The sequence below is a fragment of the Mesoplodon densirostris genome, chromosome 2 (genome assembly GCF_025265405.1).
Source record: "Mesoplodon densirostris isolate mMesDen1 chromosome 2, mMesDen1 primary haplotype, whole genome shotgun sequence".
Classification (NCBI taxonomy): domain Eukaryota; kingdom Metazoa; phylum Chordata; class Mammalia; order Artiodactyla; family Ziphiidae; genus Mesoplodon; species Mesoplodon densirostris.
Window position 1 is genome coordinate 140,146,486 of NC_082662.1, and position 72,089 is coordinate 140,218,574.

Genomic DNA, 72,089 nt, shown 5'->3' on the forward strand with positions numbered 1-72,089 from the left:
CCCTTTCTTCAAACCAAACTTTACTCAGAAGTTCAATCTCTAACAGAAAATTTTAATTTAATCTAATTTCTCACTTTTCAAATGGAAGAGAAGCTGCTCTGATGAAAGATAATGGAATGGGAGCAGAGTAGTGAATACTCAATCTCCACAATTGATCAATAGATAGTAGATAGGTAGATTGATAGGCAGACAGAGAGAGAGAGAGAGGACAGATAGGTAGGTAGATAGATAGACAGATAGATAGGTAGATAGATAGATAGATAGAGATAGATTTACTTTAACCCCTCCATATTCCCAATAGATTGTAGTCTCCATGAGAGCAGGGACATTATCTGTCTGGCTTACCACTGTCTTATTAGAGATTAGAATAGTACATGGCACTTAGCACTAAACAAAAACATTAGTGAATAAGTGAATTTGAGCCTCTGAACAGTGGTAGAATAGAGAAGAAATAAAATTTACAGTTGTTGACTATCAACTATATATAGAATTCTGGGCTATCTGAAATTATGTGAATTTACCATATGTAACACCAACTCTGTAAGTACGTATTATTAACCACATTGTATCCGTAAAGAAATATCTTCACAAGATAAACAAAATTGATAAACCATTAGCCAGACTCATCAAGAAAAAAAGGGAGAAGACTCAAATCAATAGAATTAGAAATGAAAAAGGAGAAGTAACAACTGACACTGCAGAAATACAAAAGATCATGAGAGATTACTACAAGCAACTCTATGCCAATAAAATGGACAACCTGGAAGAAATGGACAAATTCTTAGAAATGCACAACCTGCCAAGACTGAATCAGGAAGAAATAGAAAATATGAACAGACCAATCACAAGCACTAAAATTGAAACTGTGATAAAAAATCTTCCGACAAACAAAAGCCCAGGACCAGATGGCTTCACAGGTGAATTCTATCAAGCATTTAGAGAAGAGCTAACACCTATCCTTCTCAAACTCTTCCAAAATATAGCAGAGGGAGGAACACTCCCATACTCATTCTACGAGGCCACCATCACCTTGATACCAAAACCAGACAAGGATGTCACAAAGAAAGAAAACTACAGGCCAATATCACTGATGAACATAGATGCAAAAATCCTCAACAAAATACCAGCAAACAGAATCCAACAGCACATTAAAAGGATCATACACCATGATCAAGTGGGGTTTATTCCAGGAATGCAAGAATTCTTCAATATACGCAAATCAATCAACGTGATACACCATATTAACAAATTGAAGGAGAAAAACCATATGATCATCTCAATAGATGCAGAGAAAGCTTTCGACAAAATTCAACACCCATTTATGATAAAAACCCTGCAGAAAGTAGGCATAGAGGGAACTTTCCTCAACATAATAAAGGCCATATATGACAAACCCACAGCCAGCATCGTCCTCAATGGTGAAAAACTGAAACCATTTCCACTAAGATCAGGAACAAGACAAGGTTGCCCACTCTCACCACTCTTATTCAACATAGTTTTGGAAGTTTTAGCCACAGCAATCAGAGAAGAAAAGGAAATAAAAGGAATCCAAATCAGAAAAGAAGAAGTAAAGCTGTCACTGTTTGCAGATGACATGATACTATACATAGAGAATCCTAAAGATGCTACCAGAAAACTACTAGAGCTAATCAATGAATTTGGTAAAGTTGCAGGATACAAAATTAATGCACAGAAATCTCTGGCATTCCTATATGCTAATGATGAAAAATCTGAAAGTGAAATCAAGAAAACACTCCCATTTACCATTGCAACAAAAAGAATAAAATATCTAGGAATAAACCTACCTAAGGAGACAAAAGACCTGTATGCAGAAAATTATAAGACACTGATGAAAGAAATTAAAGATGATACAAATAGATGGAGAGATGTACCATGTTCTTGGATTGGAAGAATCAATATTGTGGAAATGACTCTACTACCCAAAGCAATCTACAGATTCAATGCAATCCCTATCAAACTACCACTGGCATTTTTCACAGAACTAGAACAAAAAATTTCACAATTTGTATGGAAACACAAAAGACCCCGAATAGCCAAAGCAATCTTGAGAATGAAAAATGGAGCTGGAGGAATCAGGCTCCCTGACTTCAGACTATTCTACAAAGCTACAGTAATCAAGACAGTATGGTACTGGCACAAAAACAGAAAGATAGATCAATGGAACAGGATAGAAAGCCCAGAGATAAACCCACGGACATATGGTCACCTTATCTTTGATAAAGGAGGCAGGAATGTACAGTGGAGAAAGGACAGTCTCTTCAATAAGTGGTGCTGGGAAAACTGGATAGGGACATGTAAAAGTATGAGATTCGATCACTCCCTAACACCATACACAAAAATAAGCTCAAAATGGATTAAAGACCTAAATGTAAGGCCAGACACTATCAAACTCTTAGAGGAAAACATAGGCAGAACACTCTATGACATAAATCACAGCAAGATCCTTTTTGACCCACCTCCTAGAGAAATGGAGATAAAGACAAAAATAAACACATGGGACCTAATGAAAGTTCAAAGCTTTTGCACAGCAAAGGAAACCATAAACAAGACCAAAAGACAACCCTCAGAATGGGAGAAAATATTTGCAAATGAAGCAACTGACAAAGGATTAATCTCCAAAATTTATAAGCAGCTCATGCAGCTCAATAACAAAAAAACAAACAACCCAATCCAAAAATGGGCAGAAGACCTAAATAGACATTTCTCCACAGAAGATATACAGACTGCCAACAAACACATGAAAGGATGCTCAACATCTTTACTCGTTAGAGAAATGCAAATCAAAACTACAATGAGATATCATCTCACACCAGTCAGAATGGCCATCATCAAAAAATCTAGAAACAATAAATGCTGGAGAGGGTGTGGAAAAAAGGGAACACTCTTGCACTGCTGGTGGGAATGTGAATTGGTACAGCCACTATGGAGAACAGTATGGAGGTTCCTTAAAAAATTACAAATAGAACTACCATATGACCCAGCAATCCCACTACTGGGCATATACCCTGAGAAAACCATAATTCAAAAAGAGACATGTACCAAAATGTACATAGCAGCCCTATTTACAATAGCCCAGAGATGGAAACAACCTAAGTGTCCATCATCGGATGAATGGGTAAAGAAGATGTGGCACATATATACAATGGAATATTACTCAGCCATAAAAAGAAACGAAATTGAGCTATTTGTAATGAGGTGGATGGACCTAGAGTCTGTCATACAGAGTGAAGTAAGTCAGAAAGAGAAAGATAAATACTGTATGCTGACACACATATATGGAATTTAAGAAAAAAAAATGTCATGAAGAACATAGGGGTAAGACAGGAATAAAGACACAGACCTACTAGAGAATGGACTTGAGGATATGGGGAGGGGGAAGGGTAAGCTGTGGCAAAGTGAAAGAGCGGCATGGACATATATACACTACCAAATGGAAGGTAGATAGCTAGTGGGAAGCAGCCGCATAGCACAGGGAGATCAGCTCGGTGCTTTGTGACCGCCTGGAGGGGTGGGATAGGGAGGGTGGGAAGGAGACGTAAAAGGGAGGGGATATGGGAACATATGTATATGTATAACTGATTAAATTTGTTATAAAGCAAAAAATAAAAAAATAAAAAATAATAATAATACAAAAAAGAAGAAATATCTTCACAAAAGGCACATAATTTGGCCAATATAGAAATCCACGTTGCTTTGCGACCACCTAGAGGGGTGGGATAGGGAGGATGGGAGGGAGACGCAAGAGGGAGGAGATATGGGGTATATGTATATGTATAGCTGATTCACTTTGTTATAAAGCAGAAACTAACACACCATTGCAAAGCAGTTATACTCCAATAAAGATGTTAAAAAAAAAAAAGAAAAGAAAGACATCCAACCCAGAGGCATTTAGTACCAATATGCAAGACCTTTCTTCCCTGTACCACCTGTCAGGCCACTCTTCCCATCACACTCATGGCTAATAACCTGGTCTCTGATAGTTGCTCTGGCACAACTCAAATAAGTTGTCTGACTCTGGTTGAGAAGCCGTTTATACCAGAGGACAGTGGGCACAACTGAGAAAGGATAGAGAACAGAACAGCAGCAGTAATAACTCAGTTCTCCTTATTGACGGTGTAGGTGCTTAGGATGAGAAGGTAGGTAGGGTAAATCAATAAAGAGTAAATTCTGTTCTAATAAAAGGCACACGCACACACACACTCACGGACCAGTGGGGAAATGCTATGAAGTCTGTAGACCAAACTCAGCATGCAAGTACTTGTAGCAAGATGCCTGTCTTTAACCATTGTATCAGTTATCCGTGGCTGTTAGAGACTTAAATGAACGACCTGTTTATATTACAGTTATATTACAGTTCTGTGGATGGGCAATTTTGGCTGGGATCAGGTTGGGGGCTCTGCTAACCAGAGCAATGCTTGGCTGATATTGGTAAAACTTGTACATGTATCTATGGTTAGCTGCTAGACTGGTATGTTTTAGTTCACTAGAGCTGCTGTAACAAAGTACCACAGATTGGGTGGCTTCAACAACAGAAATGTGTTTTTTCATAATTCTGGAAGCTAGAAGTCCAATATCAAAGTATCAGCAGGTTTGATTTCTTCTGAGGCCCTTCCCCTGGCTTGTAGATGGCCATCTTCTCCCTGTATCTTTTGTGCACACACATCTGTGTACAAATTTCCTCTTCGCATAAGGACACCAGTCATATAGGATTAGGGCCCAATCTAAAAACTTCATTTTAACTTAATTACCTCTTTAAAGATCTATCTCCAAATACAGTTACAATCTGAGATTCTGGGGGTTGGGACTTCAACATACAAATTTAGTGTGGAGCACAATTCAGCCCATAACAGTCAGCAATCAGCCAGATAGTCTAAGAAGTTTCAGTTGGCCTCGTTTGTCTCTGTTCCACATTATCTCTCATCCTCCAGAAGGATACCCTGGGTTTGTTCACATAACAGTGGTTACAGGCACCCCAAGAGAGAGGGAAAAAAAATGCAGGGTCTCTCTAGGCTTGAGCTTAAAACCAGAACAACATCATTGCTACCACATTCTATTGACCAAAGCAAGTCACAAAACCAGCCCAGATTCAAGGGATAGAAAACTAGGACCATTTTTACAGTCTGTTACAGCCATTCTCCTACCTTCCTACTCCCACACCCCAGGGAAACCCATATAATACAGTTTTCACTCTTAGGCTGAGACCCTGGGAAAACTATGATTCAGTGAAATGTGTTCTTCAGCCCCATCCTCACACTAACCCTCTTTTCAATGCCTCTCCTCTCTCTCCAGCTCTTAGGCATTCCCCACCTTCCCTTCTAAATCAGAAGAGAATCTGGTAAAGTCATTCATCTTGAGGGTAAACGAGTAGGGTGAAGGTAATGGCTCTTGTGGACATAACTGCATTTTAGTAGATGCCTAAGTCTTAAGCTAAGAAATGGAGCACTACGGCAGAATTTCTGGCAACAATAGTGAGTAGGAGAAACTTCCTTAAGCCCTTGAAAATTGCTTCTCAGTGCGGAGCAAGAAGTCTTCTGTTTGTTTGTTTGTTACTTTCTAGATGTTGAGCACATAGCCCCACATCCAGCAGCCACTCAACGAACACCTAGTGAGTGTGCTAAGAGCTAAGTGAGAGTGAAGGTTCTAAGGTCTTTTCTGTGTGAGTGATCATGGGAGAATATTACTACGAACAGGAACTGGAAGATCTGGGTCCCAGGTTATTCTTAGCAACAATTCAGTGGTTGGTCCTTGTGCAAGCTATTTTCAGCTTCTCTGAATCTCAGTTGCTTTCTCATTTGCAAAATGAGAGATTTAGTGAGACAATCTCTAGAATTGCTTTCAGTTCTAATTTCCTCTGAATTCTAATAAAATCTTCACAGGAAGAGAGCAATAGTCTAACCTCTTTCTCCCTAGCCAGCCAATCCATCAGCATGTTTACTCAGCGTGTGCAATTCCATGCCTGGCTGGCACTTAGTATGGGGCTGTGAACTAAGTGAACACTCCTACTATGACCAGCCAGGAACGGGTCACAACTGTCCTAGATTATCTAGATGCTTGTGAATGGCTCTAGGGATATAATGACGCTATTAACTTTAGGAGGAATTGTTGAGTTTTTCATCCACCAAGTGTTTTCTGTCCCTCGGGATAGTAATTAGGGCCCCAAAAGGTTGGAGTCCTTCGTCTTCCCACTCTCAGCCCTGCTTTTCCAAGCAAAACCGATGTCTAATGTGTATTTCTCAGTGTATACATTGAAATGTAGTCTATTGTATACATTTTCTCTGTATACACAATACATCTCTCTGCCCTGGATATTCATAGCCGTCTTCCAACTTTAAACACCAGTCTGTCTATACAATGTGGGTGGGTTGAGTTCGGACCTGACCAGGACAAGGGCAAGCACCCATATATATTTAATGGTCCTGTCTTGACAATCTGCCATTACAGCAAATGTGAAAAACATAAACAGGGACAGAACTTTTTTTTTCAAACTCTACATCAAAAGTTATTGAGTGATCTTGCTGTGCAATAGCCAGAGGTAGTGTTAACGAAAGAAAAAGCTCTAAGCTCTACTTACTCTGTGGAAAGTAGTTCATATGCTTTATCATCTCTTAGGACCTGTCAAACTTGGTTAGTTGGGTGGACATGGATTGCCTCAAACGGCGTTTGCTAGGCATTTGTTTTCCAAACACACTGTACCTGTTCTTTGGAAGGTTAATCCCAAGAGATAAAATATTTGGAGGTTGACTGGGGGCTTACCAAGTTGTTCCCCTTTAAAGCCCAGTCTCCAAAGTAAAAACACAGGAACTGTGTTCAAAGGTAGATCAACTATCAGAGCAAACCTAAGCCTTAGTTAGTTTCTGCTAGACATTAACTGAAAGTGAATAAGATTTTTTTTAAGCAGAGAACTTACTCCTGTTCACAGATAAGGCTGTTTCTCCTGTTACCTTGAGGCTCCAAAATTTGGTATCTCCAATCTGCAGGACTGCACTGACTGCCTCCACAAGCATATTGTGTGGCATGGAATTCCAGTGGGTTCTCCTGAGGCCTTGAGCATTCTTTCATTGAAAGATCATTGCTCTGTGTATTATTAGCATGCCAATGAAGAACACATGCACAGCAATGTTCAAGAGAAGAGGAAAATGTGAACAAAAAAAGGCCAGGACCTTTTACGCTTCTAGTCTCACTGGCAATGAGTGGTGGTACAAATGGTACCAAAAAAATAGGATGAGATCTTCCTGGCTCTGGCAGTTGAAAAGACTGGTCCTGCAACAGCCCAAGCGTAGTAAAAGGCATAATACAGTTGAGTGTTTACATGGAGTGGATGGTAACAGATCACACAGGAAGTTTAAGAATTTCAAGAAGGTGAAGAACTTTCTAGAAGGTAGTAAGGGAAGGTGTGTAGGCAGAATCTTAATATGGCCCCAAGATCCTCATCCCCTCGTGTGCATGCCCTGTTTAATCCCTTGTCTTTGGGTGTGGGTGGGCCTAACCTAATCAGGTGAATCCTTTTCTCAAAGGTCCGAATTCAGAGACAGAAGTCAGAGATACCAAGTTGCAGCAGATGCTCTCCTGTTTACCTCAAAGAAGCAAACTGCTGTGTTGTAGAGAGGGTCATATGGCAAGAAATGGCAGACAGCCTTTAGTAGCTGAGAGAGACTCCAGAGAGAAAGTAAGGACCTCCAGCCTACAACGCCAAGGAACTGAATTATACCAACAACGCTATGAGCTTGAGGACCCTGAGCTCTGGAAAGAAACCTTGATTTCAGTCTTGTAAGACCCTGAACCAAGAATCCATCTAAGCCTAGACTCCTGACCTACAGAGAACGTGAGATAATAAATGGATGTTGTTTTAAGCCAATAAATTTGTGGGAATTTTTAATGCAGCAATAGAAAATGAATGCAGAAGCCTTTTTAGAGCAGAAATACCTTGAGCAGAGCCCAGAAGAAGATTCTGACAACTTAAAGAAGTTCAAAGGAGGAGAGAAGCAGTTATGCTGTGGAAAAAGGAAGAGGTAGGAAATATAAGCAAAGACCCGGAAGTAATCAGGCACATGGTCAGATAAATCATGAACAAGGAGACCTCCACTTCCTTATTTCTCATTTTGATGCATGTGGCATGTTCACCTGGTGAGCAGGTCATGACTTACCATGCCCATGGTGTATGAAAAAACTGAGGTTTATAGATGTTTGTCAGTTGTGTGTACAGATGATTAACCAGGGGCAGAGTTAGCTTTCTGAAATGAAAATCTGATTGAAATGTATGAAATGCTTTTCATTCCTGCAACCTAGAAGATAAGATCCAAATTCCTCAACCAGCATATGCGGCCCTTTGTTTTCATCACTCAACCTCCCAGTTACACTCTAGCCAAGACAAACTGCACACACACAGGCATGCACCCACTCTCCCATGAATTCTTGCATTGGGCAGATGGTTCCCTCTATATGGATTGTCTTTCCCTTCCCTTGCCCTCCCCACCCAGCTTCCCATCCCAAGCTTGCTCAGTTATGAATCTTCCATTCTCCCTTTATGATTCAGGTCAAAAGCAGTTTCTCCTGTGAAGTCTTCCCCTGTGTCCCCACTTAGCACCCCAGGTAGAATTTTTCCTTAGTGATCCTGTAGCACATTGAACACACCCGTTTTAGCACTTAATAATGATAACAGCAATAGCATTAATAATAGCTCACATTTGTTGGGTGTATATCTAAAGCCATGTACTGTTCCTTGTTACATGCATTATCACGATGTATTTTTATCACACTTTTTGCGTGTTTACATGCTTCTCTACTAAATGGTGCATCTCTCAAAGGCAAAGATGATGGCTTTTTATCTTTGTATCCCCCAGAGCTTTGCAGAGTGTAGAAGGCACTCAAAATATATTTAATAAATGAGTTAAAAGAGTCTGAAATAGGGCTGAAATTCAGGTCTATGATCACTTTGCAGAGTTATCTGCTGCCATACCATCATGGTAAAATTAATGTACAAGGGCTTTGTGGAATTACAAAATACTATGTGAATGGCAGGTAGACGAGACCAACTCAGCTTCCCCTGTCTGAGCCCCTTTCTTACTCCTACTTGCTTCTTGCTGCCAAAAAATTTTAGATAATGTAAAAGTTTATCAGCAGTGCTTATCTACTTTATCTAGCCCAGGAACCCAAAGATATAAAGAAGAGTGAGTGTATGTTCATGATAGTGGGAAGTATCATGAAGGCTGCTGCCAAGACAACCAGTGTATCCAATGAACAGGGCATAGCAGCCTGGACACATGTGTAGAAAACTCAGAATCCCTTGAACACCCAGGAAGCCCAAGCAGCAGAGGTAAGTAAGCTCCCAGGTCAGCACCCAAAAGACCCACGTGCTCTCAACTGGTCCTTAGAATTCTGTGCTGAACTCTGAGCATCACTTTGGTAAACAAGGCAGTTGATGTGGCTCTTAAACGAGCTATAACAAACTCATTATCAATTAAGTAAGTGGAATTCTCTTTATTCAAGTCCTGCTACTTAGAGATGGATAACAACATCATTCTGTGTAGTCTAGTCTTTCTCTCTTGCTCTTGAATTTAGGCAAAAGTTGAATACTAAATCAGCTAGCAGCCAACATTGCACTCTGTTCTGCTGACCCTAAGTCTCAGCTAAAAAATCAGAGACAGGACTTAAATTTTTTCCTCTCAATTTAATATAACAGACTCTATCAGGACTTCAGTTTTCTTATCTTTATTTCCCAAATAGCAAGGTATACAATTTTTTCTCTGTTTCACAATTGCCTGTGACTTCCTCCAAAATCTCCTTCCTCTCCCTCTCCTCCCGGCCTACTCCCACCCACCCACAGAGCACAGATAGTTAGGATGTCTCTAAATGTGGGCTGCAGAAGCAAATATTGGATGGGGTGAAAATGGAAGAAAAATATTAGTATCTCACTCGCATCTTTGGCACTGGGCTTAGAAAGAGCAAATTAAGGCCAATTAGAGGTAATAACCCTTAAGAATAGTTAGCAAGACCCCACTTCATTTTCTCTGGAGGGAAAAACATTCTTGCAGCTTTTTACTTAAAGAGCAGAATAGTTTATTCTTTTACATTATATTTGAGAATAATTCTTGCCTTCCACCCAGTTCAACTCAAGAAACCTTATGTAAAGCATGATCAGGTACCAGAAGGGACACAGAGATGAGAAAGAAATAGTCACTACCCTCCAGAAACTGACAATCTAGTAGCAGACTGTGATTGATTGATAAAGAAAGAAAGAAAGAAAGAACTCTCAATAAAGCAGAATCAAGATAAATGCTACATGAGAGATGGAACCTAAGATGTGTGAATAGGAAAAATTACTTTTTTTGGAAGGGGAGGGGGGCAGTCTTCTGATGCTTATTCTAAACTTTCCTTTTCTGGAATATGGGCAACCAAAAGCTATTCCAGTTCAAATTTCTGAAAAATTTTAAAAAGTATTATTTCCTACTATAAAATAATGGTTGCATTCCTAAGAAATATTACTTTATCAAAAATAGCATTACAAAAACAATTATTCTAATAGAGGAAAAAATGGTTGAGGCTAGAGCCTTTTAGATATGTAATAACAGTTATTTTTCCTCCAGGAATTTCAGCAATGAAAATGTTTTACTAGGTCTAAGTTTTTTGTTTTTTTTTTTTAGGCAATATATTGGTTCATCAAAACTGCCAAAATCAAGCCTAAACATTCCTGGGCAAATCTGAGCAGTACATAAAACAAGACCAAAATAACTAAGTTCTGAGACTATCAAAATCAGTTGCAGCCCCATTTGTGGCTGAGTGTCTTACTCATTGCTAAATATTCTGGTTTCAACTCCCTGCAGTGCCCCTCTCTATGAGAAGATTATATGTAACTGCTCTGTTAAACTCCTGAGTGACCATGTGACTTGCTTTGGCCAATGAAATGTGGGCAGATGTGATAGGCATCACTTCCAAGCAGAGGCTTTCAGAGTTTCACCATGTCTTTTTCCCTCTTCCACCACTACCAAGAGTACCCCAGCCAGAGAATGCTCCTTCAGTCAGAGTTCTGGAGTAAAGATAACCATGGAACAGAGCATCGAAAACTCAAGACGTGGACACATAGCAGAGAGGGAAAGACAAAGTTTTGTTGTTGTAAGCCAGTAAAATCCGAGGGACATTTGTTACCACAATATAACCCAGTTTATTCTGACTAATACACAAGTACAAGAAATGAAGAAACATGAATTGGGCAGCCACAATTCAAATAAAACAGTTCAAGTAAAACAACTTGCTATAGCCCAGTGGTATTTCCCAATTGTGATCCTTATTAGCAATTACAGTCTACATAATACTACCACTTTTTGAAGACTCTGTACTAGACATTTTTCATATATTATCTCGTTTAATCCTTTTAACAATGATAATAAGGTAAAGTTCAATCTCCATTTTATAGATAAGAAAACTGAGAGCCAAAAAGTTAAGTGATCTGCCAAATGTTATTCACCTATTAACTACCAGAAGCAGGATTTTAACTTATTCTGTTTGATTCCAAATCTTGCCTTCATAGCATTCTTCCACACGGCTAATCAAGGAATAAACTATAACTCTGAAGTCATAAAAAATAGGGTCGTGCTAATGTGATCTAAATTAAGTTACTCAGCTTCCCTGAGGCTTGTTTTTCTCATCTGTAAAATGGAGATAACATTATCTCCAGTGTCCTTAGAGGATGCAATAGACAGACAGTTAACAGCAGGCTCTCTGGCACATATCAGCCCTCAATTAATGACTCATATAATCAGTGGCAATCCTGATACACCCTAGGTATACTTAGACTGAGAGAGAAAAACTCGTTCTTTCTGGGTCCCTAGAGAAAGCAGCACTCTCCTGGGTCCTAATGAGGCCAAGGCACAGCAGTGGCCTGTGTCAGTAGAGATTCAGTGCCAGGTCATAGAACAGGATAAGAGTCACCACAGAGAAGAGGGCCACAGGGTAGGTGCAGGGCAGCAACAGACCTAACTCCACCCTTAATCTAATAGGCGAAGCACAAATGGCCAGAGACAGCCGTCAGTGGGCCCCCTAACAGATGGACCCATGAAATACAGGAACAGGTTGGGCCGCAGTGGCCAGAGAGGGAGAGAGCTTAGAGGAACAGGGCCTGGCTCTGGATGAAGGCACAGAGAGATCTGCAAACAAGAGCGAGTTTGTGATATGCATGGCCCCTGACTAGCAATGAGCTGATGGCAGCAGCTGATGGGACTAATGACAGGAGGTAATGATGATGAAAAGCACTTAAGCAATGGGCCTCAAGAAGCCGTTGCAGTTGCTGAAAGGCCTCCGCCACCAAACAAAGCAATTAGTCAGTCACCCCACCACCCAGGCCCTCCTCTGCCCGCCTCCCTTTTCCCACCTTTGCAGACCTCAGACCATTCATTGCTTTGTCTCACCAGCCCAGCCTGCAAGAGCCCAGACCCAGCAAACAGAAATGCACCAGCTGGAGCCCAGCCTATAACGGCTGTCTCCCAAACCAGCAATGCCAAAGGCGACCAGGGTTACAAAGGGGGACAGGCCTAGGGGAGACCTTTCCGTCTCCGCAATTTGCCATGAATTTTACATGCAAAGTTACCTATGCATTTGTATACTTCAGTGTATGTCACTGGCCTTTTTGCATAACACATAGAGTAGACCCACTGTTTTTTGCAGCTGGGAGGGTAACTCTGAGCTTCAAATTAGAGAACAATTTTGAGTCTGAGCTTTTCTCTACCCAAAAAGGAAGATTACTTCACTGGGAGTTGAGGATTCTTGAGTTCTTGCTCTTGCTTCTTTTTAGTATTATTATTATTATTATTATTATTATTATTATTATTATTATTATTATTATTATTATTATTAAATTTTTGGCCACACTGCACAGCATGTGGGATCTCAGTTCCCAACCAGGGATTGAAACTGTACCTCCTGCAGTGGAAGCACTGAGTCTTAACCACTGGACAGCCAGGGAAGTCCATCTTGCTCTTGCTTTTATTCATCCTTTAAAATTTACCTTAAACATTCCCACTCTTGGAATCCTTCCCTCATCCCTTCAGACTGTCCTCTCCTGGTCCACTCCCATTACAATAGGTATTGTGAGATAATGCTACAAGGTCATGACTGCTTCTCATCTGCCTTTCTATCTTCCTTCCTCTCAAGACTGTGAGCTCACAGGTGGCCAGGACTACTTCTATTCCTCTTTCTATCCTCAGTATCCAGCACCTAGCTGCTATGCAGTACCTTGGTCAAGTTTCTGAGATATGCAACTTCCAAATCCACAAAGTAGGGATATATATATGTCCTATTATATGTTCCAGTTTGGTATTTAGGGATCAAATATGAGAGCAGAACTGAAGAGTGTTTGGAAATGCACAGCAATAAATGAATTATGAATGTTAGGCACTGTGCATCTCTGCTTTTCTCATCCACTCATACATTTTTTGAGCACATTTTATGTGTTAGGCATTCTGCTGGTACAGATAGAAGCCGTCTTTGAAGTTTCCCCCACTAAACACACTGTCTCATCCCCTCCAGCCCTGTACTTAGCTTCTGGCTATGGCCTAAGCCAGTAAATCTGCTATTGATGGACTTTGTCTCCCCTTGCTGATGTCCACACCAAAAGCCCAAGTTTACTGTCTGCCATTTATGAAAATCAACAATTGTATTTTGAGTGCCCACTACAAGTAGGGTGTGAGACCAGGCATGAAGGGGAGGAATAAAATATACAATGGGTGAGGTATAGAGTCTTCACCCTTAAGAAAATAGAACACAATATAAGCAGAAAGTGAAAAAGGTTGGAAGACATACACTAAAAATGATGTCAGAATTCAGAGAAGGACAAGATTTCATTAACTGATCCATTAGAAAAGCCTTAAGGAAAGAGGTAACATTTGAGTTTGGTCATGAAGAATTGAAAGACTTCAAGAGGCAGGGATGATGCAAAAAATATATATATATATTCTCCGAAAATCAGAGTTATGAGCTTCCTTAGAGGGACAATCCCCAACCTCATTGTACAGATGAGAAAATTGAGACAGAGATTCAGTAATTTGCCCAAGGTCACTTAGCTAGTAACTGGCAGGGCTGGGAAACAAACTCTGCAGCCCACACTTTGGCAGGGAAATGGCATACTAGAATCTGCTTTAAGCAAAAGACAGAAGGCAAGGAAAATGAGAGAAAAAGATAGGGTGGGAAGAAAAAGAGAGAGAGAATAAATTAAAAACAAGAAAAAACTTTTGAAATTTCCAGAGAATAGACCATTTAGGAAGTTACTACAAAAGTCTAGAAGCAAAATTATTAAAACCCGGTCAGAAGTGGTAACTGCATGAATGGGAAGAAATGAATAATTCTGGAAGGGTGATGTGTCAGTCCATTCGAGCTGCTATAACAGAATATCATAGTCTGGGTGGCTTATAAACAACAGAAAGTTGTTTCTCACAGCTCTGGAGGTTGGAAGTCTGAGATGAGGTTGCCAGCATAGTTGGGTTCTGGTTAGAACCCACACCCTGGTTCACAGACAACTGTCTTCTAGCTTTGTCCTCACAGCTCTCTTTTACAAGGGCACTAATCTTATCCATGAGGGCTCCACTGTCATGACCTAATCACCTCCCAAAGGTCCCACCTCCCCATACCATCACCTTGGGAATTAGATTTCAACATAAAATTTGAGGGGAACACATTTAGTCCATAGCAGATGGATAAACAGACTTTGATTACTGAATGTAATGAGATGGAGGGGAATAGAATTCCAAGATTTCAAGCATGGAGAACAACTTAGAAAATAGTTTAGAAGTCTGTGCTTTCCTAAACATACCATCCCATTCCCCAGGACTCACAGATTATGAGGAACCAAAATCCACACATTGCCGTTTTTCCCTGCCTTGTGAGAAAACAATGCTGGCAAATGGGAAGTGGGGAATTTTTCTCATTGTAGGGCTCATCTATCATGGCAACAATATTATTAGGTCAGTAAATAATTGATCTCAGATGAATACATAGGTTTTGGAGTTATATAACCCATCACACTTCACCCAAGGGCACACCACACAGAGTTACACCATTCTGACTGTTCATAGGGATCCTGGGATGTGTAAATGCCTCTAAAGTATGCCTCCAATCAGAAGGCACTAGCTTTGTTGAGAGTTAGCCATGTTCAAATCTAGGATGTGCCCAAACACGATAGAGGCATTGTTTTCTGTCCCTCGGCTCTCCGTATGTTAAAAGCATCTATTAAAATGTGTCTGGGATGGAAGACACCCAACACAATGTCATTAATTTAAGGAAATAAAATTACACCATATGAAGGGTTATCATAAGGAAGATGGTGACCAGCTGTTCTCCATCTCCTCTGGGTTAGAATAAAAGAAAGTGGGAGGGAGTTTAATTTGAAATTGAATTGGGAGTGGGAAAGTGACAGAAGGAAGGAAGCATAGCCAATGAGCGCTACAAGACAGACAAACAGTGGAGTTGTGGTACATGGGGATATGAGATTATTGTGGGGGAGGTGGAGGGAAGGGATTCACCCAGGCCAAGGCAAAATAAGGATTTATTTCCTCTCTCTCTTTGGGTGTCTAACAGCCTTAGAGTTTCCCCCTTTCTTAACCTCTTCCCAGAAAATGCTATTTTTTTATTTTCACTAAGGTTAAAACTATTGAGGCATTTTCATTTGAATATAGATCAAAGCCTTCCAGTAAATGAATGATGCAGGAGGTAGATTATCAGAGGCCCTTTTCTGCAAAGTAGCTCATAGGCTTTTTTAGCATTTGGTCCAGCCCTGCCAGAGAATTCAGAATTTGTGTGGATTTGGGAAATGGGCAGTATAGATATGAAGTTCCTAGTGACTTAAAGAATTCCAACTTGGTCCAAGGTTAAATTGTGAATAACCTAATTCATTCATCAGTCACCACCAGATCCAGCACCCTCTCTAGTACCCCACTTTCCTCTCATTTTTAGACCTCTTGAGAGCCACAGTCCCCATCCAAATGTGCTTTTAACAAATCATTTATATCAGTAATTTACTCTTAGTGTGAATTAAAATCACTTCTAGTCTCTCTTCTAGTTGTACTTGCATGTAAGCTGTCTCTCACTGAGGAACCAGAGGCCTGATTCTCTGGTCAAGAAATTTCAAAACACCAGGAAAAGAGTAGGGGGATTTTTCCCTGGAAGAGATTCATTTGAATCCTGAAATTGTACAAAGAAGGAGGCAGTTTGTTCTACCTACTTCTCAGGGCTGTTCCATTATAACTGATCCTCCATTAAGACTGAAACTCCACTGAAAGTGAAGAGAAATCAGAGCACTCCTCAAAGTGGGCAAAAAAAGAATTGACCTCCCACATTAAAATATCAGGCAAGGTCTTGCTGTAATCACAGATGTAAGTCAAACCCTGCAATTTAAGAGGGAAGTAAGGCAAATATACAAATATACATACTGTCCATGAAGAAAGCACTGGAGGCCTTCAGAGGAGGGAGGGGCGTTAGAGTTGGTTGGATCAGGAGAGGATATATGAGAGAGATGGTATTTGGTAAATGCTGGGATGGTATTTGAGTGGATTTTCATTCCTCAGGGAGACCTGCTCATAATCTGTGAGTCTTGGGGAATGGGATGGTATGCTTAGGAAAACACAGATTCCTAAACTATTTTCTAAGTTGTTCTCCAAGCTTGAAATCTTGGAATTCTACTCCCCTTCCTCTCGTTACATTCAGTAATCAAAGTCTGTTAACCCATCTGCTATGAACTGAATGCTGTGTCTCCCCAAAATTCATATGTTAAAAAATCTAATCCCCAAGGTGATGAAGCAGAGTTGAGAGAAAAGCATTCTCAGCCAGCAGAAGGGCATGCACAAAGGCATGGAGATGGGGAAAGCTGGGTCAGGAAACCTGAGGGAATTAGCATAGGTGGTGTGGGGTGTAAGTAGGGCAGAGTAGGAAATTACCCTGGAAAGGCAGGGCAGGGCCGTTTTCCTGAATCCCACCAGAATGAGGAGTTTCTACTTTACTTGGTGGATGTGGGTGACTTCAAGTTATGGGAAGGGAAACAAATCAGGTATCTCATAATCCACAAGACCCAAGCTGGCTCTTCATCCCTTTCATCGTGAGTTACATAATTCCTTTCGTTATTAAAAGAATTTTAAGGTTTTCCCTTTCCCCTTGGGTTTTACCTTCCTGATCTGGTAACATTCTGCTCAGAGTGACCATAGATTAGCCTGTTTCTGAAGTCCTTTCTAACTGTCCTCATCCATCCTTCCCTTCTTAAAGTGCACAAGTTTCCCATTTGGGTCTAGAACAGAAGCAGTTCTAATTGAAAAGAACAGAAGGAGAAATGCATTTTGAATAACAATCCTTGGCATTCAGTTTTTCCTCAATTGAGGAATATTTCAGTTGAAAACTTGGCATTTCCCCCAAGTTGAGGACTAATAACCAATAAGAGAACTAGGAGCACAGGGAAGAAAAGGGATGTGGGATAAATTTACTCCACAAACAGGCGTGAAACACTGGAGTCTGTTTCCCTGTCACTCAAAGCAAGAGACCAAGCACCTCTGTTTTTCCTGACAACTCTAAAGCAAGCATGAACCCAGTCTCCAAATCAGCAGGAACCTTGAACATAGTAAGGTCAGAGAAGCACTTGGTCCCCTCCAAATCAAAGCAGCATTCATTTTGTTTTTAAGTGTAAATTTGGTTGAGGATAATTTACTCCCCCCACTGACAGTCTATGTCAAAGTTTCAGCTTCACTGGAAATAGTTGTGATCTGAACTCTTTCAGTGGAAAGAAAAATAATAATAATAAAGGAAAATGAAAGAAAGAAAACACACACAACCCTCACATAACTCCAGCTCTTTTAATGGACAAGTTGACAGAGTCCTTAACTAGCATCTCTCCGGGTCCCCACCATAATTACAGGCTGGAAAGGAGAGTTGTCTTTCATGTGATTAGAGATTGTTTGTGCTTCTGTCCATTAGGGAACAAAGAAAAGGAAGCATTTTCAAGAACTTGATGCCAAACATTTTTCACTAGGGAATTTTACTCAATTACTTGCAAAATAATCTCAAAGATGGTCATCTCATCATTAAAATGGTCTTTAAAAATTGACCACAGATTTGTTTAGAGCTGATTTTAATTGGTGACACTTTGGAAATTATGTGCTTGATTTAGCACCATCCTCTCCTAAAACCATACCAACTACGCCCTCTTCCCCATTGCTGTTCCACTTAATTGAGTCAGCCTCTCACTTTTCGCCTGCCCAGACATTGATAAAGATATAAGGCATAAAACTCTTTAACAGTTTCCTTTCCCTCTTACATCAAGGGAATCCATCACCCTGGAAAGAAAAAGAAAGCCCTGGGGAGGAGAGAGGAGAAGGGGAGAGGGGCTGATCACAAGGAGACCTTTCAGAATGGGCTAGAATTAGGAAAGAGTTCTCCTTGCTGAAAGAAATCTCTTTATAGCTTGATGTTGGTGATATGGCTAGTCCAGTGGGGAATGGGAAACGAGAGACACAAACATACTTAGGATACCCTTCAAACTCAACGTATCTGAGCAAAGGACTTTGCAGGGAAATGCATTCCTAGCCTATACTGACCTCTTCCAATGTTGTATCATCAATGGCCCAAACACTATCAAAATTTCCATCATGCCTTCAACTCTCCTCTTTAACTAACCAAAATTCTCCTCAGCCTGCACAAAGCAATTCAGACCCCACTTCCCCTGTGTAGCTCTCCTTGGCTACTTTATTCTACCCTGGTCTCTCCTTTCTCCAAAATCTACTTTAATTTACTGTCACTACCCCAGAGTCCAGGGTCCCATTAATCAATATTCCTCTCAAGAGCAGAGCCCAGAGCCATAGAGACCCTGTAAGATTGATACAGATGCCTCCCTAGTACCAGTAATTGGGGTATGTCAGGAGGAGGTGGGGTGGAGGGGTAGGATATACAACCTCCTTGAACGTCTGCTGTATGGACATCCTTTCTCCAGATGAGGACAAACAGATGTATTTCTAAAAGGGAAAAGGAGTTGAAATTGTCAATTGGAGAAGGTAAGGAAGGTGTTAAGTGGAAAGGAGGCAGAGGAATGGAAAAGGGGCCCTTGAGCCTGTGGAAGGGTCTGCTTTCCCGTAAGTCCCACAAGGCCAATACATCAAAGGGAGAAAGAAGAGATGGAGCCTGTCTGTGTGTGTTTTGGAAAGATGTTATCATGAAAGGTGCTCCTGAATCAAATTAATGCAGCATTTTCTGTGGTTGGGAATTTGTGTGGAGAGTCCGTGTGTGCAAAGAAAAGGCATTTGAGGAATTTATGTTCTCCCTAAGTATGGAAATTTGATTACAAGCACCACAGATACCCAGGACAGGTCAGATAGGAAAGCCACAGAAAGCCTTTATTTTATAGTGATGGGAAAATATGCACGTTTCTATCCTGGTATCTTTACACACCTCCTCCATTACTCCCTCTCCACCACACACACACACACACACACACACTTTGTTCATTCTCTCCTCAATAACTTAACAAGTCATGTTTTTGCTCTCTCTCTCCAAATTGTTCCCACTCCCCAGTCGGGAATGCTCATTCTCTTCTCCCAAATTATTTAAAAGCCATCAGGCATTTAATGTGGTGCTGCAATGATGTCACTTTTATTAAACCTTCCCTGATGGCTTTGGCAAAGCCAGCATTGACTCCTCTCTGAAGTCCTATTGCATTAAAAATCTGCTCCATGTCCCTTAGCACCTGCATGCTGGGTGTGTATGGAGCAGCAGATGCATGCTGCTCCAATTAGAATCAGTTTCTTGAGGTCTAGGCAGGAGAACTCCTTAAACATGTGGTAGACCTCAATAAAAGCTAGTTGACCCAAAGCTGAATATTGGATCACACCCAGGTGGCTATGGTTATTTCCCACTGTGTCTACTATTGAACCCTAGGACTTTGGAAGATATTGTATTCTCATGTCCCTTTGCCAATAACGAAGGGGACCTAGAAAGGCCAGGAAGTACCTTGGGAACCCTCTTCCTTTCTCCTGATATCCAGCCTTGACTCTGCCATTTCCTTTCCCAGTGCCCCAGGAACTTATCCATCTCCACTGTCTCAGATAGGACATAAATGTCATTTTCCATCAGTACCAAACCAAGGACAAGGACCCTCCAAGAGTCTTGGAGGTACAGAGTCTTGAGCAGTCTCACCTGGACAAATATTCATTCCACTGCAAAGGAAGTCAACAAACCATCTTTTCCCATCCCCAAGTTTCTACCTTGTCCATAAAAATAAGAGATTCAGATAATTTCCAAAGTTTTGGCAAACATTGCTTCTTCTTTAATTGATTCTCTCCAAAGCAAATGGAACTCACCATCTAATGCAGTGGTCCCCAACATTTTTGGCACCAGGGACCGGTTTTGTGGAAGACAATTTTTCCACGGACCAGGTGGTGAGAGATGGTTCAGGTGGTGATTCAAGTGATGGGGAGCGATGGGGAGTGGCAGGTGAAGCTTTGCTCACTCACCCATCACTCACCTCCTACTGTGTGGCCCAAGGGTGGGGATCCCTGATCTAATGGGTGACACTAGACTTAAAAAGTTGGGTATGCTTGACTCAGCTTCTTATGGGTTTTTGAAACCATCTGTGCACACAGTGGGTGTGCTCAGCTCCACTCCTGCTTCCGAATGAGGGGTGGGGCCTCGGATGGCCTCATAGCTGTGGACATCGAGGCTCATGTCTCTCTGTTTCCACTTCTCTGGATTAACAGACAAGAGAGAGTGATTTTAGGTAAGAGTCTGACCCTAGATACAAACCACACATTCTCAACTCCAGTATTACCAATGTTTTCCTCCTCTTTCTTTTTTTTTTGATCAGACAGTTTTTTTTGTTTTTAATTGTTATTGGAGTATAGTTGTTTTACTATGTTGTGTTAGTTTCTGCTGTACAGCAAAGTGAACCAGTTATACATATATGTATATCCATTCTTTTTTAGATTTCCTTCCCATTTAGGTCACCACTATCATTGAGTAGAGTTCCCTGTGCTATACAGTAGATTCTCATTAGTTATCTATTTTATACATGTTAGTGTATATATGTCAATCCCCATCTTCCAATTCGTCCCACCCTCCCTTTCCCCTTACTACTTGTCAATTGATTCAAAACTCAGTGAGGACTTAGGGACGAGAGCAATTATCACCCTGAAAACTCCAACAATTAATAAATTGATTGAGAAACCTTGAGATAGGTAGAGCAGGCATTTAGAAATCAATGGAACACATGGAGAGGCTGATGCTTCTATGCAGTTGGGGCAGACGTATCAGAAGTCTGTGCTTTGGTAAGTGTGGGTCACATGAGATTTAACCTTTGTAAGACAGAGCAGCTTTTTGTGGCTGTGTCCATGGGCAAGTGGCTGGTTTTTGTTAAAGGTACCAGGCTATTTTTAAAAGGCTCAGGCCTGTTTTAAGAGACTCTGTAATTTTCATATACAAACTGAATGAGTCTTAGAAGGAGGCACAGGCTACTCAGCCTTTGCCAATATTTTATTGCCTACAAATACAAATCCTATACTTAGAAAAGGATCAGAAGGGACAACCCATGTTATAAATCTAAAGGGATTTCCTGCAAGATATGTTGTATGTTCTACAATGTTCCTCTTCCTCCGATTTTGAGTAGGAATCATTATTATAATTTGTATGATATTTCATTTCTTTGGGTCATAATTTTCTGTTTATTTATATCTAATTGTATACTGATTAAGTTTACCATTTAAGTCTACTGGAATGTAACCAGGGGAGAAGTTGGCGTGACCAGGAAATTGAAAATAAGCACTTAAGGTGGCTCTTTTGACATCAACTCTGGATGCAATAGTGGGTCATGACATTGCATTGCCTTCTAAAGGGAAGAGGCTGAGTACGTGTGTGCCTGCATATGTGACAATACTAATAATAATAGCTACCATTTTATAAAGGCTCAGCTTCTTATCCACAGCAGCTCTATGAGGGGGGTTCTAACACCATCACCATTTTATGGGTGAGAACACTAAGAAATAGAAAGGTTTAAGTAACTTTCTTGAGGACATAATAAAACTAAAATGGTGGGGCCAAGATTCAAACTCAGTCAGTCTGACTCCAGACTGTACACTCTTCACCACTAAGCTTTACAAATAATAATTTATTTAGGCAGAAACACTTTGGGAACTAAATTGTGAAAAGAAGAGAAAACAAGGAACAGAATGTACTAAATATTTTGCAGGGCCTTTTTGCCCTTTCCCCAATCTAACCATAGCTGATTGAACCTTAGGTGGACACTTGACACAAGAGCCATGGATACGTAGGCTGATGAGCATATTATGACTAGTACCTGAAACACAAAAAATCAAATTCTTTCCAAGAATTTAAACTAAGGTACACATAGATACAATACTGAGGGTCAGTATTGGAACTGGAATGCTATATACTTTTAGGTGCCAGGATAGCCATTTGGAACCATGTGGAAAATTAGTAAGTGATAAAAGTTGGTTGGTAAAAAGGAGAACAACAGAAATTTAGAGAAAATCTGAGATAAACATGCAATATCTGAGAGAAAAACTTACTCTTCAATTTTCTTGAGCTTTCTTGAGTATGTCTATTCTTTTCCCTTGAAGTCTAAGTAGTTCAACAACACAGTATTATAACTGGCTTTCCATTGTGGTTACTCAAGGACACAATATCTGGCACACAGTAGGTGCTCAATAAATGCTTTTTAAATGAAAGGATTAAAAAGATTAATAAACACAGAATCCTGAGACCCTATGTTGAATAACTAACTGGGTGATTTTCTCAGCATATCTATTGTTTTAAGCTATACAGCAGAAAAATTTCCCAACACTTGATAGAGTACAAGGTCTTTAACCTCCTATCCCCAAGTTTCTGGCTCTCACAGGCACTGTAAACCTTGGTAGAACAATAATAGTCGTGTGCTTTCTTCATAATCCAAAGAGACTCTAATACTGCCTACTATCCCCCACCAAGTAGAGTTGCCAGATAAAACGTAGGAGGCCCAGCTGAATCTAAATTTTAGATAAACAGCAAATAATTGATTATAATGTGTGTCCCAAATAGTGCATTGTACATACATATACTAAAAAAGAATTCATTGTTTATCTGGAAGTCAAATTTAACTGAGCATCCTGCATTTTTATTTGCTAAATCTGTCAATCGCCAAGGATACAATTTCCCCTAAATAACCAGGCCTGTTCAAGATGTCCAGTTATTGGAGTTGTCTTCTCACAGTATCTCACCCCACAGAGAAAATGATGCACACTCCCCCATTGCTCCATCCCTCCACAAGTGCACAGGTATATATATATATGTATCCATACAAACACACATCCAACACACACATACATCCTACAAAAGGAAGCCCTCCTACTTTGTGACACTTAAGAGATGGAAGTTACTAGATTCAAAGCATTGTTAAGCTCATTGAAAAAACATGGGTAGACATGGCAATACTTTGACCCTCTTTTCTTCACTTTCAGTGGAGAAAATCTTAATATCGCCAACATCAAGCAACAAAGACCACTTTGCTAGACTTCCCCTAACACTTGAAGGTGTTTCAGCAGATCTAACTCAAATCTACTACATTGACCAATGTTTCCAATTATGAGCAAAAGCTACAGCTACCCGCCCTTCCTCAGCAGGACACCTGTGGCGTCATAGCATCCCTCTGGAGGGAAGGTCCCTACCCCTGCCACCCAACCACACTTTTTTTGGGAAGAGCAATATAGAGAAGAGAGGTAACGAATCACAGCCTTGAGGCTTCTTGCAGCATACCTCCACCCCTCCATAATCATCATCACCCACGCCTGCCCTATACAACTCACGTCTAGGGGGATTCACTCATCGCCCCCCACAGCCGTGTTTAGAGGATGCAAGTTAGAGGTAGTCTCTGTGTGTCACACTCAAGATCCCAGATGGCCTTGGTATCACAATCATAACTTAAATTCTTTATCATTTAAGACATTCCCCAACTTCCCTCAGTTAGTTGCTTCAGTCACCTCAAAATGTGGATATCACTCTGCCCTTTGCAAATGTGGAAAGTGAGGAGCTCAATCAAAAGACTTGTCCAAGGTCACGATGAGACACTGATAAATCAGGGACTGTAGAGCTGGGACCCACACTCTGACTATTCCAGTCCCAGCCCAGAGCTTCTCCCCACCCCCTGCACCTGACTCAGGTGAGAACATGTGGCCTGTGTGATGATAAAGTTTGCTGGGAGATGTAATAGCCTGTGTGGAGGTGCTCCATTTGACACCCAGGAAGGCAGAGAAAATTAAAAATACATTTTCCAAACAAGCAAGAAAAGCACAGTGGGTCAGAAGAGGGCTGGGATTCAAAGATGCCCAGCCCCAAAATAGACTAACGTGCCGGAGCCGAGGGCAAGAGGTACTGCTTGTCAGTTATCCAGGGCACAACAGATCACTGCAGAGGGCACGGCTGCTCCTAAACCATTGCACTAGATGTTAAATGAAGCAATTAGAAATGAAGGGGACATTTTAATTACCAGGCTTGGCCAGCTCCGGAGGGGCCCAAATTTCAGGTGAATGTGAAAACTCAATTATGCTGAGCGAGAGCAAGACACCTGGCATCGTGGAGCTGATTATCTGGAAGGCTGAGGTGGAGGAAAAGGGATGCCAAGGAATAAAACAAAGGAGAAAAGAGAAGTCACATGGCAAAAAACTCATAAGACAGCAGGAAAATGCAAGAGATCCATAACATCCTGAAGTGTGGGATGAACCTGCCTCTCAAGGGAGAACAGACAAATTAGTCCCATTAGCAATTTTAGAAACTCCCTCTTTTCTTTCTTCCAATGGATATACAATTTTCATTTTTTCAACTTCAAACATCTCATGAACTTTTCACCTTTCCATTTTTTTCTAAACCAGGATTTCTACTTGCCTTCATGATCAGCAACCCCAGGACAGATGCCACAGCAATTTTGGAACTAGCTTGTCCTTTTTGGAACCTTACAAACAAGATTCACACTAAGACACCCTAGGAGTTATGGGAAAGAATGACTGGTGTTCGGTGTGGGTAGAGTGTATCATTTTTCATATTTTGGGAGTATTTTTATCATAATGATAATTAAAACTCTAATGTTACAGAATTTTCTTTCTCCTTCATCTCTTTCTAATCTGTTTTAAAATAAATTGGAATCCAAAAAGCAAACTTTAGAGTAAATACATTTTACACCTTGATGGGCGTGTCTAGGGAACATGAGAGGTTCTTTAAGGTTACTACTATTTTATGTACCATCAAGTGCTCCATGCCTATGAGCAGATCTGTTTTCAGGCAGATACAGAGAGTCAGCTAAGCTCACCCTCTGGTCAAGCAATTCACTATCATTCACTAGCCTTGCAGCACGTTGGATTCAGATAAGCTAATTCGTTAGCTCCAGAGTTGAAACCAGAACCTAAATATCTGGACTTCTGCTCCTAACACTTCCCCTCAGGTGGCATTACACGGTATCTTCGGGGGTTTGCCTAATTTCTAAAAATAAATGCGTGGTCCAATTAATCCTATGTTGATTTCCCATAGTATTTCATTTTTTTTCAACTCCTAGGCTGACATATTCTGGCTATATATAATCTCTTTGCCCAACTCAGTCTAGAAATATAGATAAGAGTTATTCATTTACTCATCCTCCCATCTCTGTATTTTCACAAGACTGGGACCAGCTCAGATCACTATGTGATATTAGGACGAAGCCTGCTTCTCCACGGCAGAGGGGTGGTTACAATCTCCGTGAATGGAACTTGCCTCACTGCTCAACAGGGAAAGGACAGTGACTTTTTAGACTGAAAGTCAGCAGCATCATGGGAAAAGAGCTGACAGCTGAATAGGAAAGGAGACAGTAGCTGGTTAGGAAGAGCAGGCCAGTGGCTGAGAAACAGGACTAACCCTAATGAATGGAACCATCCCTGTGCTGTGGGCTGGGAAAAGGATGGAGAGCCTTCCAGTGAGGATGCATTGTCTTCAACTCCAAAAGCAAAGATCTGCATGCAAAAATCAGTGTCCCAGAACTAGGGTTTAAAAAAGGTCTTCTCTAGCTCAAGAAGTCCATCCCTCTGCTTTCAGGATTTTGAATATCATGTCAACAAAAATATCTATGCATATGATGGAGGACATGGAGGTGGCATCTGGTATATTCCAAAAACTCCTCAAGGAGAAATATGTCCAAACCGTCTCCCTTATTCAGCCCATCCCCACCTCTCAGACTGACAGGAAACAAATGTATGAAGTTGTCACCACTGGTCTTCACAGCCCCTCTCCTGCCCCTTTCTCCCCTTTCCCATACTTTTTGCCATCAGATTAATTTGTAAAAAAGTAGTCCTTTCACACCCCCTGAGACATCTAGGAAAGCTTTGTTTCCATTTTTTGACAGATGGGGAAACTGAGGCAGGATGCATAATTGAGCAAGGCGCCCTGGGGACTGGTGAATTCTGGTTCCCATCCTAACCAAGCCATCCTATCTCCCTTCTCCACAGAGAAGAATGAACTTTCTCTTTCTCCCTGTAATTAAATCAGACTGACACCACTTCAGTAAAAACAACATTTGTTTAGGGAAGAAAGAGGGACGCAGTGTGTGGTGCAGCCTTCCCTTTGAGCTGCCCTGACAGAAACAGCACTGGGCCCATGTATGCCCGCAAGCTCCCTTTTGTAGCAAGTGCCATTCATCATTGCCTTTTGGGGCAGCTATACGGAGGACTGGAAAGAGAAAAAAAAAATGACACGAGCTTCCAAAAACACAGTGGTGCTTTTCCTCTTTTCCTTTCCTTGTTCATTTAAAAGTCCAAAAATATAAAGTGCAGAGCTCAATTAATCAAAGGGCTAAGGCTTTCATTTCAAAGTTCCTTTAATCTGAGGAGACAATTCACAAACTTCTCTTCTCCAGGCGTCCCCTTTCCCACTCCATTAATAGGACACTAATGCTGCCTTAAATTGAGTCGGAGTAGATTGGGGTGCTGTGTGCAAATTTAGCCATTCATCCTCCCAGGTCTGTATTCAGACCTGCCACTATTGTGATCTGCAAATACAACATCCTCCTTTTGAAATCCTCCTCCTGCACTCTTCAGGTCTACCCTGTTTCAAGAAAACCCACTATATGAAGCACTCAGCAGAGAGGCAATGTTTCCCCATTACAAAAGGTTTTTCGGGGAAAAAAATGGGAGCTTCTAAAAACCTACATGGGGAGTAGGGAAGCCTGGGTTCTACTCATCATCCATTAACGTATGAGTTTATTTGTTCACTAAACCAACACGAACTATGTCAAGACCTTCTGCTAAAGATCAAGGTTGAACGGTGAATACGAATGTCCCTCAAGCATTGCAGGCCTGGCTCAGTCCCTGATCAGCTATGTCCCTGAGTTAGTTGCTCAGGCAATGTGGGTCTCAGATCTCCCTTTTAAAGAAGAAAAATAATAGCCAACTTCCCTCTAGCTCGCAGAGCGAGAGGGTGGTAAACCTGTGCATTTAAGTGTTTCTTTACAGATCACTCACTGCTATGGGGAATGGAGGGTCATAGGAATAATAGAATTTTTGAGCTAAAAGGAACCAAAGAAATCAACTATTCCAAACTTTTCACATAAGAAGGGAGTCTGAGAGCTAAAATGTTAGGAATCTCTGTCTGTTGAAAATCTATCAGAAATGAAAACAAAACATCTTTGAAATAATAATGGAAGAGAGAGGGTTAGGTTAGACGATTTATATCAGTTGGGAGTGGGGAGGGGCTTAGGAATAGCAATCAGGAAAATTGGGTTCTGGTCTTGAATTCTTCACTAACCAGCTAAGTCCATAGATGAATGATTTAACATCTCTTGACTGTCAGTTCTGTCACCTGTAAAATGAGAATTACAGATGGGGAAATGGTGCAATGGGAAGACAGTGGGCTTTGGAGTCCTACAGATCTGGGTTTGAGTTCTGCCTCTGACACATTCTAGCTGGGGGGCCTGGGGTTAAGTTACCTAAAAGTGACTCTCTGAGTCTCAGCTCCCACTTCTGTAAATTGGGCATAACTCTACCTCCCTAATGGGGTTGTTAGGATTAAATATGCTGCAGCATATAAAGCACTTTGAACATGGTGAGTACTTTTTTTTTTTTTTCTTTGCGGTACGCGGGCCTCTCACTGTTGGGGCCCCTCCCGTTGCGGAGCACAGGCTCTGGACGCGCAGGCTCAGCGGCCATGGCTCACGGGCCCAGCCGCTCCGCGGCATGTGGGATCTCCCCGGACCGGGGCACGAACCAGTGTCCCCTGCATCAGCAGGCAGACTCTCAACTACTGCGCCACCAGGGAAGCCCCATGGTAAGTACTTTTAATGAATGTTATTTCCCTCCCTTCCTGGATAACCTCTTCTAGCATTAAAGTTCTATGACTCTGAAATGTCTCCTCCAAATGAGATCTCATATAAGTATATTGGCTTTACTACTTTCTCACCCTACAGGGTAGGGAGAAGCCAGACACGTTTCTTCTAGTAGAAGATGGAATGGGGACCCGGAAGGATGACAGCTCACTCAAGGTCACAGTGGCTTAGCCACAGAAATGGAAGTTGAATCAGGTATCCCTGTTTCTAGCCTGGAGGCTTTTCTTGAAACAGCTATTTGTGGCTAAGAGAGGGGGCCTCTTTACTTCCCATCAGCCACCTTACCATGAACTCAAATGTTTAAAAGAACAATAGAAAGGAGAGAAAGAACTCATATTTGAGCTAATGGTACCACTGATAGCTCATTTAATCATCTCAATCCCATGGGCTAGTACCCCCATTTAGTAGATGAGAAAATGGAGGAACAAAGTGGTAAAAGAACTTGTCTAACTTTCCAAGACTTGTCATTGATGAAGCCAGAATTTATCCATGCATAAAGCAGGTGCTCTTATCTCATATCACACAAGACTGGAGTCATCACAATGGTACATGTATGTGGGGTACATCTTCACTGTCAGCGGAGGTCTTTGTGTCACCAAAAAAGACTCAATTTCTAAGACCAAGCAAGGAACACTCTCTTCTACTCCATGATCTCATTCATGATCTTTGATAAAAGCCCCCAGAGAGTATTTCCCAGCCTGAAATTTACTTATACCTTCCTCCTACACACTTGTCCAGAGCCAAAGAGAAAGGTCAAAGGGATCTAGAGCTTCTGGGGACCATAGTCAACACTTCTGACCATCCCTGGGTAAAAAGACCTGGTCGTTTCTTAGGCTTCGAAGAAGGGATTGAGGAAGCCCAGGACTCGGGAACATGTGGCATGCTTTAAGGCTAAAGCCAGCAGCTGATGATAAATGAAAAAAGACTTTTCAACCAGAGTGAATGTAAATGAGAAAAGAAGCCCCTGGTTAGGGAAGTTATTCTAGCAAGTGGCTATATAAATGTCTTTATATTGTTATTTCCAATATTAGTTTGTTGTTCCTCCATGAAAGCTGATTTATTTGAAATGTTATTACTAGAAACACCCTAATCTTTTGGTAATAATTCATATACTGGAACATTACAGTTTTGGAAGGCAGCCCAGCACTGTCTGGAATCCTATTTATGGATTAAAGGATTTGAACACCATGGCAAGCAAGATCTCTAAAGAGTAGGATAATGTAAACCTGGTTCCATATAAAATGCTTTACCCCAGCTATAGTAACACCATTAAAGTCAGATTGTCAGAGGACACTGGGCACGAGAACTTTCATTACACTAAACCAGGATATCACTGCCTCTGATGAGCAGGGATTTTTCAAACCCAATTGCCCCTTCTCTTGACAGACTGTGCTTAATTTTGCATTTCCCCTTTCTCTTAGGACACACCAACCTCATACAATAGGTCTTGACTCCCTGAAAGGCGATACCCAGGTGAAGGAAGGAAAAAAATAATTTGTCACAGCAAAGGCAATCGTGGAGCTAAAGCAGTTTATCTGTAGAGCTAGGATCATGTGTACCAAGTACTTTGTGTTCTTAGAAACCTTCAGGTTAAGATCAATCCCATTCTACCAAAAATGCTCCTTTAGTAAGCAGTCCAGGCCTTGATGCTGGAAGAACCCAGGGAAAACTAACTAAAGCTGATAAGAGAAGGCAAAGATCACTGTTGACCATAGCAAGGGCAAAGCACTAAACAGACCCAGAGAAACTACCAAACCAAAGAGGCCTGCATGCTCTCTTCCCTTCGAGGGCCCTTGGGGAGCCCTGATACCCTGACAAGTAGTGGAAAGGCCCTGGGACTTGCACTCAGAGTCACCTGGTTCCACTCTTTATCGGCTGTGTTGCCGTGAGCTGGTCATTTAACCTCTTTGAATCTTAGCTTCTTCATCTTTAAAGAGATAATATCTACTCGCAATGCTGTTATGAGAATTTGATGAGGTCATATATGACAAACGTCCAACACATAGAGGGAGGTAAAGGAATGATAGCAACACCTATAACTGTTATCAAACAACTGACACACTGTTTGAAGATGTCCAGTTTCTAAATCAGACTCTTAACTGTGATTTCACTTCTCTATCACAAGCTCCTAGCAGGTGGCAAACCAAAAATGCTCTTAGAACTTGCTGGGGCTCAGCAAAAGCAGAGGGAAGGTGGGAGGGAGACAGGAGAGAGAAAGGATAGACCAATGTCATGTTCCCTTTCAGCAAAGACACTGCCTATTAACGTAGAGTCGTCAAGCATCTCATGAACATCATCTGCCACATAAATAATGGATAATAATTCTAATTATACCACCATCTAAAATTTGACTTAAGAAGTCTGTATTTTTTTTTCTCCAACTTATTTCAGTCACCTCAATAAAGCAGATCCTCTTTTATTTTATAACTTCCAGCCTCTACTCAGTGATTCAGGTCTGCGTTCTGACTTTAGACACAGCACAGGAGGGGAAATGTTTTCTCAGACCCATTGTGAAAAAGGGAAGCATTCCAGGGCAGTTGGAGGCTCCGGATAAGTGTAGAGCAATATTTTTAAAAAGTAGACTTTGGACTACCTGTGTGAGAGTCACTGGGGGAGGATGGGAGCCCCTTTTTTAAAAATGCAGATTTCAGGGTTCCACCCAGAGCCATTAAATCAGAATTATCTGAGAATGGGCCCTGGGAATCTGTACTTTTAACAGGTTCCCAGAAGACCTTTATGTGCACTAAACTTTGAGAAAGGCTCTAGTGTAGGAATTTTCAGGGACAAGCCAGTGGGTATCAGTGCCCTTCAGGACTTCCCATGGAGCATGGTGATAAAGAACAATTTCATTGTATTTTACTGTTTACAAAATGCTTTCACAGACATTATCGCATACTAAAGAGTGTACATACAAACAAAACAGAGACATCCATACTGCAAATTATTTATATTGATAAACAATACAGCACACCTCATCAACCCAGATCAGAGAAAGGGCTGTTCTACATAAATACATTTGCTAGAAAAACTGGAATTTAACACTTTGAATGCCAAGCATTTGAGAGAAGTAATCACAGTGTTATTTTAATGAATTTTACAGGCCCCTGCCTTAATAAACCAAGGATCTTAAACATAATTTAACATTACATTGACTCAGGGTCATCGCTAGGAGCACCCACTTTTGCAGGAAGCAGTAAAAGCACCGATGTATGGTGCATCAGTGCATATCGATGTGCTCTGGGCTCCGCTCAAGTGAAACACTCTTTGTCCTGACATTTGACGGCTCCAAGCTCGAGGCATTTTGCTTGCCGTTTATAGTTTTTCTAACTTCTTTCTCTCTCTTTTTTTTTTTTTTTTTTTTTTTTTTTTTTTGCGGTACGCGGGCCTCTCACTGTTGTGGCCTCCCCTGTTGCGGGGCACAGGCTCCGGACGTGGAGGCTCAGCGGCCATGGCCCACGGGCCCAGCCGCTCCACGGCACATGGGATCTTCCCAGACCGGGGCACGAACCTGTGTCCCCTGCATCGGCAGGCGGACTCTCAACCACTGCGCCACCAGGGAAGCCCTCTAACTTCTCTTTGAACTGACTATCGAATGTTGCTTCCTGCCAATATGACACAAAGAACCACGTCCCTCACCCTTTCTGATGATGTACTACTTATATTCTAAGGTAGAAGAAAACTGAGAAAGTCTTATACTTGTAAGTACAGTGAGAGGAAATCACCTCTGAGAGTTTGTGAATAGAAGGTCCTAGGAGTAATATTCATGAGGCTGAGTGTGACAAGGATCTGGGGTCACTTGTATCTTTACCACTGGAGCATGGAGGGAATAGACATGGATAAAGCACGGATCACTCAGAAAGAGAAGATTGACTATTGCTGGGTGAATTAGTGAGAATTCTTTCTGTTAAGACTGTCAGATTAACATCTTGGATTAGTTTTAGAACAAGACGGTATTTGTTAGCTCACAAAACTGGCAGGTTTCTCACTCTATAGCTCGTCTCTGCTTCTGCGTGTGCTGACAATGCTGCAGATGGACATTTTGTTGCAGGAAGGATGCTCCACATTCAAGTCATCCTATCTTAGAACCCAAAGGAAAGAGAGGCCTCTTACTTTTCCACTTTGATATAGCAGAGAAGCTCTCTGATTAGTCCAACCTGGGTCATATTTCCACCCCTTGTACCAATCACTTGTGGAAGGATGAATGGTCAGGCCTAGATCTTATGCCGATTACTGTGATGAGGGGTGCCCAATGCTATGACTGGAGCCCATTATAATAAGAAGGTGGGTCAGGAGCAGCTCCCCAAAGGAAGTGGAATTGATCTTAGCAGAAGGGGGGACAGAAGCTACAGAAATTAAATAAGAGACGTCGACTGTGGCAGAACCACAGATCAAGGCCCATCTAATGAGAGCACCAAGGGAAGATCAGGTAAGGATGATTGGGCTCAGATCAGAGAGAGCTGGAGCTGCAGATGTGTCAATATCCATGATGTTAAGTCCCCTCTTCCCATGGAATCCCCAGCAGGAGACTTTTAGTGAAGAGAACATTTTATTTCAGTGACACTGCATCAGCCAGTGGAGACCAGGTTACCCTGTGGGAACCAATAACCTGCAAATCTCAGCGCTTTACATGAAGATTTATCGCTCAGGGCCTCCCTGGTGGCGCAAGTGGTTAAGAGTCCGCCTGCCGATGCAGGGGATACGGGTTCGTGCCCCGGTCTGGGAGGATCCCATATGCCGCGGAGCGGCTGGGCCCGTGAGCCATGGCCGCTGGGCCTGCGCATCCGGAGCCTGTGCTCCGCAACGGGAGAGGCCACAGCAGTGAGAGGCCCACATACCGCAAAAAGAAAAAAAAAAAAAAAAAGATTTATCGCTCAGTACTAGCACATGTCAGTGCAGGTTGCATCTGAGCATCATAGTCCTCACTGAGACCAGGCTGGCAGAGCAGCCACCATCTGATAGCAGTGGTCACGTCTCAATCTAGGAGCTTCTGTCTGGAAGTAACCCTCCACTTCTGTTCAGGCAATTAAGTGAAATCCTGCCATGAGTCTGGGAAGAATTTAATGGACAACACTAGTGACTACCAAAGACTCTGTGGATTCCCCAGCCTCCAAAGGAAGGGAAATGGAAGGGGGAAAGAATGGTTCCCTACCAGACTCTACTTAGTGAAAGCAGCATTCTGGGTTCACTCCCATGCCTCCATCCCCCATCTATACCACTGTCCGACTCAACTGGAACCTAGTAAAGGATTCTGACATTGCTGTTGTCAGGCGAAGAGGATTAGAACCTTCCAACTTTCTACTGGAATACTTAGAAAATGCGAGAGAAAACAGAGCTATCTTGGCTATAACATGGTCTCCAGATAGATATAGATATCATATAGACAATCATATACATATCCAATTGGTGATAAGAGTAGAAAAATCTGGGAGGGAACTGGGGAAGGACTCTAAATCTCTCAACAGGTTTACCTGGGGGAGACTGTAGAGATGATATCTACCCAGAAAATGATGCCTTGCTAAACTCAGTGAAGTACCACATGTAACATCAAGAAAAAAATCCTGCCAAACTAGGAGAGAAATAAAGAAGTAAAGAAAAAAGAGAGGGACAGAGGGAGGAAGGAAGCAAGGAAGGAAGGAAGGGAAGGAAACAGCTTACCTGTGAGCAATTAGCCTATAGTGGCATAGGTCAGACATTTATTCACCCAGCATTTGCTAAGAACCTACTCTATTGACCAAATACCAAAGTTAAAAAGATGACTAAGACATAGCCCTTGCCTCAAAAACTTAATTTCTTGTAGGCAAACAGGCAAGTAAAGAGAAAACATAAAACTAGGGAGACACTGCTGTGTCAGAAGCAAGCCCAAAGGTTACAGGCACCCCAAGAACAAACATCTATCTCAAACCTGGTCCATGGCAATCAACTACAAATGGCATCTGAATGAAGGGATCTCTGAAAAAGTCCTACAGGGTAAGTAGAAGCTAGCTAGGCAAACAAAGGGAAGCAGTTTGAGGAAGAATATTCCAGGGAGGAGGGAGTGCATTTGAAAAGATTCCCAGGTAAGGGAGAGGTGCTATAAGTATTGATACATCAGTAGGAAATTAGAATGGGGATGATGGTAAGAGGTGAGACTGGGAAGAACAGTCTGTCAAAAGCTTTTATGGGGCCTCCCTGGTGGCGCAGTGGTTAAGAGTCCGCCTGCCGATGCAGGGGATACGGGTTCGTGCCCCGGTCTGGGAGGATCCCATATGCCGCGGAGCGGCTGGGCCCGTGAGCCATGGCCGCTGGGCATGCGCATCCGGAGCCTGTGCTCCGCAACGGGAGAGGCCACAACAGTGAGAGGCCCACATACCGCAAAAAGAAAAAAAAAAAAAAAAAGCTTTTATGGGCTTGCAAAAGAATTTGTATTTTATCCTGAGATTAATGATGAGAATTTTAAGCAAGAAACCAAAATGGTCAGATTCAGATTTTTTTTAATTTAATTTAATTTAATTTTTTATTAAAGTATAGCTGATAATTGGGAGATTGGGATTGACATATATACACTAATATGTATAAAATGGATAACTAATAAGAACATGCTATATAAAAAAATTAAATAAAATTCAAAAATAAATAAATTAATTAATTAAAACAAAATATAGTTGATACAATGTTTCAGGTGTACAGAAAATTGATTCAATTATACATACATAGTGAAGTAAGTCCAAGACAAATATCGTATAATATCATTTATATGTGGAAGCTAAGAAAATGATACAAATGAACTTATTTATAAAACAGAAATAGACTCACAGACATAAAAAACAAACTTATGGTTACCAAAGGGGAAAGGCAGAGGGAGGGGTAAATTGGGAACTTGGGGGTGACAGATACATACTACTGTATATAAAATAAACAACAAGGACATACTATAGCACATGGAACTAGATTCACATTTTAAAACAATCATTGTGCCTAAATTATGAAGATGGACTGAAGGAGTACAAGACTGAAGGCAGGGGTGGGGAGTCCCCCTAGAAGCCATCAACTGCATGGTGGTGAAGAGACCAATTCAGCATCATCCAGAGGCACCTCAAATAAATAACAGGAGTGAATGATTTGTGTCGTCAAAAAAATTCAAAAGAATCATGTGGTCTTTACCCACAGTAGACTCTGATACTGAAAGGATAAGGCACTTAGGGGGACTCTTTCTGTCCATCCCCGCAGAGCTTACCAATCTCTTCACAGAACTTGGGTCTATGTGTCCACAGAAAACAATGTGCAATAGAGTTATTGCATCAGTTCCCAAACATAGCCTATAAATGATGATATTTTTTGTCTTAAACAATGTATGACCAGTGCTCAGTACTGAACTTTTCCCAAAACATCCTGATCTCAGCCCATTAATGAGACCACAGCAGCAGCAAGCAGGAGCCTATGCCTCGGGGCCACGGTCACTGCAAGAGATACCCAAGTCCCATCAGAAACAAGGCGACCATATCTGTTTACCTTCCTCCTGGATCAGCAAGGAGTCTCAGCTGGTTTGAGGCAACAAATCTACCTGAAACCAACTGAACTTATTATAACAGGCAGGAGGGGAAAGGATAGCAGCTGGACTATTGGAAAATGGGAGAAAGGAGGAAATTCAAGGAAACTCCATTTCAACTTACCATTGCTGTGTTTGGATGTGTTTGTTTGTTTGTTTTGGGAAAAACAACCCTGAGGGTAGGCAGTCAGGTCTAATAAAACGTATAGTCTCAACATCCCTTTCTCCACTTTCCCAATCTGCCCTTGCATTTCAGAAACAGGTCTACACTGCTTTAGTCAGAGTCCCTCTGCCTCGTGAGTAATTCACAGAGCCTTCTCAAGTCCTCAGGAGCTGACTCCTAGCTCAAGGCCTCAGGGGAGAGTATGCAGAACCCTGAGATTGGATCCATATGAGTTTCCAACAACAGCCAAGCCCTCCCCAATCAACCAAGCCAACCTTGCTACACCTCCCGCCACTTCTCTAACCCTGCCTGTGACAGTGCTGCTCTGAAATCCTATCTGATCAGGCACGACTTCTCAGCTACACCATTTTCTGTTCTTTTTAAGATGGTGGGCAAGCATGGGTGTAAGAATGGCAACTGTAAGCTTTCCAAGGCATCCTCCCACTCAGAAACGAGCCTTTCATCTCATCACCTGTTTCAGAGGAAACAGCTGGAAGTACACGGTGTTGTGTTTTGTGTGGATGTCAAATATACCACTCTGCGCTGTCAAGATGTTGCATCATCACCTTTGTCCTGTGCTTGGCATATTGCCAAGGGAAGGAGGGTTTCAGGATGTGGGGCAGGGGAAGGACTGCCCAACTGGACACTTTGATCCCGTCTCATAGGCAGAAGGATATGAGTCTCTTACCTGGAATGATTTGAAGAACTTCCCAACTTCCCTTCGCTTCCAGACCTAGTCCAAAGTATCTCCCGATCAGTTCTCTATGGTGTCTGAATGTCCACCATGATACATCATTCTGAGTAATAATATTGCTTTCCCATAGTCTGCTATCAAAATGTAAACCAGTACAGGAAGGATTTTGGTTTCAGGCTTTAATCAGTCATTAGCCTGTCAGGTTTCCACCTAGCAAATCTGAGACACAAGGAACAGGACAAAAAGCTCGAGTTATTTAGGTACTGGGTGCCCAGGTGAGGAAAGATTACATAAGACACAGGACAGGTCTTACTTTACAATTGAAAAGGAGTGTTAGTAGAGAAGGTGAGGAGACAAATAAAGGCAAAGAGCAACAACATGTATCCCTCACTTAGCCATTTGTTCAAGGCCGGTCTTGACCCCAGGCTCAATCTCCACTGAATTTTAGTGCTGAGGAAATTTCAAGAGAAATGCAGGGCAAAGGTTCACTCTCAAGTACAACTGAACCACATTTCCTTCTAACAAAGTGGCATGTGGATTGATGTTTTTATATCAATGTATCAATGGAAAGACATCTCTGTTTTTTACAAGGACCATATCAGCAATTCTGTCAAACTTTCAGAAAATGTTAGTTCGTTGGCGCTTAAATTTTACTGGGAAAAAAAATGCTTTTCTGTCTAGTCATTAATGATGTATATACAGTCACTTAAAGAGAACTAGAGGACTCATTCTTCAAAGAAGCATGTTGGGGTTTTTTTCTTTGTAAAACAAATAACTGCCTCCAAATGTATATGCCATTTAAAGTGTTTTCTACATTGGGCTTTCTAGTACCCTTCTTAGAGAAGTAAGATCTCAGCAGAATGTCACATTGTTTACTGAATTAAGTAAGTAGGTTTAATTTGGGGCAGGAGGAGGGGGAGAGCTTCAAGTTACCAAGAACAATTTTAGGATCTCCTTCTGCAGATATCTGCTTAAATGGAATGCTCAGGGTTATAGTCTGCCTAAAGAGGGGGAGTCCTGACACAGACGACCCAAGGAGCTCTCTTCCAAGGCTCAAGCGCCATAATCCTAAATCCTGGTCCTTCCTTTTTGGATCCTTTGACAAAGCAAGAAAAGCAGAATATCTTGTCCATCCTGTTCTCCTAGCACGCTGAGTAATCTAATAGGCTAAAAGCCCTGGTTTGCATAAAAAGTAAATCAGAGGAGTCCTTCTCCACAAATTCTGAACAGAGCCCATCTTGATAAATAAAATGTGACATTCATAACAAACAAACCAAAAAGCAGATAAAGGATGAGAGCCCTCAGCATTAATGCTGGGAAACCTTTGGCGATAAATAATATTATAATAAAAGATATTATAATGCGTTGTCATTTGTAGGGAGAAATGTAATATAGTCTGAGGAGGAAGATAGATGGCTCAAGTTGTTTCTCTGACAGTGGAAGTAATAGCTATTGAATGTTATGTTTAGCATATCATAAAATCAGTGTTAGAAGGCAAGACAGCCCTGAAGCTTTCCTGAAGTCCACATTCAGCCTTTTGACATCAGCAAGGAAAATCGCCTGGAATGCAGCTCACCTGGGATGGATAGCCTCGACTTAAACCAAATCAGAAGAGACAGAGCTTCCCCTTGGCCCTCAGCCTGAAGTGGAAATGAACTTGGGGGTGACTGGAGAATGTCTTTCTTCAGCCCCCCTCTGTACCTGCCATCCCCAAGGGGCTCCTGCCAGTTGCAGGAGCCAAGCTGTAAAGCTTGAATTCATGTAACGCCGGAAACTTCTGAGGATGACGGACACTAGCTCTCTTTATACATGGAGGAGCCATGGACCAATTCAGAATCCCTTTAGAAATACTGAAAATCCTCCATCTTCTCACCCTACCAAAAAAATCTATGCATGTTCCTCCACATTCCTGACCCCCCACTATTTATTATGTAAGTTATATCCCATCCACCTGAAGGAGAAGAGAGAGCCATGTGTGTCTATGAGACAATAGAGCCTGACCTCCCCACATTTACGAGCTGGAGCCGTGCAGCCTATTGCTCATTGTAGGGACAGGAAAGCCAGTCGGCAGAAATAATTCAACCAAGTGCTCACACAGGAGGGGGCTTCACTTATGCCAAATGATGCAAAAAGAACACTATTTTATTTACTTTGTTTTTGGTGAATTATTTGCCAGGAAAGCCCACTAACAAATCACCTGGGCAAAATGCATCCAAATGATTTTTTTTTTCATTCTGAAGCAGCCTAGAGGATGAATTTGAGAAAGGGTTCGGACAGTCCTCAGCCTCTGCTTCTCAGGGGTTGTGACAGTGGTACTAGAATCTGAGCACTGCTACTTCTGGGCTTCATAGTCTGGAAGAATAGGACCCTGGGACTCTGTGATACAACTGGGCTCAGATGATTGGAGGAGGATGACTAGGAAAAAAGATATATCTGTCTTATTTCCTGAGAGGAATTGATTTACCACGAATTTTTCTTCTTTTCTGTCTGATCCTCAAGATAAAAATTCCATCAGAAACCTCTGGCTCCCTGTACCATCAACATCAATCTCAGAGATGGAAAGAAGTGTCCTTTGCTCCCAAAGATACTAGGAGCCACCAACTGTCCCTGTTGTATATAGAAAGAGAAAGAAAGGCCTCCAAGAAGAGCTCTGAGCAGAGTGGCTGAGCAGGGGGTGAAAGCAGTATGTGAGTGGGTGCTTGGGGAAGGAGACACTCTTCAGTAGAGGCAGGCTGGCCATTCCTTTCCTTTCTTAGATCCTGGTTCAGGAACTTTGTAAAGAATAGAGACAGATATTGAGAATCTTCTATGCAGAGGGTTCTGTGCTAAGTGTTCTGTGGGATATAAAGGCAGCCCATTCCCTGCTCTCAAAAAGAGTGAAGAGATACACACTCTTGAAAATAAGACTATGACCAGGCAGTGCAGTCTTTGCTCCTTCAACAAGATCAGTGAACATAGTTCTGATGCCCATCAGCAGTTTCCACTCAATGCACAGGAAAGGCGTCTTGAAATAGTGGTTAAGAGCCTGAGCTTCAAAATCTTAGGTACTTGACTCTGTATTGTATTTTGACTACTTACTAGTTCTTAGATACTTGGCAAGTTATCTTAAGCTCTTTGAGAACTGGGTTTCATTATATTAAAAAACAGACAATCTTTGTTGCTACTTCATGGGACAATTTAATGAGTTAATGGATGTAAAGCACTTAGCACAGCATATAGTAAATGCTCAATAAGTGTTGGCTGAAAGGAAGTTGAAGATATGCCAGACACTGCTTGAAGCTGGCTACCCAGATGGTTAATATGTTGCTCTCCAGGAGCTTAGAGGATAATAACTCAAAGTCAAATAACTGTAGCAAAATGGCAAAAACGCATACTGAGCTGCCTGTTTTTGTTAAGATGTTAGAAATGACATAACTTCCTTTTTTTGGATTGTTTCTTTTAAGAGGTTTTTTGAGACTGGGAGATTTCATCTTTCAAGCATGTACAAATGAGGTAACTTGGTTTAATGAAAGGCCCCCAGGGAGAGAAGTAGGGCTTGTGATTCTAAACCATCCCATCCCAGCTCCATCTAAGGCCAAGTGTGTGACCTGTGGAGGTTAATGAGTAAATTAATTAAAACATTTTTTAGGTATCTACTATGAGTCGGGCACTATGATTGGTGCCAGAGGTATAGCAGTTATGGCATAAATTGCTAGTGTTCACCAGTATCCATGCTCTCCTTTGCTTCCTGAGCACACAAAAGGGCTACATTTCCCAGCTTCCCTTGCAGTTAGGTGAAGCCACGTGGCTTGAGTTCTGGCCAATGGAATGTGAGCAGAAGTGAGGTGCTCCACTTTCAAGTCTGACTCATAGAAACCTCCCACCAATTATCACTTTCTCATTCCACATCTACCAGGTAAATCAGAAGCCCTTCAGGGACCCAGAGGAAGATGCAGCCACAGATGGAGACTTGAGTCCTTGAATCTTGGGCCCAGGTTAGACTGTGATATGAATGAGAAATGGACTTTTGTGCTAAGTCACTGAGATTTGGAAGTTATCTGCTACAACAATTAGGGTTATTTTTCATACCTAATAAAGCAATGAACAAGATTGACTTGACGCTGGCCTTGTGGCAGACTGTTAAAAATGAACAATAAAATAAGTAGTTATAATGTAATGTGATGCATGTTAGGGCAGTGAAAAGACAGAGAAATGGAAGCAGACAATAGGATGACCTAAGCTACTCAGGGAGTTAGAGAAATCCTCAGAAAAGGGGCAATTATGGTGAGACTTGGTGTTATTAGTCAGCTCTGGCTGCCATAATAAAGCACCTTGGGATGGGTGGCTTAAACTATGGAAATTTATTTATTCTCAATTCGAGAGGGGGAAGTTCAAGATCAAGGTGTCAGTAGAGTCAGTTTCATTGTGAAGCTTCTCTCTTTGCCTTGCAGACAGCTGCCTCCTCCCTGTGTCCTCACTTGGTCTTTCCACCATGTGTATACATATCCATGTCCTAATCTCCTCTTCTTGTCCTTACACCAGTCATATTGGATTAGGGCCCACCTTTATGACCTCATTTTACCAGAATTATCTCTTCCTTCCTTCCATTCTTTCTTTCTTTTTACTTATTTGGTTGGTTGCACCAGGTCTTAGTTGCAGCCGGTGGGCTCCTTAGTTGCGGCATGCATGTGGGATCTAGTTCCCTGACCAGGGATCAAACCTGGGTCACCTGCGTTTGGAGGGCAGAGTCTTAACCACTGTAACACCAGGGAAGTCTACCAGAATTATCTCTTTAAAGGCCCTATCTCCAAATACAGTCACATTCTGAGGTACTGGGAGTTAGGGCTTCAACATATGAATGCAACTCATAACAGATGGGTAAGAGTTAGCCAGTTGAAGGATTAAGGTGAACTTCGGGTGCTCTATCTGGTCCAATGATGATAGCTAGCACAGAGAAGGCAGGAGGATGAGGAAAGAGCTCATATTTCCAAGAAGCAAGGTGCTAGAGCTATTCAAGGGAGGATTCAGATCACAGGCTGACAGCAGTGCTTTGATTGCAGATTTGGAACTTAAGGTACTAAAAATCAAATTGCGGAAAGGCAGGAAGCAGCAGCACACCTTGGCTCTTTAGAGATGGAAGGAGATTGACTGAAGCTGTGGTTTGTGGACCCGGAGGCTGCATGGGGCTACTCTGCTTGCTAAGAAATCCCAGGAGGGTCTTTTAGAGTAAAGATTGGCCCCAGAAGTCAGATCACAGAATGATAGCTATCCGGTTATGTGCAGAGATTGAAGATCAATGGATGAAAGATCAATCTGAATAAATGATCTATTAATACATACAACAGTTTCCTAGCAATTAATCTCCAGGAGGATGACAGCACGCCAGTTACAGTGAAATGCTGATAGTGATTGACATAATGGGATCGTCTGCAGCTGCCAGGATGCTGAGTGAGTGATATTCACATTTATTTTCCTGCTTAGATTGAGTGGTTTCTGGGGCAGCTATGGAGTTTAGGGCTGAAAACATACTGCTTAGTCTCTTCTAAGAGAAGGAGTACATAAGCAGATCCAGGACCAATCTCTGATCTACTGGAAGAAAAAAAGAGGGACCTTTCTTCTCTCCCAAGTGATTAGTGAGATCTTTGAAATATGGAGCTTGGTAGAGGGATTTGGAGAGCCTTGGTCAGAAATGAGAAATGTTACCCCACATTGGAGGGCTGTCATTGTGAAAGGAAAGAACTGCATATCTATGAGAAATATGTGCTTATGAGTATTTTTTCCCTTGTTTTTTTCAGAAAAATACCATGAATGAACCTTGTTCCTCCAAAATACATGACCCCATACTTTTGGTCTTTCTAAGCTTAGAATTTTAAATGTCTGCCTAGTGAATCCCTACTTATTCTTCAAAGGCCATCTCATCAGCTCATAACCTCTCCTAAAAGACCTTTCCCAGGTACTTTCAATGCTCCTCCTAAAATATATCCCCAATCCATCCACCTTTCTCTATGTCCACATCTACCATCTTAGTCCAAGTCAACATTATCACTTGCCTGCACTACTTCAAGAGCCTCCTACCTGATCTCCCTGCTTACCTTACCCTCTATGGTCTAGTCTTAACCTTACCCTCTATGGTCTAGTCTTCACACGACAGCCAGAATTATGTTTTAAGTAAATGCCAATGTGTATTATTACCATCGTACCCAGAGTAAAATTCACTCTAACACCATGGCCCACACAGCCCTACATAAGTTGGCTCCTGTACTTTCATCTCTTACCAAGCTCCCCAGAGCTCCTGCTACACCAGGATAACATCAGATTTATCTGCTCCATGGAGCCTTACTTTTGCTGTCCTCCCTCCCTAACACCCTCTTCTCCCAACCCTCACAGCTCAGAGCTCCCATGATTGTTTCCTCATCATTTATACATCTCGGCTCCTCAAAGAGGCATATCTGAACCAACCCAGCAGGCAGCTGCCACTTCCTTACCCCCAGTCACTATCATATTACCCTGTTTATTGCCTTCACAGCACTCATCACTATGTGGAATTATATATATTTATATTTTAAAGTTGTTCATTACATGTCTTTGCCCAGTAGAAGTTAAACTCAATAAAAATAGAGAACTGAATGAGATGACTGTGAGAAAGTAAGGGGAGACACAAGGGATCTTGCTGTTTCCTTAAAGGAAGAAGCCCCTCTTTGTTCTGGCATTATTTGCATTTCCCAGCATGCAGCCAAGTACCTGACATATAGCAAGTGTTCAAGTATTTTTAGAATGAATGAATGAATGAATGAATGGCATAATCAGTCATTTACTCCTCTGAATTTCCATCATATCCTATTTCCACCTCTGTAAAGACATTCACTACATTGTAGAGTAGGGATTTGTCAGATGCTCTTTCTCTCATCCTTGATTATGAGCTCCTTATAGAGAGGATCATGTATCATGAAATGATGTGTACTAAAGCAGAGGACACTGAGTTATCCATGTAGTCAGTACTGCTCAAACTTTAATGGGTGAACAAATCAGCGGGGGGATCCTGTTAAAATGCAGCTTCCGATTCATAGTCTGGAGTGGGACTCAAGATTCTGCATTTCTTTTTTTTTTTTTTTTTTTTGTTGTTGTTGTTGTTGTTGTACGCGGGCCTCTCACTGCTGTGGCCTCTCCCGTTGCGGAGCACAGGCTCCGGACACACAGGCTCCGCGGCCATGGCTCGCGGGCCCAGCCGCTCCGTGGCATGTGGGATCTTCCGGGATCGGGGCACGAACCCGTGTCCCCTGCATCGGCAGGCGGACTCTCAACCACTGCGCCACCAGGGAAGCCCAGGAGATTCTGCATTTCTAACAGGCTTCCAAATGATGCCAATGCTGCCGGCACTCAGCATATTTTGAGTCAAAAGGCATATTTTGGGTGGATGCTTTAAAATGTTATTTTTTCTTCCCTTTGTATTTGTTACAGAGCCTCCACACAGCTCTGTAGATGTAAAATATACATTAAATTAGTACATATTAAGTGAATGAATAAATGAATGAGTCACATACTCTCAAATTTACAGGGAGTGAAATTTAGTCTTAAAGAGTTAAGCAATGTGCCTACCTAAGGCATCACAGTTTTGTCTAGAATCCTTGCTCTCTTTACTGAGTCACAAGTCCTCCATCCAGCCGCCTCCTAGGATTGAGGTTTAGAGGTTTAGAGGGCATTAAGCATAAGCTTCTGAGTACAGAGTAACTCCCCACCCCATAACAAATGTCAAAGCTGGGGGGAGCCCTGACAGGAGAAGGGGGCCGTTGCTTGGTAACTACCCAGTGCATTCATACCCCTGCAGGCTGTCAGGATTTTCATGGTCTGCCCAGACTGGAGGGGTATCATCCAAGAAATCTTTCTCTGCCAGGAAAGCAGACAGGCATTTCTTCTTGGCAGAATCCATCACGTCATGACACATAAGCCAATTGCTAAAGGTGCCCGACAGAGACCTGAGAGGAGATACATAGTTTTATTAAGTTGAAGAGGAACATCCCCATGACCTGGGATTATGAGGCAAGGGGCAGACCCAAGGGCAGGTGGACCCTCTTGCATTGCTCCCAAGAGGCTTGGAAACAGAGACTGTCCTGCAGGTTAAGCCTCTTCTCCAAATTAGCTCAGAAATGGTTCCACCTGGGCAGATGGGCCCTTAATTCACACCCCATCTGACAGCACTGGAACCGACTGGGGACTCTTCATACAAAAGTACACACTATACCCTAGCACCATGGGATCTGCCTGAGAAGAATCTGTGTTGACTAGCAGGCGGCTGAGCAGAAAGTATAGCCCAGGAGACAGATGTGCACAGTTGTTCCTATGCGCCCAGCAGGAAAACAAGCATTGGCTCTAGGGAGAGGATATTGAACACACAAAAGAAACATATGTTGCCAAAAACCTGACCCAACTGGAAGCTTTTTCCAGACTCTTTCCTTTCATCATTATTTCCATCCCTGTTGGTCTTTAAAAGCAGTAATGGTTATCTTGGTCCTTCCGATCAGTCATTTAGAGTAGAATCAAGACACACTTGCAGGAAAAGCTCCAGAATCAAGGCTTCTAGACTCTCAAGAATTGTATCACTCCCTGCTTTCCAGATGACTCCAAGAACTTAGGAAATTTGAATGATTCAAAGAATTGACATAAAGAAAGTGTTCAGCTATTTTGTCCCTTTGCTGTGAGCAGAAAGAAAAGCAAAGTGTGGGATGTCTATAGGGCACTTCAGTCAGATAGACAGATAGACTTCCTGACTGTGCACACGTCGAGATCTTGGAACACAAGCTGCCTCCCTGCAGCACTGATAGACAATCTACTACTGAAAATATGGTCCAGAAACAACAGCACCTGGGAGAGGGTTGAAAATGCAGAGTCTCACGCCTCTTCCCAGACCCAGACGCTCCTCCAACTAGGGTAATAGCCACAATCCTGACTAAGGGTGAGGAGATGGACAAATGAGGATTCCAGTTCCCTGAGATTTTCTCATCGAAACCCTTGTCTCCACCATCCTGATTATGGGTCCCCAATTACTATGCAAGAGAAAAACCTGCATTTCTGCTTTATCCCCAAAAGACAGCAATTTTTCAGTTCTTAAGCACTGAAAGCAGACAAGTGAGATAAGCTCAAATTTCCCCCATGAATCAAAAATGAAACCAAGAGTAGCTTCTTTCCTTTACAGAAAGAGCAGGATCCATTGTGTCTCCCTTGCTTTCTCACAACCAATTTCTTCAGCTCTGTCTGCCCCGAACTTCCCTCTTTTTCCTCCCCGATTCCTTGACTCAGAACAGTTGCTGGGAGGGAAACCTGGTTCATCAAGGCAAGGGGGTCTCTGCACCCCTGAGGGTTTGTTTGAGTGGTTCTGACCAGGAAGGGGTCCTCCCTGTCTCCATCTCTCCAGATGGCTCTCAGATTCCGGTCCCTCCCTGCCATGTGCTCCCCCCACACTGCCCTTCTGCCTGAGGCTTCTCCAGAGCTCTGGGCTGTGGGGAGCACATCCTTCTGTCACTGTGAGTGCTCACCATCCCCAGCTCTCTCTGGCTTTAACCCCTCTTTTGCCTGGCTGCACACCGCTCCTTCATTCCTCAGGGAACCAGAATGGCAGATGGCAGCTTGGTGTTCGGAACGTCTTCACAGGTGAGTGCATATGCCCCAATCTGGAAAGAATCCTATTGTCCGCTCTTCGTAGACTGAAAATTTGTACCCTTAGAGGTGATGTGGGGTAATGAGAACCTATCAGACTGGCTAGAATTCAAATCCCAGCACTGTCATTTAAAATTTTTGTGACCTTGAGCAACTATTGGATGTAAATTTTTTCTTTGGATTCTTTAGCTGGGAATTGAGGATCATTATACCCACTTCCTGGCATGATACCTGGCACATAACCCATCAGTTTTCCTAGGTTTTTCCTCCTTCCCCAAAATCTCTCCTGGTCGACTGGGAGCTGGATACCAGTTAACCCAACTGTCTCTGGTTCTGGGTATGCAAGCTGCATGCCTCACTCTTTACTCTTCATATCCACAGACAGTCCTTTCTTCCAAAGACTAGTGGTCAGTGTACCTGGGGCTCCTAGAAGTGGCCTGTCCTTTTCTGTGCAAAATCGTTCTGGAAATTTTAACCCTTCACAGAAGAAAGAATTCACTATCACACTTTTAGAAGCTTTGGGGCAGGAAAGACTCCCAGGGACCCAGAGCACACAGCCACCCGCCTGTGCCCAGGTGTTCACTCAGGTGACTCAACTTTATGTTCAGCTTTTAGCCACTACCTGATGTCTTCATTGTTGGAAAAAAAAAAAAAACCTGGACAGATCAACTGAGATTTAATTAATATTCTACAATTAATCCAAAATAATTATTGTGGTCTTTTAATTAAGGATTGATGTGGGAAAAATTGAAATCATAAGAATAGTTATATAATGATTTATTTCCTCAGGGAGGCTTTGACTTGCTCTTCTCAGGAGATATGAACCCAACATAACAGTTTTATTAGCTCTTATTAAATCTTTGATACATGCACTTCAAAGAAGTGGCCGTTCTCCCTTTCATCTGAATTACAGGAATCTTCTTTGGCACCTGGGCTCTCTGGAGGGGCAGCTGCTCTCTGTAGAGCTCAGAGCTGAGACCCTGGAACAAACGGAACTTTCTGACAACCCCAATCCTCCCTAAAGCTATTTATTTTCCTTTTTTCTATCTTCTCCAACAGAGTTATCAGGTGGGGGGTGGACAGTGTGACAGGGGTTTCTATAATCAGGGTCAAGCACCCTTTAAGAGTCAGTAGAGGTGGCCTGACTCAGAGGACAACTGTAATCCCAGAGCTGGGAGCAACTGTGGTGATCCCCGAGCCACGTACTTACCCATTCTGTGCTACCGTCTTCTCAGCAGCATCTCGTCCTCAGGTGTCACCTAACCTCTACTTTTAAGCCTATCAGTGATCAGGAGCAGCTAACTTGGAAGTCTGCCTTGTCCACATCTAGATACTGCCAACTATTTATTTTTAATCTTCTGTACATTGAGTCAATATCCATTTCTGCATCCCACCATTCACAGGCCCCAGTTCTATCCTCTGGAACACAACTGAATAATCCAGTTCATCTTCTCCATGGGACTCTTTCAAATATCTAAAGCCAGCTGTTATTACTTCCCCAAATTGTCTCTTTCTAAATGCATTGCCAACATAATCAATCTTCTGTTGACAAGATGTCCAGACACTTCTCAGTGTTCTGGTCTCCATTCTTCTAGTTTTCAGTGTCCTTCCCAAGTATGGAGCCCAGAACGGACTACAGTGCTCTGAGTGACCTCTAACTAGGAGAGAGTGGGACAGGGCCCTCATGTTATTTATGTATAAATAAATAACAAGGTAAAGAAATATACATATATTTCCTGGTAAAGTCTATGGTCATCTAAAACTCACCCAAATATTTCTTCTATGAACTACATTCAAAACAATTCTTCCTTACCCTCTATTTGTGAAATTGAATTTTCAAACCTAAACACATTTATCCTTGTTATATTTATCATGTTAGTTTCAACCTATCTTTCCAGATATCAAGATTTTTTGAAACTTGTTTATATCATTTGTCATATTAGCTGACCTCTGTTTCAGGTCATCACAAATTCTATAAGTACATGGTCAATGTTTCATCTGAGTCATTGATCAATTCTTGGAACATTACAGAGACCAGCAAATGCCCTTCAAGTTGCTGCTAGAGACCTCCCTCCCCTTAGATATCATTCCAGAGGTCAACTCTCTTTTGAATTGTGTTGCACTATCAGCCTCAAATCCACACACAGCCTATATTTTCCCGGTCATTCCAGAGGATATCAAGAGAAACTCTGTCATAGACTTTACTATACTGTTATTCTTTACTTCTATACTACCCACCCCAACACCACCATCATCCCTGTCTGCCAGACTAATAAAGATGTCAAAAAAGGAGCTAAATGTTATTTGGCATGGCTTGCTTTTAGGAAATCATGGATGCTTCTAACAATCATCTCTTTATTTCTTGTGTGTTCACAAACCATCTGCTTAATAATATGCTCTAAGATTTTTCCAAGAGTGAGCATCAAGATCACTTGCCTATAGTTTTTATTATTCACATTTCCCCCTTTTGTGAAACTGAGGGCAGCCTTTGCCTATTAATCCATTTCCTCATGATTGCAGATGATAGGATCAAGACTACCCAGAAAAAAAAAAAAAACTTCCCAGGACTGTATGTCAGATAGTCAATTCAGAGTCCAAAGAGTTGGAGAATCTGCATTTTAAAACATATTTCTTAACTAGAGTGAGAGAGACACACACACACACAGAGCCCAAGCATTAAAGAGTTCTCCTGAATACCTTAAAGATTTACCATCTAGGCCTGAGAAGCTGAAGGAAGACCTAGCATAAAGGTAAACTCCTAGCTTTATCTCCAACTAGCAATTAGTTTCTCTGGTTTCAGTTTCCTCATCTGTAAAATGATGGGATATATTCTAGTTCTAAGCTTTAGTGACATACGAGGTTAGTTACTAAGGGTGACCAGACAGGTGGCTAGATTTACATACCAGGACCTGACTCTTCAACCTTTTTTGGATGGTTTAAATAGCTATGACATTTACATTTGCCTTCTGGACACAAGCATGCACAAACAAATATGCACACACATGCTCACACACATCAGCATCCACAACATTAACTGTCTTTCTTTCCAGTACGTGCATTTGATGAGAATCAAATCCATTGTTCTATCTCTGTGTTATAATGAATGTGTTCTAAGAAGTTGTTACAACATCATCTGTCAAGAATGTATTACTAATGCCTTTTAAGACATTCTTTGTACTATGTTCCTAAAGGACAGCACTGGATCTAGATAACATTTATTAAATATTAGAAATAGTGTCAAATAACTTCACACACAAGTAAGGTTGGAGAGTTTGTGTGTTAGCACACATGTGTATTTCTAAGGAGAATAACAAAATCCGGTGAGAACAGAAATATTTTGTGATATTCTGTCAAATTCAACATACCCTTTTATGTTCCCTGAAACCTTCCAAGGCATATCTATTTATCCAAACATAACTGCAGTAAGTAAAATACAGGGAGGCCAGAAAGACACACACACACACACACACACACACACATGCACACACGCACACACTCACACTGGCTACCAGCACTACCAAGAGGCTGCTGCCAAAGAGGAGATTAAGAAAGAGGCTGCAGAATTTAGCTCAATGAGCTAGGAAAAAAACTCCTCTAGGACATTACAAAGAACATTGGGATATCTCTCCTATCTTTACTTTCTAGCTTAGATCTAAGTGGAAAGATCTAAACATGTTTCTCAATCCTCCAGCTGATAAGAATCACCTGTAGAACCTTTCTAACCTGTGCATGCCTCAGCCAAAATTTAGACCTACTCTTCTTGTGGAACTTAATTGCTAAGCATGTTAATTTGGTAAAATCTATGCTACAAACCTCTAGTAGATTTGATAGGAATCCTGAATCCCCTTACCATGGCCACTTCCACCTTTGATAAATACCAAGGAATATTTAATGTACTGAAAGTCAATGTGATGGCATAGCTGGGTATATAGTCTCTAAAGCCAAACTCTTTGGGTTCAAATGTTGTCTCAACTACCTTCAGTAATCTCTGTACATCCATTTCCTCTGCCATGAAACAGAGTTACTAACAGCACTCCTGTGAAGAACAAATGAGTTAACATAAATAAAGGATTGGAGTATCCTATATGGTTAGCATTCATAAATGCAAACTCCTTTAGGCAAATGTACCTAATCCTAATTTCTAGGATCTGGGTTGGCACAGGTAACCATGTTTTCTGGTGAAACCATGGCCCACTTGACCATGCACTGCCGTGTATTTGATCTTCTTCCTGCTCTGTCTCAGTTCCTTTTCACCTCCATCTTGCTTTCCTGGGATTACCTCTTCCACGAACACACAATAAAGCATTTACCATAAGTTATGCCTCAGGCTCTGTTTTCCAGGGAACTAAACAAAGATTTGAGGATTACCAAGATAAACTGGCATAGAGTGTTATTATGCTTTTGAATAGAAAACATAAATATTCATAATTGGAATCTGAACAATCATCAAATGTAACCAAGTTTGCCTAAGACTTGAGGGTTAAAATAGGGGCCAGTCTAGAAGGCAGAACCCACCACCATGCTCCTTCCCCAATACCCCCAGTGAAAACTGCCAGAGAAAAAGTTCAGTTCAAGATCAAGAAGGCCTTTCTCCTGATGACAGCCCTGGAGGTGACTAGGAAGAATGAATCTGGTTTTAGAAAAGCCCAAGACCTTAGGAGCCTGCCCTGTGGACCAACCCTATACTGGAAAGTGGTGAGAAGCTCCATAATTTGAGGACTTACTTGACTCCCCAGGAATTGCTCTTAGGTCATGGGATCCAAGGTCCACCTAGGAAAAAGAGAGAGCTCATGGGAAACCAGGAGTCTATGTAGCTTAATCTCACAAAGTGCATTATTTCTTCTCCCAACTCAATGCAGGGCAAAAGCTATTTGCATGGGTCCTGCCTTACATTCCTGAATTTGGCTAAGGACTGGAATGGCCTACACTCAAAAGTCGGACTCTTCACTAGGGAGGAACAGGGGCTGAGACACTTAGATAAGGTTAATACTGTGAGATCATAGGACCCTATGAGAAAGTGTTTCTGTAACCCAAACATTTGTCTAAGCATGTTCATGGTAAAACACTACATATGTAGGATTCCAGAGAGAAATGAGGGGGAAGGGTCATGGTGCCCAGAGTTGTGTTTAATGTTAAAATCTTCAGCCCTCTGGGTGGTAGCAGCAGAATGCAAATGGAAGAAAACACCAGCCGCAGGAGTCATTTCTCCTTCCACCTCCTCAGTTTGCCAGAGGCGATTACACTCACTGCATCTTCTTCCATGTCTTAAAATAGTTAACCTTGGTTCCTGCCCACACAGGAAGTGTATGAAGAGCCCAGTATCAAGGCCAAGGATTGCTTCTGCAACCAAAGTCCTCATTACTGGCGCCCACACCCATGTCCCTGCTTTTACTTCCTGGTTCCATCTCTGTGCTTTAGTATTTCTACTGGTTTCTAACATTTTGCCTGGAATTTGAAATTATCTCTCTCTCTCTCTCTTTTTTTTTTTTTTTTTTTTTTTTTTTTGTACCTTTGGTATCTTAGTTCTTTTCCATATAACTGGATTTGGCCATCAGTCAACCGTGCTCTCCTTGGTCAGGTATAACTGGACTTTGGCTGACCCACCTGATTTAACAGACTTCCCCGGCACAGTATTAGCAACTGAATTTCAACTCTGACCCTATGCTCCCCAAAATCTCTATTCAAACACACATACATACACACACACTCCAGAGTGATAAATGACCCATTTTGCAACAGCGTTTTAAGAGAAACAAAAACTGTCTAATTCTGTTCGTGAGCTTCCACGCTAGATCTATTACCCCCCATCATAGTGTAAAGTCCAAATGAATCACAGAGACAGCCCGGCTGCACTCAGTGGTCCTCGGCACACGAGTTCTTTGGTGAGAGAAGCCCTAAGCAACGCTCCATGACCCTGCTGATGTCAAGCTGATTTATCCCCAGCTCCCTCCACTTCTACTCCATTACCCAAATGTCAGGAGACCAGAAGCCTCATTTTGCCATTGACAATAAAGGAAAAGAGAAGTGATGGTGGGAAATAGATGAAATCAGAAAGGGGAAAACAAAGCTGTCTCTGGATCTCCATTTGTATGAGACCCCACTCCCTACCTGTGTTTAAGCCCAACCACTGTTGTGCATGGATTCTCACTGATGAGGTAAAAAGTTTCTAGAGCCACCAAATTCACATTACTTAAGCAACATTGAAGGGTTTAAAATTTCAGTGTTGTCCGCCAAAAAAATAATAACAGGAAGTTGTCTAGAGCGGAATGTGCTGACAGCAGTAATGTTTTGGCAATAATTCATGTGTAGGAGATGATGCTCTGGAAGTCAGCCCAGCAGGCTAATGTAGATTGGGGATGCTCTCCTACTGATGGCCAAACAATTGATTGGCATTTCTGCCCCATCATGAAATCAGCTCGCAAATGAAGTGGAGGTGGTTCAAAAAGGAGGAAAATTGAAGAACAAGGGAATGAAGGGTGAGGAGCAGTGCTGCCCAGAGAAATTTGGGCAGAACGACCAAAATAACATTTTCAAGCTCAGTTTCCAATCTAAGCCAACACCCATCTTGATTTTCTGCTATAGTTTTAAAAGCTAAAAAAAAAAAAAACCTAATCATCTAATAAAGGTGATATCTACTCATTCTATCTTCCACTTGGAACCAGATCTCCCTCCCAAATAAATTGGCTGCCTCTTTCTAATTGTCCTGACAATAAGATCCATAAAACCAATGAACACTTCTCGGTGCACACAGAGCTGAGTGCTTGTCTATCCTCATTGGTAGATGTCCTCTGACTCGATACTCATTGAGTATCTGACTCGATGTCAATGAAGAAGCAACGTGCCTCTCTGTCTGTCTCCCCAGGCTGGATTCAGCCTGCCATTAAGGATGTTTTAGGGTCTCCTCTGTCCATGAGTCAGAAAAGGAAAATTCATTTCTGAATTATGATCTATGGAATGTAATTAGGTAAAGAAATATGCTCCCCCCGACTATATAATGCATAACAAAACAAAATGGAAATAAATTTGTAAATTGTACATGTTAGGTTTCCTGAATTTCTTGTGGATAATGAAAAGATTTTGAAGTAAATATCCTCAATATTTTTTTCGCATCTTTACTGGAGTATAATTGCTTTACATTGTTGTGTTATTTCTACTGTACAACAAAGTGAATCAGCTATATGTATACATATATCCCCATATGCCCTCCCTCTTGAACCTCCCTCCCACCCTCCCTATCCCACCCCTCTAGGTTGTCACAGAGCATCGAGTTGATCTCCCTGTGCTATGCAGCAGCTTCCCACTAGCCATCCATTTTACATTTGGTAGTGTATATATGTCAATGCTGCTCTCTCACTTCATCCCAGCTTCCCTTTCACCCCCTCTCCATGTCCTCAAGTCCATTCTCTACATCTGCATCTTTATTCCTGCCCTGCCACTAGGTTCATCAGTACCGTTTTTTTAGATTGCATATATATGCGTTAGCATATGATATTTGTTTTACTCTTTCTGACTTACTTCACTCTGTATGACAGAGTCTAGGTCCATCCACCTCACTGCAAATAACTCAATTTCATTCATTTTATGGCTGAGTAATATTCCATTGTATATATATGCCACATCTTCTTTATCCATTCTTCTATCGATAGACATTTAGGTTGCTTCCATATCCTGACTATTGTAAATAGTGCTGTAATGAACGCTGTGGCACATGTATCTTTCTGAATTACAGTTTTCTCAGAGTATATGCCCAGTAGTGGGATTGCTGGGCCATATGGTAGTTCTATTTTTAGTTTTTAAGGAACCTCCATACTGTTCTCCATAGTGGCTGTATCAATTTACATTCCCACCAGCAATGCAGGAGAGTTCCCTTTTTTCCACATGCTCTCCAGGATTTATTTAGATTTTTTGATGATGACCATTCTGACCGGTGATATCTCATTGTGGTTTTGATTTGCATTTCTCTAATGATTAGTGATGTTGAGCATATTTTCATGTGTTTGCTGGCCATCTGTATGTCTTCTTTGGAGAAATATCTATTTAGTTCTTCTGCCCATTTTTGGATTGGGTTGTTTGTTTTTGTGATATTGAGCTGCATGAGCTGCTTGTATATTTTGGAGATTAATCCTTAATATCCTCAATATTTTTTGATTGAAGTTTAGGTATCAGAGAGAGAGAATTTACAAAGGGGTTTCCAAGTGCCCAGCACTTGAAATGTGACCAGGCCATTGTCTTATGTGTTGTCAGTGTATAAACAGTTACTGGGTTTGAAGAGTAAGTATAAAAAATGAATGTAAAATATTGTATTGATAATTATTATATTGATTCCACATTGAAATGATTCATTAGAAATATTAGGTCAAATAAAATACACAATTAAAATTAATTTCACCTGCTTCTTTTGATTTTTTAATGTGGCCTAGGTTCTAGTTTCCATTTCTTCTAAGTGCCTTTTGGTCTCCTCTTCTTCATCTGGGAAGCAGTATAGCAGGAAGACACAAAGAACCAGGTAAACCTGAGTTTAAAAGTCCAGCCCTACCATTTATGAGCTATTTCTTCTTAAATTATTTAATTGATTTAGTCCTTAGTTTTCTCATCTGTGAAAGGGCTTAATAACAATTAATTTGCAAGATTTCTGTGAAAATTAAGTAAAATGATATATGTAAACCAGTTACTACCATGCTTGGGATATAGTAATTATTCAAAAATATTGGGACCGTTGTTACTATTTTTACTATCTGTCAAAAGAAGTGGTTGAACAGATGGCTAATCACTCTTTAAATTGGTTATTGAATAAATTGCATGCCTCTTACCATGGGTGGTCATTCAAAATCAAATTATGGATATAGAGGAAGCTTTTTAACAATTGCTGGCTATCCTGTTGATGCATTTTCTGCATGGATTCAAAATATTCTCCAGGATCATTTTAGACTTCTGTGTAAAGAGGCATGAGAACATCCCAACTGAAGTTCCATCTGCTCCCTGCTCCTTGTCTGAACCCTGCCACTCATCATAGGGGACCATCCATATCTAATCCTGAGGATAAGAATCTCCCACCAACTGTTTCATTGACCACATTGCCCATGACACCCAGGGCCTGGTATCAGTGGGAATCCGTGCAAAGACCTTGACCTTTGTGCCCTCTACAACAGCTTAGCTGGCTGGACCTCCTGGGACAACACTCAACCTATTGACTGAAGTAAATCGGGGCATGTAAATAAAGTTAAATAGAGAGCATTATCTTTTCCTGTCAACCTTTCATTAGCTACTTGTGGTTTTTAGAAATAAATCTAAAGCCTTTAACGTTGTCTGCAAGACCTGATAGGATCTGGCCATGCTTGCCTCACCGGCTGTATTTTCACACATCTCCCTTCCTCCTTCATTCTGTTCCATGCAAGTTGGTCCTAATTCCCTCCAATCCACCAGGGTCTTTCCTGCCTCAGAGCCTTTGCGTATGATGTTTCGTCTTCCCCCAGACTTTGTCTGGCTAACTCCTACTTATCCTTCAGGTCTCTGTTTATGTCTCTTCTGAAGAAAGATTTTCCTCTTCTCTTATTCTAACATCACCCTGATTTTTCCTTCATGCCCCTTATGGTCCAGCTCAAAATTTTACTTTTTCTTTCTCTCTCAGGATCACAGCTTTCTTATTTGCTGCATCCCAAGCACCTCACACAAATATGGATGCAATAATATTTGTTGAGTCAAAGCATAAATAGATGAATAGACAGACACTGGCTGTGCAAAGTGGAATTCATTACTAGTGTACCTTTCTACCACCCATGTTTTCTGATCCCCATTCCCACTCCAGACCCTCAAGTCTAGAACTCTTTCTCTTTGATGATTCTTTAGCAGGCTCTGCACTCACCCAGCAGGTTGTGATGAATAAATCATTCTATGGCCAGATGCTGCAGCCAAGGGAAGAGTTACACAGGGTTCATCAATGTACAAGTATATTGCAAATAATAACAATAGCTTATAGTTTATCATTTGGAATGTACCAGGCAATATATGAGTATGATGTATATTATCTCATTTACCTTTCACAACAGTCCTACAGGATAGGGACATCAGTTGTCCCCATTTTGCAGATGAGCAAACTAAGATTAGGAATGAGGCCATAATGGCAACTAATTGTCAAGTGGAGATTTGAAACAACCTTTGTCTAATTCCAACACTCATGCACCTAATCTCTGGAGTTCACTGTCTTTCCCAGCTACAGGCACCAGTTTTGCCAGTTAACTCTCATCTGATCTTAGCTCCACTCTGCTTCCCTCTTAATCCAACTAAGCTCTCTTCTTAAGGAGCAAAACCTTAATGACAGTTCCCAAAAACAACGCCAATCTCAGGCAGAAGTTAGTTTCTCCTCAACACTCTGATACTATGGATTGATGAGTCTTGTCTCTGGTTCTCACATCCAGCATTTCTTTAACTACATCTATAATTCCTTTTTTTAAAATCAAGGTCATTGTGACTCTTGAATTTAATTGGTAGAGAGAGAAGAGAAAAATAGCATTTAGTTAGTCCCTTCTCTGTGTCAGTCATTCTTCTAAGTGTTTCACATACATCATCTCATCGAATTGCTTAATAACCCATGAAGTGACGATCAGTATCCCTTTAATATATGAGATAACACAGATACTCAGAGAAGTTAATTTGCCCAAGATCACAGCGCTACTATATAGTAAACTGAAAATGTCGTGCCATTTTATTTTATTCCAAAGTCATGTTTTTTCCTTTTATCTACATGATATCCATAACCCCAAACCTTTCTGGTTTTTCTAGTAAACCTTCTCACATTTTGTTTCTCAGTCTCCAATTCTTCCTTATTCTTGTGTAGGTTCCCCTCAACAGACATCTCCATCCGGACATTGAGTTCTAGTTTCCTCTCCCACCCATCACGAAAAAATAAATCATTTTTTTCCTCTTTCCTTTCTTGAGCAAATGTAAATGTATGTTTATATGTATGTTTATTCAATTTACATTTGCAAAGCGAATACATTTGCCTACCTCTTGTCCACAGCGACATTTCACAGAATGTGAACCAAGGCAAGAGTCCTGAGCATGCAGCTAAGGGAGCATTTTATTTAGGAGCTGGTCTTGTCCAAATGCAAACATACTGCCACATATCATCATGTTAGCAGAAAGCAGGACCCTAAGGGAATGGGACAGAAGATGGAGCAGCTTTAATAGGATAAGTGGCAACCGAGCATAAGGCAGCTAATGGATGAGGGGGCGACATGGCAGCTGGAGGTTGAGGTGGAAAGGCAACAGCCAAAAAGCTTGGGAGCCCTAATGCGTGGAAAGGGAGAAGGTAGCCAAGTGAGGGAGTACGTAACACTGTTTGAACAAATGAATAGCGAACTTCAAATTTTTATTCAGTGTGGTCCAAAAAATACCATTACCAGTAATTTATCTCTAAAAACAAATAAAGAGAAGTGGAGAAAGATAGAACTGCTATGTGATACTTACAGAAGGTAACATTGGTCACCGAAGCCCTGACTCACTCTGTGAATCTGATTAGGTTGCATACACAGAGGATATCTATGAAATATCATGGATCTAGTACAGCAGACACAATTAAATGGGTTTCTCATACAGTTTAAGCCTGACGTCTGTCCAAGTTGGTTAGGTAAACACAAAAGATGGGTCTGTTCATATTAGCGAGGATTCTAGGGAAGATCTACCTTGTGGGGTCTGCATTCTCCAGGCTAGCTTTTAAGATTCTCCTCCTGGGGGTCATCAGCCATCTCTGTCTTGGGTAAAACCTATGGACTTTAAGTTATAAACAAGACCATCAAATTTACCTATAAGTGCCATGATTTGAGTTTAGGTGCAAGTGCTATGTCTGAATGACAAGTGAGAGAGAAATTTTTAGAGATATAATTTGAAAGCATTGTTGGGTTATGTGTGCATATGTGGCCCAGGCATGAGTGCCTGGCTACTTTTGATAAGAAACATAACTATATCCAGTTTACAGCCCCACCAAAAGGAAAATTTGGCCCAACCTTGGAAAACCCAGGAGACACATACCACTGTAGAGCAAGGCATTGTTCCGAGTGTTTCATTGAGCACCCAGCTCCAGAAGGAGCGCAGCAGTCAGGCAGCCTGTGGCATTTCCTGAGAGAGGAGCACAGGCAGAGGCGTCCACCTGGCTGGCTGCATGTCATTTCTGCTGAAAGCTGCAGTCAGCTACCTGGGAGTTCTTACCTCCCTTTCTTCTCTCCCTCGTTCCCTTTTCTTGAGGACTGGCGTTCTTCTCTGTGAGGTTAATTGCTTGCCTGTCATTGTGCCCAGGACTCTCTCTGTCAGCCCCTCTGCTTAAGGACCAAAGGTGTCAAAGGGAGAATTTCTACAAATGCCAGATTCACACACCCACCCCCTTGATCCTTTCCTGCTTTCAAAAAAGGCTAGTTTGCCTTGGCTTTGGCCTTTAGGGGACTAGGGCTGGAAACAAGTATTCCCAGAACCGCTGCTCAGTCATCTAATTCTGCACACATTGCCATATTAACAGGGTTATAAATATGTCTGAAGTTTAGAATTGATGGTCAACAAAGTACGCAAACAAACATGCTTATTATTGAAACCCCGAGAGGGACGATGACACGCAGAGAGTGTTCACACACATCATTTTCGCCTTCGGTTCCTAATCTTATCTACTTTTATTTCATGCCATATGAAAAATGGATGGGGAACTACGTGCTATGTTTGATGAGTTTTCTCTGTAAGTATTCTCCCCCTACCTGCTGTTCCAGTGAGAGTGACACCAGAATTCTGAGAACCACTCACCCCAGGCTGGGCCAGCCACAGAGACAAAACCAACACCCAAGACCCAGGAGAACTGGGGGCTCTAGCTCTACATGGAAATAAGAAACGGGCACTCAGGAAGTCAGCCAGCAGGCCCAGGAGAGTGCCATACACTCAGCCTTTCCCAGCATCTCAGGGGTTGTGAGTCACAGGCAAATGAAAGTTTGTAGACAAAAAGAATTCCAGAAACCAATTGGTTTCATATTTATTTACATGACTAGCTTGGAGAACCTTTCTGAAATGGTCCTCTGTGTCTGGTCCTTGTGTTTTATAACACAAACACATTTCATAATATCAGGCACTCAGTCTTATCCTGGAAATTTTAACCAGACATTTTAAGATGATTTGCTACTCTAGACAAGATTGTGTAGATATTTCATGAAGAGGTCTGATAATAATCAGAATGACAACTAACTACAATGACCACTTAAGATGCATCTGGCAGTATTCTGAGCACTTTAGAGAAACTGATTTATTTAGTCCTCACAGGATTATGTCTGTTGCTCAGATGAAGAAGTGGCGGCCACAGAACAGATTAGTGATGTACTGGTAAGTGGCACGGCAAGGGTTCAAATGCAGACAGACTGGCTGTGGAGCCCAGACACTTAGCCGGGACACTATGCTACAGCTTACATTTCTGTTCATGAAGATCCTGTTATGGGATTAACATACACACACTACTATATATAAAATAGGTAATCAACAAGGACCTACTGGGAACTCTGCTCAATATTCTGTAATGACCTATGTGGGAAAAGAACCTGAAAAAGAATAGATATCTGTATATATGTATAACTTAATCACTTTGCTGTACACCTGAAACTAACACAGCATTGTACATCAACTCTACTCCAATATAAAATAAAAATTAAATTTAAAAAGAATTTTAAAAGAGGAAAAAAAAATTATTGTGAATGGGCTGCGTATATGCATAGAATCAAATAACGTTAGAGCCTTCTAAAGGAACAAGTCCAATTGTCTCTCTCAAATGCCTATATAAATGGGCAAGTAACATCTGGCAAAGGGTAGTATGGCCTGTGAAGTGGGGAAATGAGAGCAGCCTACATTTATTTTTTAAAAACATTTTGCTTTAAAAAAATGTCCTTAGGTCAAATTCTGCCAGCTGGCTGCCAATATGAGAACCCTGGTTCTAGTCTAAAATTTTACAGACAGTGAAACTAGCCCAGAGAGAGAAAGTGGTCTGCACATGATCACACATAAATAGTGACAGAAGCAAGGCTAGAATCCAAGGCTCATGGACCTTTCTGCCTGTATAAAAATCCTTCTCCACCCTCTATTTTCCCAACCTCTTTCTTCCCCACTGGTTCCCATGTCTCTGATGCACAAGTAGGGAGGCTTTTATTCTATTTGCAAAGTAAATAGAGCTGACATACAGATTACTTTCAAGCATCGAAGATTTTATCCAATATAAACAGAATAAGGGTAACTTGTTCCCTCTCGCTCCTCTCTCTCACACACACAGGCTTTGCACCAACCCCAGCATCATTCGCAGAAGGCAGATAGAACTCAGGCATCCTGGCCAAACTAGGGAACACTGTCTACATCTAACACTAGTAGGTAGATGCATTTAGATTGTCTTCCTTCCTTCTATTTTCCCACTGACCCTCTGGTGGGAATAAAGACTGGATGGATAGACATCAGGTACATCACAGAGGAAAGAACTGTGGACTGGGGGTTGGGAGATCCGGTTCTCTCATAAACTCCCTGAATGTCAGTTAACTTATTTGCAGCAACATGAGGATTAAATGGGTTAACAGAAAATAAAGGTCTGAAATATGGTATACTAGCAAACTCCCTATTCTCTGCTTCTCAGAGTTCCCAAACCAAAGAGAACACACACACACACACACACACACACACACACCCTCATATACATTTACACCTATGAAAAATAATACATGAGGTTAGGAAGTTACACTTTTATAACAATAGACCTGTCATTATTCAAAAGACTCCTTTTCAGAACTAACTCATCCCTCAGAATGATTACAGGGGCTCTAGCAAATTCAGTATAACTTTGACAGTAGCAACTCTTCATTCTCTAAGTGTGAATTGATTTGATCTTTGGTTACAGTAAAAAGTCTTTCATAGCTCTGGAAAATAAAGATGGGAAACAAGCCTGGGACACCAGTTTTGGGTATGGGGCGGCAGGGTGGTATAGAAAAATGGCTCAGGATTCTGTGTCAGAAGATCTGGATTGTTCTCTGCTCAGATACTTACTAGTCCTGTGAGTTTAGGCAAGTCCATAACCTCTCTCAGCCTCAGTGTCCTCATCTATAAAATAGGAATGATAACAATTCCTTCAATAGGATTTTTATGAAGACCAAAATATAATGGTATATGTGAAAATGTTCTCTAGGCCATAAAATCTAAATGTAAATTTTTAAAACAGTTTTTTTAAATATAAAAGATGTGGAGTGATTAGTAAATTAGATCTGAAGGCAGTTCTTATAATGGAACTTAAAAGTCATTATAATGGGAGCAAGAATAATTACCATCATTGTAGAGCTCCTGATAAGACAACCTTAAGTGGCCAAACTCATATCTATACAGTTCATTCATTTAGTCAGCCAGTTGACAAATGTCCTTGGAGCACCTAGAAATGCCAAGCTGTGTTAGACTCAGGGAACACCAAGTCAAGTGCACATAGCCCCTTTCTGTCTAAAAGATCACAATGCAAAGTGACTAGACATCTAACATCTACTTTTTGTTGATCTCATTACCTCATAGTTAAATCTGGTCTAAACAAATGACAACTGCAGAGCACCTGTAGAGGCTTCTTGAGGCTCCCAAGTGTCTACAAAATGCTCTGAAAAATAAAAGACGCTCTCATCATGTGAGCCAAAAGAGAGGATGAACCTCATGCGTGAGTGAGTGAGGACCAGAAAGAACGCAGAATAAAGGACACAAGGGGAAAGTTTCAGGAAGGAAGTGAGGGGGGAACCACCTCTGGAGTGCTGTCCACAGCTCAGGAGGACTGCCCTTACCAAAAGCCACTCACCATCTTTTCTCCATCTGTTCTCGGGTACTGTAATAAAAATAAAGGACTTGAGACACATGATGATCAATGTCCATTTCAGCTAGGAGATTCTGTGATCCTCTGCCATGCAGGATGGCAGCACAGTGATCTGAAGGAGTTAATTCATCTTGCAGGATATTTCAAACCTGAGTCAGCACAGGTGAGACAGAATATAAGGAGAACCACCCCCCACCCCTTCTCAAGAAGACAAAGCCGCCCATCAGTTGCCTTGAATCTGTTTTCTTAATTTTCTTCCTAAGGAAAGTCACAGCTCCAATCAGTCCTCTAATCAATGACTGCACTACTCCTGCACAAATGAGCTAGAATTATTAAAGGAGTCCTCTCTCCGATGGAAATGGGATCCCTGCTGGGGTTGCAAATAGACGCTAAGATTGACGGCTCCAAGAATAGGTAAAGATGTAAAGAAAATGAGAGCAAGCAAAGGATGGGGAAGAGAGCCCCCAAGGCCTCCATATGACCACACCACCACCATGGCCATGAATGGATGGCTCCCAGTGGCCACCTGGACATCTGCCTCTCATTTAGGCTGATCCTGGGTACAGTGACCAGTAGTACCTCACGAGTAAGCATCCTCTGTCACTTCCCTACATGCCCTAGGAAAAGAAGCTCACGGAAAAAGAGACTGAAAGAGAGACTCTTCCAGATGGAGAACCTCACAGAAACCAAGAGTTTATAGGCTGCCACACCTGGAAGGATCCTTGGAGGTTGATGGACAGCCACGAATTGAGGGGGTTTTCTGCAAAAGGACACCAATATTTCTGAATCACTGATGGTCAGAAGCAGAGGAAATTAATATTTCAATGTTGTAGAAATTGTTCATGTTAGACAAAAATTAGATATTTGCATATCATATTTGGGGGTTGAGATCTCCTTGATGGTAGGAAGTGGACACTTTATTAAACTCTTAGCTACATACAGAGAAAGCCAGTGGAGATGCTTGGAACGAGGAAAAATTCATCTGTTCTGCAAATAACATCAAAATCTGCCTTCACTCTGGGGAGATTTGTATTTACAGAAATTACTATAATGTTTCCATGACATTATAGTAACGTGGGATGTTGGGGAGAGGATGGGGAAATCAATTTCTTGCTTATTTCCCCTTGAAGCCTCCGAGAAGTCCAAGGGGCCTGGATCTCAATGTAGAATATGGACAAAGGCACTGGTGTAGTGGGCCGATGTCTGGCCCTGGTGACATGACGGAAGACAGAGACAGAGAGAGAGAAAGAGAGACAGAGAGAGGCACAGAGAGAGAGACAGGGAGACAGAGAGAGAGAGAGAGAGACAGAGGGACAGAGAGACAGAGGGGCGGAGAGGATGAGAGTCCTGTGCTATAAACAGTAGAAGCCAAGTTTCTTAGCTGTTTTAAACATTTCTATTTTCAGGTATAATTTCCTTCTGTTACCCTCAGACTTCAGTTTTGTTCAATGTGTCAACCTGAGAAAGAGCAGTCTGGAGAAACAAACCAATTACAAGATGGTAAGGAGGGATCAACATAGCAGATATCCAGAGCAAAATCAGCATGGAGATGATGAGGGTCAACCAGGATGAGTTTGTGGACTATGCAGTCATTCCTCAGATAAACCTCCCTTCAAAACTGTGGGCAGGGGAACCTGGTCGAAAGCTTGCCGTTCTATAGTTGGGTGGAAAAGGGAGCTGGTGCTGATCATGAATCACAAAGGGGAGCTGGAAAACCTCTGAAGGCTGGAGAACTCAAGGCCATCTGGATTCTAGAAGAAACAAAGTCCAGAGGGCATCATTTAAGTGATTTGCCCAGGGTCACAGAGCTAGTTAGTGACAGAGACAAACTCAGATAGAGACGGTGCGATTCTTAATCTTGAGTTTTCTGTAACTCACCACACCTCTCCCCGCATGTCAAAGCCCAGCCAAGCTTTAAGTCCCTGGTGCTCACCACCCAGAGAGAGAGAGAGAGAGAGAGAGAGAGGAAGAGGACAGAAAGGAGAGGGGGGGGAGGGGATTCAGTGTTTAGAGGAAGTAGACCTTCTAGAGTTTTCAGGTTGCTCACTTTTTTCTTGACCTGGCTCTGCTTTTTGAGACTTGCAGCCTGTTGGAGGTAGAAGATCAGTTAATCCCCTTGTCTTCACAGATGGACAGAAGTGCTCAGACAGTGGAAGTAACCTGCCTAAAATTACTAGCAACTAAGAGTCCAAGTGTGTTTGGAAGCAGAGGATGAGAGCAGCAAAGGTGAAACGTGGAGGGAGAATAAAGAAAAAAAATTACCCCAATGAGCCTGCAGCTCGACTCCAGGGAGTGAGGGTGGGATGAACCCCGGTACATCTTCCCATTCTCCCTTCTCCACAGGCTCCCCTAACTCTGCCGGTTCTCTTCCTCTTTCCTTTCTGGAACCTCTCAAACAACTAGAGTGAGGAAATATAGCATCTTATTAGTCTCCACTCTGTTCTGTCTTATACCCTGTCCTAATTTACCTTGTGTGAGTCTTGTTTCCCCAACAGTCCCAGCTCCTGCAGGGTGGGAACTGGATTCCACGGTGTGGACTGTACCACGTGCTTCTCTTTTATAAAACACCTTACACAGTTTGGAACAAGCACTTCATGCTCAATAAACACCCACTTGTTGGTTACTCTTTGAGAAAACTTGCAAAACTTCTCATGGTGCACATTCCTGTATTAGAGAGGGAAACGTGTAAAGCTGGAGAAATGAGGCTTAGTTTTCTAATCTTAAAAATATAAAGGAGAGACTCCCTAGCATCTCACTATTCCTTCTTATCTGAGATGTGTCATTTTGTGAACAAAGCTTAGCTACTGCATTGACAGGCTACAGTTTGGACAGGACAGTCTCATACCAGGAGGCTATCTCCCTTTCCCTGCCATCCCCTTCTCTCTCATTCCACACAGAATCTTACAAAAGCCTTGCCACACAGAGGGTTCAGGATGTGACCACAGCCTAAAGGACTCCAGCGGAAACACAGGCAGGAATCTGCCTGAGGCCTGTGAAGGGTGGCTTTTTGATGCCTTTATATTTGTTTTGTTTCCATTGAAAACAATGGAGTCTGAAAGTGAGGAAAGGTATTCTGCAATTTGCAGTTGTCAACATTGTCAGAACATGGAGTAGGCTTTGCCTTCTAGGAGGGGGAACAATCAGAGGGTGGGCTAGAAGTGGGTGATGGTTGCAACTGGAAAACATTCCTCAGGCAGGTGAGAATGTGCAGGAGCGTGTCAGTTGCTCCCGCCCCCACCTACCCTGCTGCTTCTCCTTCCCCACCTCTACCAGCCTATTTCTCCCTTTGTGTCTATGTATCATTAAAATTTTATTCATGATAGAAAATGCCACTCTGACGTCCTAAGGTAACTATGGGAGCCAAAAAGCTATTCATGGAAAGCTTGAATTTTAAGTTGTCTCCTCATTGCAGAACGTTCTAGGGGATTGTGGGGGAAAAGGAGAGGACCTACTCAGTCTTCCTCATCAACTGGGGAAATGGTGACCAAAGATTGGAGAGGAGCAAGTATGCTCCTGCCCAAAGTATCCATTACAAAACCTTTTGCTTGGCATTACACAGTCACTTGACCTTTCCCACTTGAAAGGCAGATTCCTAATGTATTTTTTGTCAAGCCAGGGCTCAGCTCCACAGCCCTCCCAGAGAGGAACAACATGCAGCATCCATCCTTTCATCCTGGTGAATCTAGGCAGAGCTAAAGTCAGATGCCATTCTGTTCCCCGTCCTCTGACCTTCACTCCTGAAAGCCACTTGCTTTCAAGGTGAACAAGTCTTGTCTTAGAACCAATTAAATATACATACCACAGTGACTAAAGTGGTCTTGAAAGAATGTGCAAGGGGAGTGCCAAGAAAGAAGAAGCGTTTCAGAATGAATTATTGATCAAGTTTTCTTTCATACACACACACACACACACACACACACAGGCATGTGCAAGGGTCGGGCATTCCCAGCCAGGGGTAGATTGCATCTTGTGTGGTCTTCACAGGGTTAAGAAGGATAACCTCTTTGCTCTAAACTCCATTTATTTGGTGGATGTGAAATGTGTTTACATCTCTGTGTATCTCCTTTTGTTTGGTTTTCCAAGAAAGCCTGAATCAGCCGATTTCAGAAGAAAGCTAACACATCTGACAGGCTTAGAGAAATGATGTGTGCCATGAGAAAAAATTAATTGAAAAAAAAACGCTTTTCACTTATATAGCAGTTTTTATCCCAGTCTCTAAACAGGTTATGGGTATTAATTAAATGTTGTCATGCATGACTTGTCATCTTGGTTCTATTAACTCAAGCTGAAACTTCAGGTTTAATTGCTGTTAGAGGTGGAGAAACTGAGGCAGCGTGGAAGGACAGATGAAATAGCCAGTAAGCAAGTTAAGGGAACTGTCACCTCTACACTGGCCATGCCAATCTCATTCATCTCATGAGAACCACTATGGAGATGACAAACTAGATACAGTTCACACCAATCCTGGCACCCTCACGCTCACTGGTTGCTGTTTTCTGCTAAGTCAGCTGATGGAACTGTCTCCTTACAGATCAGCTTAGTAGCCATTACAAGAGTATTAGTTATTTATGGCTGGAAAACCAATTACCACAAACTTATAAACTTAAACAACACACATTTATTGTCTCACTCTTCAGATCAGGAGTCTGAGCATGACTCAGCTGGGTCCTATGCTTAGGGTCTTACAAGATGTCAGCCGGGGCTGTGTTCACATCCAGAGGCTCAGTTGAGGAAGAATCTGCTTCCCTGCTCCCATGGTTTGGGCAGCATTCCATTCCTTGCAGCTGGTTTTTGCTGGCTGTTGGCTGTAGTTCCTAAAGGCTACCAGCAGTTCCTTGCTGCCTAGGCTTCCTCAACATTCATCAAGCCAGCAAGGAGAGTATTTAGAGTCTGATATCAAGGCAGAGTCTTAGGTAATGTAATGTAATCACATTATGTGATTTGTGATTACAAAAGGGGACATCCCATCACTTTCACTGTATTCCATTGGTTAGAAGGAATTTGCAAGCCCCACCCACACTCAAGGTAAGGGAATTATGCAAAGGTGTAAATACCAGGAGGCAGGGATTCTGGGGACCTGGAGTCTGTGTGCCAAATCCAAAAATCTGGAAGTAGAAACTCCTTCGTACCTTCAAGTTTTGTGGTAGGCTTTCAAGAAAAAAAGGTAAGGAGTTGGTCAGATTATTTGACATTACAGACATACTTTGGACATATTGACAGTTTGGTTCCAGACCACCACAATAAAGCAAACATCGCATAAAGAGAGCCATGCAAATTTTTTGATTTCCCAGTGCATATAAATGTTATGCTTGCACTATACTGTGGTCTATTAAGTGGGCAATAATATTATATCTAAAAAAAAAATGTACATACCTTAATTGAAAAATATTTATTACTAAATAACGCTAACCATCATCTGACAATGCAGAGTTGCCACAAACCTTCAATTTGTACAAAGTGCAGTATCTGCAAAGCATAATAAAATGAAGTATGCCTGTATCTACCTTGCAGGAGAACTCAGTAGAACATTGAACCCATACAAAAATAGGTGTTTAATAAAGACGTCAGGGAAGTTGCAGTAGTTTCACTCATTAATCGAGGGAGATATACAGGATTAATTTACTCGACTAGCACCCAGAGTACTAAGATGGCCACCTTCAGGTCCCCTTTTTCAGTTCAAGAACCCCAGGGAATCTCATTTAGATTGAAGTGTGAGAAACCTGGTGGAGCAGCACTTCAGAAACTTTAACATGCATATGATTCAACAGATGTCTTTTTTTTGCTTACTCAGCACTTTACTTTTACCATTTAAAAAAATTTTTTTATTTTAGATTGGAGTATAGTTGATTAATAATGACATGTTAGTTACAGGTGTACAGTTGTGTACAGGTGTGATTCAGTTATACCCATATAAGTACTGAGTGCTTGTTGGAATGCAGGTTCTAATGCAGTAGGTCTGGAGTCAGGACAAGATTCTGCAAGCTCCCAAATAATGTCACTGTTGCTGGTCCTCAGAGCACACTTTGAATAACAAGAGTAGAAGGTAAGAAATGACGAAAGAACCAAATAGTAAAATTCTCCCCCTACCCAAAGTAACTGTGAATAATGGGATTTGAAGTCATTTAAATGTTTTGAGTGAAAAGTTCTGAAAAATTCCAAGAGCCAGATGGGGATTGCCTTTTTTCCCACGCACATAGCACACTGTGAATTTGCGGAGAAAGTGATATTTAGGTTTGGGAGAGCACGGAGATAGAGAGCTTTGATAGGGACAGTGAGTGATGCCATGGGGTGAAATTGTGAAGCCAATGGGTACATGGTTAGAGAAATAAGGACACACAGATCAGACAGTGAGGATTCAGGTGAGTATCCGGGAAGGTTAGGGCTTGGTCAGCACCAGCTAAAACAGCCTAGATGGAGCAATACCCCCCATCTAGCAGGACCTGAAGGAGAGATGGAGCACAGAGCATCCTGGTATGGGGTCAGCTAGAGGGAGGCAAAAAAAAAAAAAAAATGGAGAGAGGAGTTTTAACAATTATGGATCAGAATCAACCAACAGCCTCTAACTAAATGCACAAAAGAGAATGGAGAGCAAATGGGATTTCCTAGAAGAAGCCAGAGGGCAGTAGGCAGGGAATGAAGAAGATGGCCACCAGTTTAGTTTTCCACCAGAAACTGATGGAGGTATATCTTAAAAGCAAATGTTTGATTCTGAGCTAGAGAATAGGAGCATGGGAAATGCCTGGGACATCCAGGGTGGCTAAGTAATATTTTAACCCTGAATAAAGCTAACATAACCATGGGGCAGCACCATATTGGAAGGCGTGAGGGCATGTGATTTGGAGGAAAGGCCTAGAACTGGGGGTCAGGAGACCTAGCTTCTCTGTCTGGTTCATCTTTTCATTCATTACAAACTCATTGAGAGCCTACCAGACTCTCAGCCCCATGCTAAGATCTGGAAAACTTAAAATAGAAATTGAAATAATAAAAATAACAAAAATAATATAATAATGTTAGTAATAATAAAATTTAGAGTGATTGATTTGTGTTAAGTACCATCCTAAATAACTCATATTTGTTGGGTACTTTAAATATTGAACAAACTATTGGGGTGAGTAGTGCTTTTATATTCATTTTTCAGATGTTGAAAATGGTGGAGGTAGAGAAATAACACAACAGATTATTTCTGCTCTAAGGGAGCTTATATTTTAACAGTCATGTCTCCAATTAACAGAATGATTTTTGGTGACTTTTCATTCTGTTTCCCCTTCTATAGCCATGGCGATAATAGATAAAAATGCAGAGCTGCTCTGAACCAGACATATTATCTTATTTAATCCTTGGAATAACGTTATGAGGTAATTACTATTATCATTCCCATTTTACAGATGGGGAAACAAAGGTTCAGATAAACTAAGTAAGTTTCCCAAGAGACCTCATCTGGGATTTAAACCCAGGCAGTCTACCTCCAGACTGAAATACAACACAAGGGCAAATTAGGAGATTGGACTAAATCTCTGAGATCACATCTTGCCGGAATGTCCCATTACATTCTTATAAGTTCCTTGAATCTCATGTATTTTATGATTCAGATACTTCTGTATCCAAACCAGCCATGTGTGCCAACAGAGTACAAGGTGTAGGCTGAAGAAAAGGCCACAACCTAAGGATAAGTTGTGACACGGAAAAAAATCCATTTGAGGTCTGTGGGCAACGGCAGTGAAGAGCAAAGTCAAGCTCTCCCCTCTGTGGTTGACAGTACAAGATATCATCATGTGGACCCAGACCCAGCGCTGTACAGGAATGTTCCATTCAGCTTGGAAACCTCAAGGAGCAAGAAATAATTGACTGTTTGTGTGTGAAGGGATTTGTTTCAGCACAGATCCAGAATGCAAACTTTCCTGATTGCGTTGAACAGGAGAGGATTTAGATTGAGGTCCTGAACTGAGAAGAGAGCTCATTAATCATGCTCATTGCTGGAATCAGAAACAAATTCAGTTTTCCTATGAGGAGTGTTCTCAAGCAGGAAATCAAGTCCACAGGTGAGGGAAGCAGTGATGTGCCTAAGGGAAATGACAGAGGTACCCAGGCAGACACAGAAGTAAATGCATCTGTGGACTCTCTAGAACTTCACTCCCCAAAAAATTTTAAAAGTCTTCATAGACCACGTGCAACCTTTTAGCTTTTATAACACAAAATTTAATGGATGTCCCCAAATTTGAGAATTGCAACTTGTCCAGAGTCAAAGTCATTCATTCATTCATTCAACAACCATTCAGTGAATGCCTGCTAAGCTCCAGGCCTACAGGATATCGTAGTGAACCAAACAGAAATGGACCCTAGCTTTCTCAAACTTATTTCTAGATACAGAAAATGGTCAGAGAGCCTGATAACTGTAGATAAACCAATGGTTAAACACAACAATTTGAGTGGTGATAAATGTTATGAAGGGCACACAAAGGATGATCTGATCAAGAGGCAGGGAGGCTTGGAAATGGGAGGATCTTAGACACGGTGCTCAGGGAAGATCTCTGTTATGAGGTGACATTGGATCTGAGACCTGAAGGATGTAAAGAAATCCATGTGCCAACCAGGGGGAAGAGAGTGCCAGGAAGATGGAAGGGTAAGTACAAAGCCTCTGGAACAGGAGCAACGTTGGTCTGTTCAGGGACCTAATAGAGGCCACGTGGCTGCAGGGTAATAGGAGAAGCACGTAGGGTAAGACACTTGAGAGCAGAAGCCAGGAGAGGGCAGGATGACACGGGGCTTTGGGTGCCACGCTGAGGAGGTTGGTTCTATTCTAAGAGCAAGCGTAGCTTGTTAAGCAGAGGAGAGACTTGATTCACTTTATGAAAAAGGTCACTTTGCTCTGGAGCGGTGAATGAGCTAGAGGAGGCTCCAGAATTCTGGCAGGGAGACCAATGACTATCCCAACGTGGGAGATGACGGTGGGGACAGGGGAGGTGAAAAAATTGGATGGATTTAAGAGCTATTCTGTAGATGGAACTGACAGAACTTGCTAGTGGATTAGATGTGGGGATGACTAAGAGGACATATTTGGGCTCTGCCATCACAATTTGTATGTACCTGAAGCTTTTCTTTGTGAATTCTGTTCAGCTTCATAAAATAGAGATGCCCCTGTGTGAGAAGCACAGTTAACCAATCTGGGCATCTCCTGCTCTTCTCTTATGCTGATGACCGTGATCCAAGGCAGACCACAGCAGGGAGGAGAGAGAGTCAAGGACCCGGATGACTCACCAACTGGACCTGCAGCTTCCCGGCACCATTAGTTTCTGAGCACCTGGGCTGACATCACCTGGGGGAAGCCAGTGATGCTGTGCTGGGCACAGAACACGGGAAGAAGACCTTGCCGACCATTTCAGATCTACCTTATCCCATCAGTGAGGAATGAGTCATAGATCAGGATGTGCACGTGTGGGGGGGGGGGTGTGTAGGGAAGCTGAGGTTAAAGTTGAGAAAAACATGGAGAACAAAGGCAGGCTTGCAATTATCTATAGAAAGGGTACTCCTTAGCTGCCTTAAATTAACAGAAAGAAAAATAGCTCAATCCTGGATGTCTCTGAACTTGTCGGAACCTGTCTCTGATTAGCAACACAAACTGGGGTGGGGGGCGGGTGGTAAAAATGTGACTGTCCTAACTCAGGTTCACTCCTTCCCCAGTCCCACAAGTCCCCTCTCCAAGCAGGCGCCTCCAGCTAGAGGGCTGGACACTGGCATATGAGGACGGGGTGCTGCATCACAGAGGCCAGGTCGTGAGCCAGAGGGAATCGTGGAAGCTCTGCCCCTTTGTGCCCTAGTCAAAGCCAATTAGCCATAAAGGGGGTGATGCAAGTCTTTAAAAACTTTTCTTTAAAACAA